This window comes from Tenrec ecaudatus, chromosome 6 (genome assembly GCF_050624435.1).
Source record: "Tenrec ecaudatus isolate mTenEca1 chromosome 6, mTenEca1.hap1, whole genome shotgun sequence".
Classification (NCBI taxonomy): Eukaryota; Metazoa; Chordata; class Mammalia; order Afrosoricida; family Tenrecidae; genus Tenrec; species Tenrec ecaudatus.
In genome coordinates, this window is record NC_134535.1 from 103,374,074 (window position 1) to 103,435,021 (window position 60,948).

Sequence of the window (60,948 nt, forward strand, 5' to 3'; positions counted from 1 at the left end):
CGCGTAGCAGCGGCCCTCCAGCCGGATCTGCACCATCTCCTCGGCCGACATGGCTGGAGGGCCCGCGGCCGGCGGGCTGCCCGCCAGGTCGGCCGCTCTCCCCGCCCCCACGCGCGGGCCGGTGCCAGGTCGGGCCCGGGGCGGGGGGAGGGGGACACGGTGCCCAGTGCCCGGGCTCTGGAGCTCGCCCAGCCCCGCGGGGTCGCTGCCGAGCCTCCCCCGGGGCAGCCCCGCCGCCTGGCCCGCCCCCGCGGCCACTCTCCGGAAGCGACGCCGCCCGGCCGCGCTCGCGCTCCCAGGGCCCGGCGTCGGGAGGCGGCGGCTCCGGGCCCGGCGGGTACCCCACCCCCAGCCTGCTCCCACGTCGCCCTGCTCACTTCCGCCAGCAGGACCCCCGCAGGCCGCTGCCCCTCGGGCTGGAGCCCGCTTGGGGACCGAGGTGCTGCCGCGCGGGCGGCTGGAACCTGGAGGGTGTGCGTCCCCGAGCCTTGCTGCGCACTGGCCCTGTCGCCTGCCAGCGTCTGCCGTGATGCTCGTGGGTGGCAAAGGAGGGAAGTCAGTCCAATTCCCCCCCCTCCCTACACACACACACACACACACACACACACACACACACACACAGCTTTACGGAGTGGGGAGGAAGGATGGGCATCTGGGGACTAAGGGGTCACAGACATAGTTAAAGGTCTTCCATGTCGCCCCGTCTGGCATCATGCCCCAGAGGACAGGAGACATAATAGGCCCTCCCTAGGCATGTCAGTGGTACCAGGGGCCGATACTTGGGTACCATCATCTAGAAGACCACTGCAGGCCGCAGTTCACGGGGTCTACGGGGCACTGGAGGAACAAAGTTGGAGAGCAGAACTTGTCTTTGCAGCTGGGCCCAGTGATCTTCCTGTTAGGAAGGAGGGCTGGGGAGAGGCAATGGAGGCGGAGGAGACTGAAGTACCATTTGACTTTTCTTCTCCTGAATCATAGTTAATTTTCTAACACATATTGCTAACAGCCCTTGCTTCCCCCGTGCCCCCATTCGTTGGGCAAGCCATGAAGGAATGTTATCTCTGGGTATTAGGCCAGTCCATTTTTGCTGATACTTGCCTTTGGAGGTAACACCAATCATCTCTTAATACCAGCCATCTCCCCCTGGCCCCAACGTGTGAGTCCTACTTACAGAGAGGCTGCTCTTTGCCCATCTTCTCTTTGAACCAATAAAAAGGTCATGCCATTTAATAGACGGCATCCTTATGTTGCTCGTGAGATAGAATCCCCGAAAGGGAGAGGGGCAGGAAGGAAAAATATTGTTACTTTTGAGGAGAAGAAGGAGGAGGTGGGTGTTCACTCTTAACAAGAACCAAGATTTGAGAACCAACTGTAATAGTTACCAATGTGAAAGAAAAATGTTGATTCAAAAAATTAATACCAAGCTTCGGCTTTCTTCTTGAACAACAAGCTGTTCAATAATATCTTCCCAACCCATGTCCCTACTACAGACAGAAGAGAACCCCAGTAATGCAAATTAACATCCGCTGTTAGACACAGGAAAGGTTCTTTTGCACCACTTTCTCTTTTATACCCTGCTCCCCTTAATTTTTATTTTTGATGACACTGTTTTTGATAGACATATTGTCACGTATTATTTTCTTCTAGAACACCATGGGTAAGGAACGGAAAAGACGGGAAATTCTGTATATGCTAGCCTACATAAGAACAATCAAGGAAACAAAGAGGTGTCTGTGACGTGCATCATTCTGTTTTCTTCCTTAGATTCTTTTGAAAACGCTCAGCCGTTCACCTTGTTTCACCTGCCCTCTCAATCATTACTGATAAACCGCTATTCTTCCACCTTTTTCTCACACGCTTGTTCTCAATGAGGCTGCAATCAGATTCAGGTATTAAGAGTGTACGTAACCATGCAAGTAGCACTTTGTAAAAGTGAAGGACCAAGTGCAGTTAAGCAGTAGACTGGAGACTTTGCCTGGGAGGCTTCCCCTTACCCGTTTACCCCTGCTATATCTAAGAGAACTGGGTTTATTTGTGCCTCAATCCGTGACACAGAGTCTTAGTCTCTACGAAGAATCTTTCACCAATGGATGTTTTTTATTTCCCAACTGTCATAGATATGCCCCAGACTGGTATTTTCTTGTCTTTAAAAAACAACCACATATCCCTCACGCTCATTTAAAATAAAACAAAAGATCTAAGAGTGATCTACATTACCAAGGCAATTCAACCACAGTAGTACCATTGGGGATGATCATATTGCACAAGGAAATTTGGGGGTTTATCTGATTATACTGAACACTGATTTTGTTTAAATTTAGCACTTTATTGGGAGGTCTTACAGATATCATAACAGTCCATAGTTCAATCACATCAAGCAGTTTTGTACAATTGCTAACACAATCAGTTTCAAAGCATTTCATTCTTCTTGAATTCCTGGATATCAGCTCCCCTTTATCCCCTTCCTACAGCCCCCCCGGAATCCTCCCCCCTCCCCTTATAATTGTTCAGTTTGGATTTTTTTTGCCATATCTTATATCTCCATTCACGTACAATTCTGTTGTTCGATCCCATTGAGTGGGATTATACAGTCATCAACGCTATCTGCTCCACATTCCCCCTTCAACACCCCCCTCTCTTCCCACACTCTCAGGGAACCATTACTGCTGTTACTGTTTCTGAAGGGCTATCCAGGTTGGCTGTCTTGTACGGGATGATACTAAATATACAAATGAACATACGCAAATCTAACATGATTAATGAGGTAAAATTAATAAAAACCATAATAGTAAGGTGAGCACTGATCTTGAAAGCTTTTTAGTCCCTGTCTTGACAATAGCATTAGGATTGGGAACATCTTAAAAGATAGTATCTTAATAATTTCTACACCAAGTTTCTTTTCAGCTAGAAATGTAGTCAAATCAACATAAACTGCTTTACTCTCAAAAGATCTACACTATTATTTCTAGGCTTCATGAAAAGACTGCTAGTATATCATTTTATAGATTTGTTATCAACTATGGAGCTCTGGTGTAGTGGTTAAGCATTGGGCTGTGATCCGTGAGGTAGGCAGTTCAAAACCACCAGCAGCTCTGTGGGAGAAAGACATTGCTTTCCATGCTCATAAAACAGTTACCATCCTGTATACCCTGAGGAGGTGGCTCGGAGTTAGTATTGACTCGATGGCAGTGAGAGTTCATCATCGAATTAAGGAGATTGCTCTGTGCATTGCCACACTCACCCCAAGCACCTGCTGTCTGTTCTACGGTGATCCAATCATGATCAAGCACAGCTGGGCTATTTCTATTAGGATTTCTGGAGCGCATACCTTTGACCCAGCAAGCGGAAGGGGGGAAAAGTACGAGACGTTTATTGCTTTTAATAAAGAAAAATTGGAAAGCAACATAATATATAATAATAGTTACTGACATTTATTGAGTGCTTATTATGTGACAAGTACTATAGTAAATGCTCTCGATGGGCTACAATACTGTTTTTATGCCGTTTACAGCTGAAGAAACAAGTGCGGAGGAAAGTGGGGTGCATGTATCCAATATTAAATACTATACAACTACTACCAATGTTGATGTCGAGCTTTCTGTAGTGACACTGAAAGTGTCTGGCCTAGAATCATAGTGTGATTCCGTTTATGTAAACTTGTGTGTGAATAGTGCTGTCTCATAAACTGTTTACCAAAGTGATGGATGGGATTATATGAACTTGAATATTTTTTGTACTTTTCCATATGGTTTGGCTTTTCTTAAATGCGCTTAACAATTTAAGAAAAGCAAGATTGTATTTAAAAGAAAAGCTAATAACACTTTAATTTCTTAGGCCTCATTCCTAACAACTTGTTGATTGTATCATAATGAAATGAAAATGTTAAATAAATCATAAAATTTGGATAGCTAGAGTAAAACATTGGTGTTTTTCAAATGTCTTGAATTTAGTAAACCTGTGATATGGCTGAAAGGAGCTCTGGTGGCATATGGATTATGCATTGGGCTCCTAACTGCAAGTCCAGCAGTTCAAAACCACCAGCCGCTCCGAGGGAGAAAGATGAGGTTTTCTACTCCCAGAAAGATTTCCGGTCTGGAAACCTATGGAGGCAGTTCTACTTTGTCCTAGCGGGCGGGCATGAGTCAGGAATCAACTCAGTGGTGGTGAAGATGGTATTGCTTCACTACCCTTTAAAAGTTTTTCATCCCTACACAAGAAACTTCCCCAAAGCTTCCTGTCTGATTTTTAATAAGCAAAACTGAAATATTTTGCTTTCATTAAAGCATATAAGCCAGAAAAACAAACTCACTGCCATCGAACTGATGGCCCATCATATGTTTCAGAAGACTTAAAGCCTGTCGGGCAATTTGCATGAGTTGAAAGTAGTACAAGGTCTTTTGTGGCTCCTTTAACTGAAGATGAGCATCCTCATGCAGGCCAAACGCCCCTTTAGTTCAGTCATCCCCACCAGTGTTCCTCCAATATCTTAAGAAATCAACCTAAGGCCCGTCTGAAAATAAGAACCCGGGTTCCCACGCCAATGCTTGTAGGAACAAGCGCGTATGAAAGAAGAGTGGAACACTGCTCATTGCCAAGAGTTACGTGCAATATTTAAAACCTCTCCTCAGGAACACCTTACTGGGCATAACACGGTGCCCGAATCGCAGCGATGGACTGGACCTGGATATCGGATAAGGAGTTCACAATGGCTGCACAGCAACTCGTGGCTATGAGTTCTAGTTGCTTCTGCTCTCTGCAGTGTCAGTTCACAAGGACAAGTTTGGCATCTAGATATTTCCGTGGCACTTTTTAATTTAATCAAAACTTAGTATCTCAGACGATTCTGGATTCCCCTCTACCCCTGCAGCTAGATTCATCTGTTCCTTTTCAAAGTATTTAGAAGTTACCCATTTTTCAGATTCAACCCTTAAGAAGTTGGATTTATAGATGTTATTTATAAAATTACAACGTTCTTTTAAAAGTCAGAAGCATGGCTTTAGACTGGAATTTCTATTCTTTAAAACGAAACATTGATCTCCAGGGGAATGTAACAAAAGGGTTAAACAGCTGTGGAATGTTCCATTAGGCTTGCAGGGAACTTGAGAACTTCAAAGAAGTATAATTTCCACAGAGGAACTACATTTCATGTGAGCTAAGACTTAGAGGTTACAAGGTAAGAAAGTAGACTTTCTGGTTTCAACCCCCAGGGCATTTCCAAACAGGAATAGCTGTGGAATCCCACTGAAAAACGAGGAACTTTCTGTTACTCAACTGTCTATTGCTGTGCCCTTAGAACACTTCCCTTCCCTTTTCCCTCACAACAGGTGGAATAGCATGTTTGCAGGTAAGCGCTTAAAACTTGGTTTCTGTAGGAAATTCATTGGAATAAAATGCTTACCCTTTTTGCTGTCATGTATGTGGCTTATGCAAGGTTAAGAGTTAATCGATGATAAATTTTGCTCAGCAAAGAGTGAAATGTTTTGCTTTCAACGTTAGTATTTTAAAGATGTTCCTCTTTAAATCATGTTTTGAGTACTCAGAAGACAGTTTATAGACTACGTATCATTAGGAAACAGGTGAGGAGGTGAAAATCCAAAGAATGGTAGCAGCAACTACATGTTTGTGTCAAGGCAGAGAATGTGTCACCGTGTGCAACAGTGTGAAAGGAGTAATGGGCCACAGGTGGGAAATGCTACTTCTTAAGAAAGGGGGGTGGGTGGGGTGGAGTCGTAAAGTAGTCTATGTTAAAAACTTATTCCTAATTTCAGGTAAAAAAATTAAAGCAAAAGCCACAGTTTTATGCTTTGAATTAATTTGGACATGATGAGACATGGAATCTACAACCTGAACACACAAAAAGAGGCCATTTTCACCACCTCTAATGTTTGTTCAAAAGTTTTGCCTGATAATTGTGGTTATTTTATTAATATTTAGACATTTTAAATCATGTCACCATTTTCCTAATGCACCATTTTTAGCAAATCGTCCTGCTTCAAAGATAGCATTTCTTTATACTGTCCTTCAGAAAGACATGTCCTTTTGAAGGTGTGAATATGAGTACCGCCATACTAGATGGCCTCCGCTTTGACCTTGTTCAAACTTTTCCCTGTGGGTGGCACTTTTTCCTCTTGGCTGAACGGTATCTTCCTTTGCGGGGCTGCATTCCATCTGTGCTCCTGGCAGCTCCTACTGGCGGAATTGTCCGCTAAGAAGACAGCTTGTGCTGGCCTTTGGAAACCATACCTGGCCCAAAGAAGGAACTAGGCTGCAGAGTCAGTGTTTTTACCATCACCGCAAAGTTACGGTTTAAATCTTATTTCATTTTGTCACCTACTTTCAAGTTTGCTTAGCAGAAACAAAATGTAAAACGTTTAACCTACAAACTTGGTTTTCTATTGAACCTGAATACTTTAACTTAGATCCAAATGGTGTGGGGGGAGGGGGGAGGGGAATAGACAAAGAGAGATGACTGAGAAATGATCTGCAGCCACAAGCTCTGTAAAACCCGCAGAGGTGTCTTCACAGAGCGCTGCTCTGTCTCAGCTGAAATAGATCTGCCTCTTATCTGATGCTCCCGTGACTGTTTGCCTCAGAAAGGATCTTGACTAGGATTTCCTTTTGTCTTTATATTTACTTAGTGAAAGGAATCTGTGACAAGTCACCTTCGCACAAAGAAGGAGAGCAGAGGGAAGAATTGCCTTTTCCAGAGGCTTTGGAACAAAGTGTTAAAGTGACCTGGAACGTGTCCACCAAAGACGCTAGACAGCCAAAAGTTCACCTGAGGTTTATTTGGGAAGAAAAGGAGAAAAACCAATATGCAATCTCAGAGCGGCCTCATTTTTCTAGAACGTGGCCCTCCAGAAGAGTCCCAAGGAAGCTCTCTCTTAACAAAAGCTCCAACATCCCCGAGACTGTCCTAGACCCTGCTGGTCAATCCAGCTGCTTCTGTCTGGAAATCAGGCTTACTGCTGACTCTTCCTACCAGGGAAATGCATGCGTCCGTGGTGACTGCAGATGTGTTACTGCTGCTGACTATGGGGTGGACATCAGACTCTCTCTGCTCACCCACAGTTTTTTACAGAGACTGTTGGATCCGTCGCTTCCCAGGTCTTCTGGTTGACCTCGAGGAGTCCCAGAACCTGGGAGCGCAGTTCTTGAAGTATTACACTGAGAGCACGGGCCAGAAGTGCAGTAGAAGCTGCTGTCTTCGGAAAGATGGTAAGTACGTGCACTGATTTTGCCGGAGCAGAAATTAGAGAGATGGCCAAGAACGGAAGCCCAAGAGCCCTAAAGGGAGAGCCTGTGAATCACTGTAAAGACCTAGAGAAAGTGCTCTGGGATTAGGTATATGTGTATTTGTGTGTGTGTGTGTGTGTGTGTGTGTGCGTGTGTGTTGGGCGGGGGGGGCACAGAGTACATACATGGAAAGAGAGACACACCAACTCGGTTATACTGACTGTTTTGTAGTTGGGACCAGTTCCCATTGACAAATTTAGTAGTGACCCCCAGAATGTTCTGACACCTGCCACAGAGTAACAGACAATCTCGTTTCTTCACCAAAACGCTATACCCTCTCTAATGAACTAAGTGATTTGAAAGTCTCCAGATATATCCATTTCAGGATATATCCTGGAATATCCAGGACTCCATTTCAGGAATTCCCACTTCAAAGTATCTTTGGGTGATCTTGGTATGCTATCAGGTGTTTGAAATGTATTTGCTTGGGTTGATTAAATGTGAGAAGTATTAGGCAGAAATTAGAGTGTGATTTATATGCTTTGAAAGAAGTGAAAAGATCTGTCTCCTGCAATATCCAAGTGGAGCTCTGTCTGAGCCCACGTGGAATCAAGGCCTGCCGTGAGGAAAGCATTTCTGTGTCGTCAAATGTCAGGTTCCAATTGTCTGAAGCCTTCTCACTTGTTTTACAGTTATTCCAAGTTTTTGTTAGTCACTTGGAAATAACAGAGGAGCACAGAACTTTGGTTCTCTTGGATGTTCCATATTGTCTTCCCATGGCTGGACACATCTTTAATAGTTAACAGTGCCTTATATCCAATTTTGCACACATGATTTCTGGGATACCAATCAAAATGACTTTCCGAGTCTAAACCAACTCTCGGGAGCCCACATTTCAAGATGTTGTCATAGGCTAACCCCTCTAAAGTTAATCAGAAATGGAAGAGACAGTTCATCAAGGGGCACCCCTTTGAAGAGGTAGACAATATAAATCTTCACCTTCCAGAAGTTTTTCATCCCCCTAAAGTTCCCCCAGTGCAGTGGACGGGAACGTGCAGGGAGTGGGTAAGGAGTAATATCTTTGCAACATTTTCTGTGGCATGAATTGACCGGGCTTTGCACCCTAGGGAAGTCGAGGCTCCTGGGATTCTGGAGATACTATAAGTACCTAGGATAATCCCATGCATTGAAAGACTCACATTGCCTTCTTCCTGAAGAAAGGGCAGGAAGGCATAACCCAGTTTTTAGTCGGAAATGGAAACTTCAAATGGCCATAACCCTGTAGTAGCGACACTGCTCAGAGCTGGGACTCAGAAATGGACACAGGTATGAAAAAACATGTCTTTAAACATTATTCCTTAGAAAGCCAAACAAAGTTCCCTATTAATCGCCCTCTGGTGATCTATTTGTCATCTCTGTGTATTAGTAAGCAATGGCTAGGTGCTCGGTGGCTACCTGAAAGGCCAACCATTGGAACTCCTTAGTCACTGGGGAGACAAAAAGACGTGGCACTCTGTTCTCGCTAATCCCACTGAGGTGCCCTCCGGTCATTTCGACTCACTGAGACCCCACTGTACCAGCATGGAGTGCAGAGCCCATGCCTGCGCCATCCTCGCAGTCTTTGCTGTGTGTGAACCCACTGTCACAGCCCCTGGAGGCCACCCCCTGGGGGCCTTCCTCTTTCTCTCTGCCCCTTCTAAGTTACCAAGCAGGATGCATCTGAAGTATCGTGTGCAGGTCGAGAATACTGATGACAGGTAGTCCCTGGGTTACAAACGAGACCTACTCCTAGTTGTGTCTTTAGGTCAGAACAGGTGGCACACAGTTCTTATTTAGCCTTTTATAGCAAACATCTTTCTGGTAGTCTGCTTTACTCGTTTTATTAGGGGCTCATACAACTCTTTTATCACCATACATACATTAATTGTGTAAAGCACATTTGTACATTCATTGCCCTCATCATTCTCAAACTATTTGCTCTCCACTTAAGCCCTTGGCATCAGCTCCTCAACCCCCCACCCCCTGCTCCTTCTTCCCTCATGAACCCTTGATAATTTATAAATTGTTATTTGGTCATATCTTGCCCTGTCCGACGTCTCCCTTCAACCACTTTTCTGTTGTCTGTCCCCCAGGGAGGAGGACACATGTAGATTCTTGTAATCGGTTCCCCCTTTCTAACCCACCCTCCCTCTACGTGTAGCTTTCAATATGGATTAGAATTCATTAAAAGAAAACAAAAAATGTTCACAACTGGACCAATAGGTAACATTATGATCAATGGAGGAAAAAAATGAACTTGCCAAGATTTGTATCTTGCTTAGATCCTCAACATTTGTGGAAGCAGCAGCCAAGAAATCAAATGACACATTGCATTAGGTAAATCTACTGCACAAGACAATTTGAGTGTTGAAAAGCAAGGATGTTACTTTGAGGACTTAGGTATGCCTGACTCAAGCCATGGTATTTTCAATTGGCTCATATGCATGTGAAAGCTGGATGTTGAATAAGGAAGACTGAAGAAGAATCGATGGATTTGAATTATGTTGCCGGCAACGAATACTGAAAATTCCATGGACTCCCAGAAAAACAAACAAATTTGTCTTGGAATAAGGATGATCAGAATGCTCCTTAAACTTAAGGATATTGAGATTTGGTCGCACATACTTTGAACATGTTATCAGGAAAGCCCAGTCCTCCTGATCCTGCACAGTAAACTAGAGAGGTAGTGAAAAGGGGGGAGACCCTGGACAAAATGGATTGACACAGTGGCTATGAAAATGGGCTCACAGGTAACAATTGTGAGGATGGTGCAGGACTGGGTTTTGTTTCATTCTATTGTACAGAGAGGGTGGCTATTGGTTGAAACAAAAGTTCTCCATAAGTCAGAGGAAAGAAGAATCTGTCTGGAGAAGTGCAGCCACGATGCTCCTTAGAAGTGTAGAGGGAGATTTCATCTCAAGTACTTTGGCTGTGTTATCCAGAGGAGCCAGTCCCTGGAGGACATCCTGATGTACTGATACAGCCGAAGGGGCACTCTACCCTGCCCTTTATGGGTCTCTGTGTGCTAGCACTGCCTTGAAGGCAGTGGAAGTGGAGCCCCAGCGGGTGACTGATAATGTTCTCATAAGGTGGCAGTGGCGTCTCTAAGGTGAATCAGAGACATACATCACCATAGATTAGCGGTTCTCAACCTGTGGGTCGTGACCCTCGGGGTGTCAAATGACCCTTTCACAGGGGTAATCTAAGGCCATCGGAAAGCACATATTTCCGATGGTCTTAGGGATAGACACTGCTCCTCTATTCGTCTCCAGGCGGGTCCATCCATATGCAGATAGGCCCACACATCTGAGTGAAGACTGTTACCCATGCTACACCATGCTTTCAACAATATTTCATTTATTTGTAATTAGAAATAAATATTTCACAATATATTACATATTGTTTTGTGATTAATCACTATGCTTTAATGATGTTCAATTTGTAACAGTGAAAATACATCCTGCATATCATATATTTACATTATGATTCATAACAGTAGCAAAATTACAGTTATGAAGCAGCAACAAAAATACTTTTTTTTCAGAGTGAGTAAGAGAGGGAGTGAGTGAGTGAGAGTGAGTGAGTGAGAATGAGTGAGAGAAAGTGAGCGAGAGTGAGAGTGAGGGAGTGAGTGAGTGAGAGTGAGTCAGTGAGTGAGAGAGTGAGAGTGAGTCAGTGAGTGAGAGACTGAGTGAGTGTGACAGAGTGAGTGAGGAAGAGAGTGAGAGAGTGAGAGTGAGTGAGAATGAGTGAGAGAAAGTGAGCGAGAGTGAGAGTGAGTGAGGGAGTGAGTGAGAGTGAGGGAGTCGCAACAAAAATACTTTTATGGTTGGGGTGACCACAACATGAGGAACTGTATTAAAGGGTCACAGCATTAGGAAGGTTGAGGACCACAGCCATAGATGCATGAATGGATTTGGGGCTTGCACTTAATTCTAGCCCCAGTCTAAGAACAATTAGTTGTTCTTATGACAAGGCCCTGATTGATAGTTGACTTCACAAAGAGATCACTGAAAATAGGGATGCTGTAGCAAAGTGTGGTGAAGACATCAGATGGCACATGGCTATCAGAAAAATAGAGCTTCCGGGTTCCTAAAGACTTGTTTTCAAACATGCAGCGGCTTTAGTGAGGTGACAAGTTCACATGAAGCAGCATGCCAGCCAGTGTGAACTAAGGATTGTAAATAAGATCATCCGAATCTTAAAGAGGGAATGGAATCAGGGCTTAAATTGTAAACACCTGGTTTTCAGAATGTATGGATGACAACAGAAGCCCAAAATTCTTGTTCAGGGTCCATGCATGTATTTAGCCTTATGTGAACCCCCTCGGACCACAGTTGAGGATGTGAAGAGCCCAGTTATCAGACTGGGAGCACTGTAAAGTTGATGATGGCAGAGGGGGTTCACTCAAAATGCAATATCTGATCATGTGATCTCCCTTTGACCCTTTTAAAAGCTGTTTCCATTTGAAGAACGTGAAGGGGAAATACACATGGATGAAGCCCCTGGTGAACCTCTGCTGACCATGGACCAGGGATGCGAACAGCTTTGCTAACATGCAGAGTGCATTAGAGAGCTGATTGTTGCAGATGCAGTTAGGTTACCATTTAGCACCCTGTTATTTGATCTTCCTTATGATCCATTTAAATTTATTCTAGTTTTTAATATTTTCTGCTTTCTTTTGATTTTGATTTCTATCTGTCTTTCTTCGATATTTTTATTAGATTTTGTTTGTTTGTTTAATGTTTTTCCGTCTATGAAATCTTGAATAGGTAAATCTACAGTGACAGTAACTGGATTAATGGTTCCTTGGGGGTATGGCAGAGGAGGTTAGGGAGAAAAAGGGGCACTAATAATGATGAGTATGAAACTTTTTAAATTATAAAATTGATTATGTTAATGATTGCATAATCCTCTTGATATGATTGGCTTACTGAGTTGTAAAATATGTGAATTATACGCCAATAAAATTGTTGAAAAACAAGTTTAGTGAAGTCCGTGAGTATAAATTAATGGTGGTAAAATAATCTGAGTAGAAAGAGCTGTTGACCGAAAGTAAAGAATGAAACTGATGTCACTGAACTGTGTGTAGAGATTATTGAATGGGTGTATCTTTTGCACTGCATATTTTTACCAAAAGTAGACATTAAACAACAACAACAGTGCTCCAGCCTAGGAAATCCTGTCTCATAGGGTCGTTAGGAGCTGGAATGGTCTTGATGGCACATGACAATGCAGTGTAAGATGCTTGTTTAATTCTTCCTACTTTGAGAAAAACAAAAAGTGCAGAAACATTGGGTGTCCCCAACGTACCAGTAGAGATGAAACTGCCCACAGGTAACTGGACACAGAGCAGCACAGGCCCTGCCAACAGCAATTCCATGCAGCTTGAATGCTGCTCTGAGGCTTGGCAACTATATGCTGTGTCTCTCTAATCTTATGTTATTAGAGAAATGGATACCTTGTGTTGTGGCCAATAGGTATTTCACATCACATGGTCCCTACTGCACTGCAGTGGGAGGAGCCTATGCGGCGTGTCTGGAGATAAACGGCTTTACATGCAACAAAATCGACAGGCTTTTTCCGAAATAACACACTATGTTTTTGGAACAAGTTTGCATAAAAAGGGAAGGTCTAAGCAAATGGTCTTATCCTCCTCCAGAAGTCCCATGCTAACGTCCTGGTCTCTCCCCCCTTGCTCTTCCCATGAACCACATTAGGCATTCCTTTAGACATGTTTTGCTACCCGAGGCCAGTGCACACAGCATTCAGGGTCAAGGGTAAGGTTCCCATGGCCTGCTACCTTTCCACCATGTGGGTCTCACCCAGGCATGCAGCTCTTGCTGTTTGCCCTTCCTGTGATTCCCGTGTTCTCTTGCAGCATTTGCCCCTTTATTTCCCTATGTTTTTTCTGATGACTCATAGCACCCTGGCCTTCCGAGAAGGTCCTGTGCTAAGAAACCTGATTTCAAAATCACCAGAGATTCTTGTAGCAAATTAATTTTCACTAACAAATGACTGGGATTGGAAAATAATGCTTCCAGCTAATCCCAGGAAATATGAACTATATAAAAGATTACCAGAGAAACTTCTGTAGGTATTTTACAGATTTACCTAAGCACGGTTTCAATAACAGTTGTTAATGTTCTGTAAACTCCCTGAACATAATCCCGTAAGATACCCAAGGAAGCCAGTGTTGGTGAGAGCAATATCATTACTCAGAACTCCCATGGAAGCCCAGACCCTCTTGACAAACCTATCCTTTATCTGCTTCCCTTGCAGTTTCCTGTAACCTGGCTGTCTTCTACCACGATCCCATTCATGACAACGTCAACTGCCTTCATGTTCACTGCCCTACCCTAGAGAGCTGCGTATTACAGCCTGGGACCAGTGCCATCTTGTACAACATAACAGAAGGTAACAACTTCCGAGCCGTGTCAGCAACACTACTGTAGCGGCACGCAGCCTGCCGGCTGACTGGCGGTGGGCATAGGTGAAAGGCACCAACTTCAAATAGCTTATGGGAAAATTGGGATCGAAAGATAATAAGATTTTCTCATGAACTTTGTGAAGCCTACTCACATGAATTACTGTTTCCACTGAGCTCAGTCTATGAAGGATTTGGCATCTGGGACAGAAAAGTAGGAAGAAATGCCCGTTAGTTTGGTGTGTTCAACCATGAAGAGCAGACTATTCTACTATTCCATGTGACGATAAGCCAGAGCCATTGAAAAAGAGCTGGACCATTATATCCCAGTTATGCTCAGTGCCCTCCGCAAGAGCCCCGGTCGGCATCTCTGCTGCAGTGGTTGGTGGTGCTATGAGGAGATGAAGAAAATGCTCAGCGGCAGTTTTGCAGACCAAGAACTTGACATACAAGGACTGGAGGGCTGCTGAGGGGCTTTCTTTTGAAGACAAAGCAGCTGAAGTAACGTCATAGGCCTTTAAAGCTTGGATCATGATTGTGGACACAGTTCCACCTCTCCAGCCCCATGTTGTTTGGTTTTATGAAACGTGATACACGGTGCTTCAGGTGGGTAGCATACCCAAGGTTCTTACCTCAGACTGACTGGTGTTGTGATGGACAGAGCATATTCTCCTGGATTTCTTTCTTTTCTTTTTTTTCTGAAACAGGACGTGCCCTACCAAGTTAAGATAAAGTCGAGAACCGGCCATAGTTCAGCCTCTCAGAAGTAGGCAATGATAAAACAAAACAAAACCCTCTTGCCTCTAGGTTGATTCCAACTCTTGACAAACTCATGAAAAAGAATTGCATGGGTCTCTTTGAAAAATTGTGTTTTACGTGAAAATGTACACAGCAAATTAGGTTCCTATCAGGACATTTTTACACAAATTGTCCCATGACATTGACTACACTTTTCCCATTTCAGCATGCTCCAGAGGGCTTCTTGGCTGGAAGAGACCACCATACCTTTTTCCAACAGTGGTGTTGGGTGGGTTTCAACTGCTAGCCTTTAAGATAATAGATGAGCACCACCTGTGTCGAGATGAAACAGCAAGTTAGCCAGCATGGACGCCAGCAACGATAGCGCTGAAATGAACTTAGTTTGGTGTCTCGCAGCGGCAAAGCTCAAGACTGCTCCAAACTGTGCTTTAAAGGCCCTCTTGGAGATAAACCAGCAATAACAACAAACGAAAGACGAAAATGATGGGCGGGGCGGGGGAAAACAGGGAGCTAATGACAATGGGCATAAGAAAGAAGAAAATGTTCTGAAATGGATTGTGTGGGGAAGACGGCACAACTCTTTTTAATACGCTTGTACTATTGAAGAGTATGATGTGCGAGTGATAGGTCAATAAAACTGTTCAAAACAAACTCATGATACTTTATTTCTTTTGCAGGTATCGATCCGGATTTGCTGGTCTTTGAACAATCACCTTCCAATTATCTAAACACTCGTTCGTCTAATAGGTGGGCCAGGCTAAGGATTCAAAACACCATGAGCTTAGATCAAGAACACACCACAATGGTAAACCCAGTCTCCCCCACCACACATCAAGATTTGGCTGTCAACACAAACAGGACCAGTTATTCCAAGGCGGTAACCACAAATTCCTGGGCAAGATTCATTTCCATGAATGGCTCCTTTACTGCAAAGGTACATATGGTGTCACCACATTCTGATTTCATCAACAAGCCAGATAACAAGACCCTTTCTCCGTTCTTTGTGCCCCTAGAAACAAAACTTTCTCAGATGCCTATTCCATCCCGACTCAATCGTAGCAAACAGTTTCTGAACAAAACCAAGGGCTACAGCAGCAGAAACCATACATCTGAGACCGAAAACAAGACACCCGGTGTGGCTTATGCCACTTCAAAGCCGTGGCTGGTTCCGGTGGCACTCTGTATCTCTGTCCTCTTGCTTTGCTGTTGCATAGTAACCTTGGTATCTGGGTGCTGTCGGAAGCAGCAGGGTCAGTATAAGCCGGGACGGAGAAAGTCAGGACCTGGGGATATTAAAAACGCAACACTCTGAAGGAGTACGCTTAAGAGTACAAGTTGAGGAGAGGTCGCCCATTTTTTAGAGTATTATTTTTAGTTTTCTGTTAGATAAAGGCAGTTTGATTTTTAAACTAATGTTATAGGATCAGTTTCTGACTCCTTTCTAGAAATTAGTGCTTAATCAACCTAAATGCCTTTTGAGTTAATCCCATTCCTGGCGTGCCAGCACTCCAAATGCTGACCTGTTGTTATTCAGCCTCCCAGGAGAGCTAGTACGAGGTGCTTTACCTACATGAACTCATTGAATTTCTGCAAGTCTGAGTTAGGCACACTATTATGAACAATTATTGTATTACGTTTTTAATTATAAAGATGAAGAAACTGAGACAAAGACGTCAAGCATCTTGTCTAAAATCTATAGTCAGTCAGTAGTGGAATCTGGACTTACATCCAGGCTGGCTCAAAAACCCAGACTTGAAACCACTGCTTATACTGAAAACCTGCTTTTCCAATAAGCATGAAGAGAAGATGAAGAGAGGGCAATACTTTAGCATAATTAGATTTGTTTCCCCATCAAGCTCAACCTACTGTCATGTTTTAAAGAAGCTTTTTAGTTGTTAAAGCAAAAAAGAAATATTATCGAATACTGTCACTGACAACTACCTTCAATGTTTTATCTAGTTTTCTATGTTCAAATAACCAATCCTTCTTACCTCTAATCCATCAACATCATTTTCTAGAGCTGAGCTGCATGGCAGTAATTGTAGTGAGCTCTTGGAGCTTTCTGTTGAATAAAGTTGGAAAGTTTTCATTTCTATTCCTCAAACGTGTCCATCATTTCCCCACAAATACATACTGCTGTGTGCCCTCAAATCAGTTCTGTGTGGTGGCCCTGTAGGACAGGGTAAAACTGCACCCACGGGTTGCCCAGGTCTCAGCTATCCAACATGACAGGAGACTTCCCCAGATTCTCAAATGTCAGAAACAAACTCATTTAGAATTATCTTAAATCTGAGACCCTTAAACTCTTCCTTCCCCCTCTAAATATTTTACTACTTTTTTCCTTTTAATCCAGGACCAAAAGATTTTTTGTGTTTACACTGTACTAGTGGTATAGCTGTTACAAGTTGGGCTAGTAGCCACAAGGTCAGCACTTCGAAACCATTAGTGGCTCCAGGAGGAAAAGATGAGGCTTTCTACACGTGTAAAGAACTGTCTCAGTAACCCCCAGGGTCAGTTCTACCCTGTCCTACAGGGTCACTGAGTCAGCATGGACTCGGCGGCAGTTGGTTTGAATTGGCCTTACTGAAGAAAAAAATTCTAATTAATTTGACTTCTTTCCCAGTATGTTATAGGGTATTAAAAACAAACAAATAAACAAACATCCCAACTTTCTATTTAGAGAGGGTATCAATCATCAAATTATCCGAAAGTTTCCTTTAAATAAATAAATCAGGATGCAGCCTTCAAAAACTATTGGTACTTTCTTTTAAAAACATACTTTTTTTTAATTGTTAAATAACTGTTTTACTGGTGTGTGGGGGTTTTCCGGGAAAACCAGAAAACCTGCTAGACAAATTCTAAAAGAGCTGTAACATATAAACATATATTCTTTAAAGAGTGTCTAGCGTTTGTTGAAATGTCACCCAACCAACTCGGGGTGCTACAAAAGCTTTTCTTCTTTGGAGTTGCTTTGTTTGCTCATTTCCTAAGAGTTGTTAAGCTTTCATCGAAAAGGTCATAGTGTGAGAAGGCAAATTTGCTTTGTAAGGAAACAAGCTCCTATCCCCTTCTCATCCTCAGCCTGTACGTTTTTAACCACCAGTCCAGGGCACATACAAGGGCGGCTAGAAAATATGTTCTTCCTAGAAGTCAAAGGCACCCAAGGACGTCTAAATAACATTTTAATTAAGGAACAGCAATCTCATGCCCAGTGGGTCAAGGTTAAGGGTGTGTTCTGTGGCACACAGCGCTATACTTTTACAGCGATAGAGTTCGGGCCCACAGTCAATGAGCACCATTATGGAGTTTATTGCGGATATCAATAGCTACGATTCAGGTGGAAATACTCACGATAGCATCCGGGATGCTAATAAATGCCCAAAGGACATGTCACTCACTCCACTGTAAGCCTCAACCCCAAAGCTGAACTCAGCTCCAACTCCATGGCTCACCAAACCTAGCTCCTTGAATTATGAGGGGGGAACCCCAACAAACTGGAGCAAAGCTCTGCTGAGCCATTTTCATAGCACACAGAGATGCTAGGCGTGCATTCGAAACTCACTCTGAGTGAGTGCACCTGTGCCTCACCTGGGAAGTTTGTCTCTGGCCACAGTGAACTTCTGTTGTAAAAGCAGTTTCGCTCGGCTGCCTTTTTGTGATGACCGATTTAAGAGACGAGTGTGCGGCTGTGAAATTTCCTTTCCTGCTCAGGCAAAATGCTGCAAAACCTGCATTGATGTTAACGCAGCTCGTAAGGCAGGGCTATGGAAAAAGCAAGTGTGTGAGTAGTTTTCTCATTTCAAAAGGGGTGAGCAGTCAATTGATGACAAACCTCTTTCTGGACGTCAGTGAACTTCCTGAACAGACAAAAATGTCGACATAATTGTGCACTTGAGCTTGAAGACTGACGAGGGACCATTGAAGAAATGGGGAAATTATTTGGACTACCTTGGAGCTCAGTTCTGCGATTTGAATGGGAGATTTGTGAATGAGAAGGCTCGCTGGGAAATTTGTGCCTCTTGTTCTGACTGACCGGGAAAAGCGCGTCTAGTGGAAGCATGCTGTGCTTTGAAAGAACAGCTCCGAAGCCACCCAGATTTTTCCCCAAGGTCACTACTGGTGAGGAGACACGTGCTATTCTTATGATACTGAAACCAAACATCAATCAAGCCAGTGGGACGCCATCATCACCTCACCCAAAAAGCTCATCCAGTGAAAGAAGATGATGCTCACTTGTTTTGACGTGAGGAGGAGAGTGCATTTGGACTTCGTTCCACCAGGTCAGACTGTTAATCAAGCTTTCTATTTAGAGGTTCTGAAAATATTACGTAACAGTGTGTGACCAGAAAAAGAGGCCTGATTTGTGGCAGACAGGGAACTGGTTTGCCAAGTGAGCTAGATTTTGGCAAAAAAGAGCATGCCTCTCTTGCCCCATGCACCTGATTTCACACTGTGCAACTTCTTTTATTTCCATGAATGCAGAGAAACATGAAAGGATAGCGATTTGAGGATGTAGAAGAGGGGAAAAAAAGGGAGGTGCTGTCAGCCATCCAAACAGATGTTTGAAGAATGTTTCCAAGAATGGAATTGTAGATTTGACGAATATACTAAGTGTAATGGAGAGTATTTTGAAGGTGATAAGGTTGTTTTGTAAAATAAAAATTAAATAGGTTTGAAAAAAAAATCCCTTTTGAAGGGGATATCCCTCGTTAAGTAGCCAGAAGCACCCCACTCCTGTAAACCTCAACCTATCGGCACTCAGCTTCACCTCCGTGGTCAGAACGCCCAGCTCTCACATGAAACGCCCAGTGAGACTCATTTACTATGCCTTCCCAGCCATGTGATATAATTACTATGTGATATAATTCTGGACTGTATACTCCTGTGCCTGTAGTCCTGCTTTGGAGGACATGCGCTATTACACCAACAGACAGGATTAGGGCAGGATCAAAACCTGAGCTTATTAGAGGCGCCCTGGTAGCACGGTGGCTACGAGCGGGGCTCCTAGCTGTAAGGGCAGCAGTTTTGTTGGGGGCTGGGGCGTCCATTATGCATGCCCAGAAGTCCCAGCTACCCGCAAGGAGCAGTGCGCTGCACAAGCTCAGAGGTTCAGGCTTGCGGCCAGGGCAGGGACACCTGGGTGGACGCTGCACCTGGATTGGCCCACCTAAACCAAGTAAATTCAATTCAGCCAATGGGGTTGACCAGGGTAGCGCCTCCCCATGGAGTAATTGAGAAAGGCAGGAGCTCAGAGCCGACCATGTGACTTTCGGAAGAGCTTCCAGGCAGGCTGCACGGGTGAGGGGCCCTGCGGGTGCCTGTGTAAGCCTGACACGTCTTCTAACTCATAAAACTCACCGGGATCACAAACCCGGCTTCGGTGTGAATTCTTTCTTGTGCGGAGCCAAGGACGGAGGTGTACCTCTCCCCTGAGAGATCTGAAAGTTTGAAACCACCAGCTGCTCCTTGGGAGAAAACTCCCATAAAGCTAGTCTCACTGAGTTGGAATCGAATCGATGCTCGATGGTAGGGGTTTAAGTTTTTGTAGAGGGGGTGAACTACCCCTCACCCTTTGTTTCCTTGGGGCATCGTTACGAGTTTGTTAGTAGAGTGGGACTTACCACACCATCCTTCCGTTCCTAGAGGGTACGGTCAGCTAAGAGACAAGCCACACCGCCATCCAAGCCGTTCCAGTGTATAAGAGCCAGGTGAGACTTGAAAAGTCACTTGGAAGAGCATGTCCAAGATCTCTGTGGGAAGTGCACCAGACTGACATGGAGATTCAGAGGAGCTGCACTTGGATTGCCAGATACTTTCCCCTTATCTGGCCCGACTATGGAACTGTGGGGCAGAGAAAAGGGGCACTGGCTCCCTGGCAAAGGAGACAACATCCTTCATCCTTGACCCTCTTTTGACTCCAACCACAGCTCTCAATTCCGGTGCTGCATCATAATTTATTAGAATGGCCACATGGAACCAGGGATGATATGATTAAGAGGGGTTACTAGGGGGAGTAATAGGCTACCACAAGTCAGGATCAACAAAGAGTAAAGATAGTCATTGGTTTCCACCAGCAGCCAAGTCTCTCAGCTACATGGACCTTTCCATTTCAGACAGAGATCTTGGACACTCTCCACCTGAACGGAATTGGGTTTTTTTAATCTACTCTGCTTTTCACTTGCTAATTCTTCTCACTTGTTATTCCTGCCCATGGACTCCAGCCTCGCCCCATTCTCCCTTTGCTGTCCCCAGCGCCATACTGGCGTACTTTAGAACCCACAGACCCTTGGCCCAACTAACACCAAACCAGAACTTCATTTTATATCAACCTTTCAGGCAACCGTTTTGAAACTTCATTAGGTTTTCATGTAGGTTCTCTAATTCTGTTAGGCAAATAACAAACTTTCCATAATTAAATAGAAAAGCTCAACTAGCAGAAAATGTGAATGGAATGCTGCTCATCTATTTACTTCCCAACACCACCTAAATTCAAGATTCTTCTACCTCAGCTCTGTTCAGGATGGCGTCAACAGGGGCACGAGGCTAACCTCTCCTGCCACCATGTGGAATGCTAGGGCTTGGGGGCAAAGACCCAGACAAGAGGATGCGAAAAAGAGTCTAGTCAGCAGAAAGTGGGATGGAAAGTACCTATTGCTGCCCAGCAGGGGCGCCCAGAACAAGGGGCGGAGACAGCAGGGTGGAGAAAGTGGAGAGAGCCCATAACTGCAGGGCTCTGGGTCTAGTTTCTACACAGGATTATTCAAAGTAACTAATTAGTGCTAATTTCTAATTAAGTAAGGAGTACAGCAGGTAACAAAACAACAATTATACATACATTAAGTAAAACACTTTGAACCACAAGAAATCAGACCTGATTAGTCTAACTGCCTGACGGTATAAATCAGGACATCTCTGAATAGCCATTGCTATTGCACACCTTATTACGAAAAAGTTAACTTTGATGTTAAAGCTTTTTAAAACATTTTTATTTTATATCAAATGAGTTACTGATATACAAATAATACTAATAAACCACGCTTTTTTTTTTAAACTTCAGGCCAAATTCAATAGTCTCTTCACGGATTCCTTGTACTGAGAAATGGCATTTTCAGTTTCCCCCTCATTCTTGAGACTGACAACAGCCTTTTTGTAGTCTTCAACTTCTTTACTCTCAAGGAGTTCTTCTTTGTTCACCTCCGTGTTCTCGGCAGCTTTAATTTGGAGAAGCGTTTCCAGGACATTTCTTTCCGAGCGGCTGTTTTCCCATATATACTCCTCCATATCTGCTTCCGTCTTATTTTTCTCCCACTCTTCAGTTTTCTGAAAGAAAAACAAATCCTGGATTATGAAAAACAGTATATAAAAACCCAAAGGTTTTTCTGGTTTTGTTTCTTCAAATTATTTTGGTAGTGAGGGCAGTCAGGAGTGTACAAAACTGATGAGCCCTGGCAAACGACTTGAATGTGCGCTTCCTTTGCCTGTTCAGCACTGGTGTCCCCCGGGCCGCCGCCGCAGGGCTGCACCCGCTCTGCTGCAGGGCTGCACCCGCTCTGCTGCAGGGCTGCACCCGCTCTGCTGTGCGCACTGGGCGTCAAGGTCCACCACACAGTTTGCACTCGCCCTGGAGAATGAGAAAGTCCATGCTTACAGCTATCGAGTCCCCACTCTCAAACATTCTGAGTTCTTGAGACTAAAAATAATGAGAGTTGAGGGGTAACTGCATATGTGTTATGTGTCTGTGGAGATGTCAGAGACTACTGTAATAAAATCACAGTATTATATAATGCATGTATAGTAAGTTATTTTTAGCTATGACATCAGATTTTTGGAAATTTTGTTGTAATCTTTAATAATAATTTTCTACTTGCTACTACTTGTGTTTTGTTACACAATATAATCATCATGCTGTTCTAAAGAACACTATTTTTCAATTAATGTAATTCAGATTTATGATATAAATGATTATTTAACAGTCTTTGAAAAGTGAAGCAACACAGCTCATAAGTAATTTGCTCTGGTTCACAGAAGCGTGGAATACCAACCATATTACTTCCAAACTAACACATACCAAGGTTGTGAGCTACAGGCCCAGAATAGTCGTCCTCCATTCTGAGTAACAACTTGTACAGTGGTAGATGCCTAAGCTGTAACGGAGAAGTATTAGAAGAGTGGTAGGTTTGTGAAGCCATCAGAAAGAATACTCTTCCTCAGGGGAGTCCACTGGAAGGAGAGTTCAAAGTGCGCACCCAGGAGGCAGACAGCAGACACTGCCTCCATCACACCGCCCCGCAGGCCACTGGAAGAGCCCAAGAAAACCAACACAACTTCAGGCCACACACTGACACTTGTCTGCCAAGGACAAAGAGCCCCCATTCCCACCCTCCCTGGCCACTGGGATTCCATCGAGTCAGCAAGCCCCTCATCAGACTCCTGAGACCCAAAGGAAGAGACCCTCCAGCCCAGAGAAACCCCTAAGAAACTCCAAGTACCTAAAATGGAGTCTGCTTTCCTGCAGAAGAGAGCCATAGGAGAAACTGGGAAAATTCAGAGAAAGGAACAAATACCAGTCTCTGAAAAAACAAAACAAAAACCCCCCACAAATAAATATATCACAGGTTCTAGCTCCTCTTGGAAATATTTAAAGTGTTTCAATTATGACAATAGTCCTAATTCTAGCTTTCAAGTGAAAGCTACTTAATGTACAAGACCTACAAAATATAAAGCAGTAGAATATAGAAGAAGACAAGTGATTAAGTAGATGCTTCATAGCTTGAAGACAAGTAATTAAGAGACTTATCTGTTTTTGAAATACTACATTTTCCACAGATTTATGCAGATTTTCTTAACTGAAGTAAATGCCTGACTATCGAAAGATAAAATTTAGTTTCAGTTAAGTTGTCCCCGCCCCAGACTCAACTTTGCTGGTGGCTGTTCTCATCAGTTCTAAGCCTGTCAAGGTGTCACACTGTCTGCCCCAAAGAGGAAGCAGCTGGCTAACAGAGCCCAGAGACTAGCAAGGGGCCTAACAATGTCCTACTTCCTGCTCGGCCTATTCCAGGGAGCCAGCAACCCCTGCCCTTCTATCTTCTCTGCTTAAGCTATGTTGATGCTCTAACGGGCTCAATTATTAGAGGATGCGCAGGAAACAGGTGGGGAGATAGGCCAACTTTAGCATTGTTAGCATACACACGATAACTTACATCCCCAGGAAGAATGAAGGAAAAAGAAAGGATGAAATTTGTGAAACAAATTTATTCTATGTGGATTAAAACAGATTTTTTTTAGAACTATGACAAATTCTAATTAGACATTTTACACTCAAAAAGGTTTAGTCGTGTTTGTAAATGAGTGTCTTTTCAGGATGCTATATTCGAAGTTAAAAAAATTTAAATATCGATGCTATTTTAAATGGCCATTTTTTGGTTTACTTTTTAAACATAAAGATGTTTAAGCAGAAAGTTTCATTGTTATTTAAAGGCCTCAAGCAACAGGTCGTTCTGTGACTGTTACCCAAAGGTAAAGGGAAGCACACTGGAACAGGCAAGCATCCCGTGTGAAGGTGGCGGCCACCGCAGTGAGCACAGGGAGGAAGGGGCGCTGCTGCATGAGGGAGGGGACTGCCGCAAATGTGCACCCCACCCCCACGAGGCCAACATAAAAATTCATCAGAAAAAGTGCATGAACTCTTGAATGAAAAATCAATGTGCTACATACATTTTCACCGAAATCACACAAAAAACTGAGAGACAGATTAATACTCAAGCGCTGATAATGCAGAACAGAGTTCTAGGATGGTACCAGTAGGCTGCAGTTCTATCTACATCTTCACAGTAAAGGTGGAAATTACCTACAAGTAGAAAGGTGAAGAACCATCTATTTACCTGTCTGCCACTGAAGGGCAGCCGATCCATACTGGTGACATTCATGCTTCCCAAGTCCATTGCTAAGACACTGCTGTAATTAAATTTATCTACCATCTTGAATCCAGGCTAACCCAGTGTTGAAGCAGTCAGTTAAGAGTTTCTGTTTCTTAAAGGTGTGGTCAGATTACACTAAATTAAAAAAAAATTTTAATCTATTTTTTGTTTTGCATTCTGATTTTTTTGGGGGGAGGGATGGGTTCACATTTCAGACTGCATGCAACCACTCACTCCTCAGCCATGCCCACTCCTGCATCCTACCCCCCACCCTCTCTTCTCCCTCACTGACCTCGCCCTCATTGCCACCCCAGTCACAGGTCAGCCTCAAGTCCACTCTTTCCTCCTCACCCCTGACACCTTCCCTAATGGGAAGGCATCCATTTTAAAGCACAAATACCTAAACACTCAAATCACTGGTGGCAAAAGAACACCAGTAAACTCAAACCATCATTTAGGCAGTGTTCAGTTATTTGTAGACTATTTTAATATTTCAACCATTAAATATGAACTTTTTTTACAATTTAATTCATATATCTCTCTCTGTATGAGAGGGCTTCAAAAAGTTGTGGAAAACTGCCTTTTCTTCTTTGCCTGTAATGGGAGAATCTGCCCTGAGGCTTAATTACAGCTGCTTCAATTATTCGCTCGCTCGCTCACTCACTCACTCACTCACTCACTCACTCACTCACTCACTCGTTCATTCCCTAACTACTGAGTGCACAACTACTACTGTGCCAGGAGGGTGTTCTCCTGGAACTTCCAACCTAGTGAGAGACCTGCCTTTGATTAGGTGCAGATAGTCTGTGCCCAGGAAAGGACTCAGCATCCATAAAGCCTTGAGGCAGGAAAAGCCTGGTGTATTTAAGAGACTGAAAAAAGACCACCGTGAGAGACACGCATGTGATGGGGCTGAGCAGTTCTTAGATGGCTTACTACGAGCCAGGCACTCTTCTGAGAACATGATGCTCAGGAATTTACTGAACTCCAACAACTCAATGAGGCAGAGGGCCTGGCCTATTCCCAGATGAAGACAGTGAAACCCAGAGCAATCAAATAACTTGTCCCAAACCAAACTGCCTGCTAGTGGTAGAGCATGTTCTAAGGACATGGTAAAAGAGCATCAAAAGAGAAAAAGACTAACCTCAATGGAACCTTTTCCCTCTTGTAAGCATCAATCAGCACACAGGAAACCATATGAACAGCCAATTAATGCAGTGGCCAAAGTGTTCTGATGTAAAAGAAGGGGTAAAAAAATCTCCTCCGAACACACAACCTGGTTACCTCTTACCACTTTACTTACAACGCCCTTTGCCTAGAATGTGAATCATGGTAATATTCCACTTCTCATGATTACAAGGAAGCCATTGTGCTATCTGAGGAAAAAACAGTTTACCTATTAAAAAAAATCTGATGGTAATTTGAAAATCATAAAAAAATTGAAAATCCATGATGAAAAAAATTGGTAATTCTGTCAGTTACCAAAGCTGGAACCTAAAATTCAATTCAGATAAGTTTAAAAATGTTTACTGAATGTTAATACAAGTAGCCCCCAACTTATGACTTATTCAAGTTATAATGAACAGCAACTACGTATGACTGCCCGTTTTAAATTTTTGTTAATAAATCTTATTGTAAGCAATGTGTTATTACACATTATACCTGTAAGTTTACATGTTTTCAACCCCCAAGGACAAATAAGCATCAGATTTATAGATAATACTAATAAAAGACAATAATAATGGAAACAGAGAGAAATGAAGTATGTACTGTATTACAGAAATGGCTAACAATCAAATTGTTAGAATGTAACTACAAACTGAAGGCGACATGCATACCAGACCCAGCACTCCTTGCGTACCACACAGCACTAGGCGAGAGACATTTAAAGATGAGTGAAGCAGACAGTCCTTACTCGTCAGTAATCTCTTAGTCCAGTGAGATACACAAAAAAGGTAAAACATGAGATAATGGTGGGAGAGGAAAAGGCAACAGGCATAAAACATCTCAGACAGTTTATACTGGAGGGGTCTTAAAGGACTCACATGAATTTGCAAGATGGACTGATTTGAAAGAACATAACAAAGGCAATAGGTGCAAGGCTACGGGACAAACAGCACGTTGATGACAGCTGAGGTGCAGCTTACATAACTCTGCTTTCCTGAGCAACTGCCACCAAGGGAAGCAATTGCTGGGACTGACATGCTGACAGCTTAGCATGTCACTGAAGGGTTGTATGGAGAAATACGACACAACCAGAACTGTTTTGCTGTCATTCTAATAGCAATGAGGAGAAGGTGAGACAGGGCAATCAACTGGCCGGCTCTCGCGTTCCCAGGTGAAAGGGGCCAAGGCCGCAGCAGGGGAGACGAGCAGCAGGAGCCCCTGTAACCTGTACGTAGAGCAACCTGGAAAGAGGACTTGGCAGTTAGCGGGGAGGGGTGCACCCTGGACCTGATCTGATTTCAACATTTTCTGTATTATTGTTTTGTTGTCATTTGCTCATATTAGAGTGTATCTTGGAGGTGTATGGCATTGGAGGTCACTCACATAAAGTTGTGTTATATGTTTTTGCTTTGGTGTATGAAACACAGGATTAATGAACCTATAGGAACACAAGTAGAATAAAGGGTGGGGTGTTACAGTCGTGGGGGGAGGGGTATAAAGGGAAACGACATCAAAGAGTCCAGGTAAAACAAAGAAAGTCTGGAAACTGATTGTGGTAGCAATTGGACATGTCTGCTTGACAAGATTGAACTATGGAATGATAAATGTATTAACTCTCAATTAATAATATATTTTTTTAAGTTACACCTCTTTAGGTCTATGATTTGAGCTACTCAGTGAGGAAGAACATGACCTTTTCTCAAAGGTTTTAGGTACAGGGTCAAGTCTGAGTATCCGTGGCAAAGCAAGGTCTTGCCTGAAGGCAATGAGACCTGAGAAGTACCACCATCCCCAAGAGTCTACGACAGCTGCCGGTCATCTTCAATGTCAAGTCAAACTCTATGCCTAAAGAATAGACAGAACCCTCCATATTGTCACCCCTCTAATTCCCCCCTCAGGCCCTTAGCTTTGGCACTAAACACGTGTACAAAAACTCTCTTAAAAGGTACGTGCGAACCTTACAAACCAATTCCCTTATTAACAACACTTAAACACTGAAGAAATTATTCACAAGCAGGGATTAGCATCAGAACCGCCTATGGGTCGTGTAAACCTCCACAAGCCTGGGCCTCTGGATGCCGGAGATATGATTCAGTCCAGCCTGAACAGCTGTAGGTTTCAATGTGCCACAGGTGAATTTGGTGCAAGTGACCGCCTCCCCTCACTTAAACAGGTTATAGAGGGAGATGCACTTTCAATAAAGGTTAACTTTGAGAAGAAAATAGACTAGCAGCTAAATTACTATGCTTGACTTAATCCCTTTACCTCCGTAATGTCTTACAATGGAAGTCAGAGTTCAACGTGGCACCTTGGGAAGAACATGGATCTTTTGAGTCTGCAGTTAGGGTCTGAATCCTACAAATTAATTTTGTGACTTTGAGCAAATACTGGCCCTCTCCTTTAAGTTCACATTTAAGCTTCCTTTTCAATTTCTAACTGCACCTTTAAAATGAAGAGGTTATAGTAATTATTTTTATTCTGGATCTTCAAATTTTAACTAATTTAAAATGAATGGCCACAATAACTGCCTTTGTTAAAAACAAAACCAAAGCATCATAGTATTTTAAAGCACTTAAAAAAGAAAGCCCCCTCCGTTTCCAGTACTACAGCGTTCTCCTAACGTATTAGCCCCCACCTCCAACAACGCCCTTTCACCTCCAGGCCGTCGGTCAGCCTTGGCCATTTCTAGCAAAAGCATGCTCTCTACGGGTGCATGCCAAGCACATACTGAAATGCTACATAGCTCTATGATCCACACTGCAAATCACCTATGAACATGTGCTTCACAGTCTGGTTCTGGCTGTTTTTTTCAGTCCAATTTCCTCGGTCCAGATACTCCTGCCACACCAAATTTCTGCCTTTTTCCTAGGGAGAGGTGCCGATGATCGGCAAAAATCTTAGTAGCCACTGCAGCCCTGGACTCCTTAGACGCACCACAGCATGGCCTATAAAAAGCCGAGACTTCCTTGCTTCATGCTTACTGCCGGGGCTTCAAAAGCTTGCAAACAGCCCTACAAAGCTGTTCGGTAAGCACTCTGTGTGTGGCAGAGCAGAGGAAACAGGACAGTCAGGAAAAAGAGGAGGATATGCAAAGTGTGGCCACCCGGCTCCTTCTTTGTCACAATACCACATCTAGATGGTGCTCGGCTACCAGTTCACATATTTTGATCAAATATTCCAAAGAATCCTGGTCAAAGGAGAGGAAATGTAGAAAAGAATTTTAAATCCGCATGACCTCCAGACTTCCTGGAGCTGTGCGAGTCGGATAAACCCTGTCAACTATGGCTCTAAGATCCCCTTCAACTGAACATGGAAAGTGGCCCCTTCAGTGCTGAACCGTCTATGTGGCATCAAATTGACAGCGCAGATAGAACCTTAGAGGGTGGTAAGTCTGTGCGAATGCTAGAGGGGCAATTCAGAAAAAGAGGGTGAAGCAGTTACACAACTTGAAGACTGTCATCAGTCACTAAATAGTATGTAGGGAAGCTCTTGGATTGGTGTATTTTGCTGTGCAAATTACACTTTAAAAAAGTAAAATACAGCAATGGGTTAAAAGGGAGGGTCTTTAAATGTCTGATTAAATATCAGGTAGTAACAGAAATTTCAAGTATGAATTCCATGCGGATGAAGGACCAAGCATTTCACTTCAATAAAAATTCTGTTCTAGTAGCTCTGCGAACTTTCACGGCTCATCGCATTCTCCTAACTTCTCCAACTGTATTTGTTTCCACAAAAGGAACAAGAGCCAAGTTTAGTACGGGCATTCTTGAATTGTATCTGCTCAGGACAGGAGATCAAAGGCAGGGCTTGTTGCTAGAATCCAGACTACACGCTGGGTTGGGCTCCACGTCATGGAGCCACAGAATTCAGGAAGTCAACCTACATAGAATTTACGTACTCCTGGTTCGCTTTTATGATTTGGTATTAATCCTTTAAGATGCAGCTATACAGCTGCAGTTTATTTAACATTGCTGGTTCAGAAAGGAACTTAATGGCCCAAAGAAGCCAAAGGGATTTCTAAAGCAAACTGACAGGACAGGAAGCTCAACTGTTATTATGTTGTTGTTCCTGAAGCTGGAAACTAAAATTCCAGGTAAATTATGATAATAAGAAACCTGAAACATTCTAGTTCTTATATGCTTCCTCCCCTCAACTATCATGATCCTAATTCTACCTTGCAAGTCTGGCTAAGCCGGAGGATGTACACTGGTGCAGATAGGAACTGGAAACACAAGGAATCCAGGGTAGATGATCCCTTCAGGACCAGTGGTGAGAGTGGCTATACCGGGAGGTGGTGTAGAAAGGGAGAACCGATTACAAGGATCTATCTACCGATAACCTCCTCCCTGGGGGACGGACAACTGAAAAGAGGATAAAGTGAGATGTCGGACAGTGTAAGACATGACAAAATACTAATTTTTAAATGATCAATGGTTCAAGAGGGAGGGGGGCGAGGATGGAGGGGAAAATGAGGAGCTGATACCAAGGGCTCAAGTAGAAAGCAAATGTTTTGAGAATGATGATGGCAACAAATGTACAAATTTGCTTGACACATTGGATATATGTATGCATTGTGGTCAGAGTTATACAAGCCTCCAATTAAAAAAAAAAAAGAAACCTCTTAAGACAAGCGCTCCCGGCTACCTTTTGTTCTTTGCAAAAAAGTTTTATTTTCCTCACTTTCCTCTCATGCACTTGTAATATTATTAATGTCAATGAAATACTGAGTTGTCTATATGTATTCATAAAATTGGAACAGCTCAGGGATGGAATGAGGTTCCAGAAACCAACTATGTATTCCTGTTATTTTCCTATCAAAGTAGCCCACTTCTATCTTTGGTTATATCCCAAACAGTTATTATTATTTTTAAAAACTCTAATTCCTCTCCCACATGAGATGCTTTGAATATCTAAAGAACAATGCCGAGTCCTCTAGAAAGCTACTTCCATCGTCTAGTAGCGAGCTACTGTGAAATGTTATTTAGCCCTCTGTATATGAAGCACAGACTAGCCCCCAAAGCAATAAACTTTAAAAAGTAATTTTAAAAATATTCTTGTCTGTCTAAATAAGACAGGCTGGATGAACTATCTGGAGGAAAAACAACGGGACCGACAGTTCCGGGGGGACTTGGGATAGGGGGAAGTGGGGGCGTAAGGAAGTGGTGTTAACCAACACAGGGACAAGGGAACAACATGGGATCCAAAATGGTAGTGAGGGGAAGAGTGGCAGGCCTGGTAGGGAATGATCAAGGGTAAGGTTGCATAGAGAAGAGGTATAGCTGTAGCCCAGATGGGGACAGAGCATGGTAGTAGGGCAGGAGGAAAGTCAAGGGAGATGGAGGAAAGAGCTAGGAGTCAAAGGGCATTTATAGAGGTCTAGACAAAGACATATACATGCAAATATGAGGATGGGGAAATAGATCTATGTGTCTATATTTATAGGTTAAGTATTAAGGTGGCGGAAGGACCTTGGGCCTCTACTCAAGCACTCCCTCAATGCATGAATACTTTCGTTTATTAAATTGGCACTCTATGATGCTCACCCTCCCAACACAACTGCTGAAGCCAAAGCGGGTGAACAAGTAAATGTGGTGAAGAAAGCTGATGGTGCCCGGCTATCAAAAGAGAAGTGTCTGGGGTCTTAAAGGTTTGAAGATAAACAAGCGGCCATCTAGCTCAGAAGCAACAAAGCCCACATGGAAGACCACACCAGCCTGTGTGATCACGTGGTCCCGAAGGGATCAGTTACCAGGCATCAAAGAAAAATCCTATCATTGGCTGCACACCTCCATGATACGATCGCCGAAGACAAACGGGTGCATAAGTAAATGTGGCAAAGAAAGCTGATGGTGCCCCGCTATCAAAAGAGATAGTGTCTGGGGTCTTAAAGGCTTGAAGGTGAACAAGTGGCCATCTAGCTCAGAAGCAATAAAGCCCACAAGGAAGAAGCACACCAGCCTGTGCGATCACGAGGTGCCAAAGGGACCAGGTATAAGACATCATGCAAAAAAAAAAGTGTGTGTGTGTGTGTGTGTGTGTGTATATATATATATATATATATATATATCTCATAGTGAATGAAGGGGGAAGTGCAGAGTAGAGACCCAAAGCCCATTTGTCAGCCACTGGAGATCCCCTCACACAAGGGTTTAGGAGAGGAGATGGGTCAGTCAGGGTGCGATGTAGTACCGATGAAGAGCACAGCTTTCCCCCAGATCCTGGATGCTTCCTCCCCCCAACTACCATGATCTGAATTCTACCTTGCAGGACTGGATAGAGCAGAGGTTGCACACTTGTGCATATGGGAGCTGGAGGCACAGGGAATCCAGGGTGGATGATACCTTCAGGACCAGGGGTGTGAGGGGCGATACTGGGAGAGTGGAGGGTGAGTGGGTTGGAAAGGGGGAACTGATTACAAGGATCCACATGTGACCTCCTCCCTGGGAGACGGACGGCAGAGAAGGAGGGAAGGGAGACTCTAGATAGGGCAAGATATGACAAAATAACAATCTATAAATTATCAAGGGCTCCTGAGGGAGGGGAGAGCGGGGAGGGAGGGGGAAAAAAAGAGGACCTGATGCAAAGGGCTTAAGTGGAGAGCAAATGCTTTGAAAATGATTAGGGCCAAGAATGTACGGATATGCTTTATATACAGTTGATGTTTGTATATGTATGGATTGTGATAAGAGTTGTATGAGCCCCTAATAAAAATGTAATAAATAAATGAGTAAATAATTCTTAAAATGGGGTTATTTTGGGGCTTCTTACCACAATAAGGTCGGCAGTTCAAATCTACCAGGCACTCCTTGAGAGAAAGATATGGCTGCCTGTTCCCAAAGACAATCAGAATCTCAGAAACCCCACACAGAGTTGCTATGAATCAGGACAAACTTGATGGCGGTGGCTCTGGTTTTGGTAAGCATATTAGCTACCAGCTTTAAATAAGGCGACTTGATGCTCAAGCATAGCTAAAGCACTTATAACTACTCTTTGAAAATATAAACGCATCAGACATATGAAATTGTAACACTATTGAAACCAGGGGTGGGGAATGCCTGGCCTGCGGGCCGTAGACAAGCAGTTCCAGCCATCACATTATGGAAGTATTAATTAAATGTTTGACTAGTGTGGAGGGTGAATCATATTATACTCAAAAGGCCCTTGACAGTAAAAAGGTTCCCTACCCCTGATTTAAACAATTGCTTGTCCCTAGTAAGTAAAAAATACCAAAGGCTAAAAAACAACCAAGTTCCCTGCCACAGAGTGTATTCTGACTCAGAGTGACCTTGTAGAACAGGGCAGAATTGTCTCTGTGGGTTCCGAGACAGTCAGTCTTTAAAAGAGCAGAAAACCTTGTCTTTCTCCCACAGAGCAGCTAGTGGTTTCAAACTGCTGACCTTGTAATTTACAGCCCAACCAATAATCTACTAAGCTACCAGGGCTCCTGGTCACCAAGGTTTAAAATACTTTTGTACCTGGGGGAGGGAGGAAAAAATCAAGAGGTGACACCAAGGGCTGAAGTAGAAAAAAAAAATGTGCTCGACACAATAGATATAAGAAATGTTAACAGCCCTATAAAATGATTTGTTAAAATTTTTTTTAAGTAAATTATCTTTGTACCAAGTTTCTTGAGTTTGTTCTGTAGTTTATTTAGGTAACAAGGTAAATTTTAAATTCTCAAGTTATCTAGAGATGATTACTCTTCCATAACATTGACAACTTCCCAGCCAAACAAAAGACTAAATAGCAAAGTTCAAAACAGAATTATGCACTTCAAATCCCAAGCTCTGAATTTTATTTGTCATTTGATGTTTGTAAAGCCCTCTATCTCAAGATCAATATCAGCAAAAAGAAGGAACGTTCGTGTTATCAGATATGCTTAGTTTATATGTGGTAGCTCATAAAACACTCAACTTGCCACTCACATACAATAACTTACCCAAGATTCATGGTATAAAACCGTTAGCAGGTACATTGCATAATCATAATTCTGCCGCTTTAAAGGGCACCTTAAAGAGAGAAAGAGAGTGAGTCAAAATTAAATAGATAGTTATTTGCAAAATATCCAGTATACTTAATATAGAAGGTAACTTATTATCAAACATTCCTGTTTGCTTGAACAAGACTAAACCCTTGGAAGAGTATGCACCACACACTGAGGATACTTAAAGTGGCATTATTTTCATGCACAGTGGCACTATAGGATGCTGTACTGTTGGTAAAACAGATGCTCTCCTATTCAGTAGAGCTTCTACAGAAATAAGCTTAATAAATAGCATATTTTAACAAGCTAATATAGAAAAGTAAACAATTATTTTAAATTTCTTCAAATTTAGAAATCAATCATGATGTGACAAATGGCGCTAACAGTACTTCTGGGACTATGTTAAAGTTTCTGTTTATTCTACAGTCATTTACTATAAGGCGCATTACCATACAGTATTTGTTCACTTTTATACTTGCATATACTAACATTATGATACTAGCAGAATTTGAAACAAGAATTTGAAGTTATTTTTTTAAGTTCAACATTATCTTATGTTTTCTAAAGACAGTAAATGAAAATATAACTAATAAAATTAAAATCTTTTCCCCCCATAAGGTAATAATCTAAAACCATAGTTTCCAACATTTTTGTTTCTATGCTTTTGTTTCCTGTGGACATATATGCATGTGTCCTGCTACATTTTGCTACCTCTAAAAATCATGATTTAAAATCTGGTGTTGACAATGCCAATGCTCTGAAACCGAGAGGAGCAAAGGGAAAGAGGAGACAATGTTATCTTGCTCTAATTGGACACTCCCTTAGAAAAGGCTCATGGGGAGGAGATGAACCAGTCAGGTGCAGTGTAGCAACGATGAAACACACAACTTTCCTCTAGTTCCTAAATGCTCCCCCCCCACCCAACTATCATGATCTCAATTCTACCTTACAAATCCAGCTAGACCAGAGCATGTACACTGGTACAGATAGGAACTGGAAACACAGGGAATCCAGGACAGATGATCCCTTCAGGATCAGTGGTGAGAGTGGCGATACAGGGAGGGTGGAGGGAAGGTGGGGTAGAAAGGGGGAACCTATTACAAGGATCTACATATGACCTCCTCCCGGGGATTGGACAACAGAAAAGTGGGTGAAGGGAGACATCGGACAGTGTAAGACATGACAAAATAATAATTTATAAATTATCAAGGATTCATGAGGGAGCAGGGAGTGGGGAGAGAGGTGAAAAAATGAGGAGCTGATACCAAGGGCTCAAGTAGAAAGCAAATGTGTTGAGGATGATGAGGGCAACAAATGTACAAAAGTATTTGACACAATGGATGGATGTATGGATTGTGATAAGAGTTATACGAGCTCCAAATAAAATGATTTAAAAAACAATAGCTTGCTCTTTCTCTAAAGCAGCAGTTTTCAACCTGTGGGTTGCGACCCCTATGGAACATTTAGATATTATGGCATGCATAAAACAGAAACAAGATCTGATTCTACAAAGAAAATAATCACTGATTAAAAACATACCACAACCCGTTTTTGTCCCAAATGCAAATGACCTAATTTATTGTATCTATAAGACAAACTTAATGTTACTTTTAAGAACTCCTACCTGGTTCGGAAATTCTGCTTATTTGTAAAGATGCTTTGATAAATTAATTTCTACATAATATTTAATAATTTCAATTCTGAAAAATAAATTCTCCACAAATGAAGGAACTTCAAAAAGCACATGAAAAATCCTGTCACCTCAAAATTTCACTTTTCCATGCCCTTTTTAAAACAAATCCCCCTAGAGTTTGCCTTTTAAAAAAGCGTTTAAGCATGACTCATTACCAAATTGACCTTTTGTCTTCTCCTACTACCTTCCCTAACAATAGCTTACCCAGGCAAGCCTCTTCACACTCAGACAGCACACCAGCAGCCAACAAGCTCAGGACAGTACGAAAACATGAGTCACACAACTGCTCTCATCTGCCAAGTAGACTACATCTTCCACGCACTATCTTTTAAAAGGACTGATTACCACAGACGGAAGAACAAAACCACACATGCAGCCAATCTGCGGCGCCTTCTTTACCGATCTGTCTTGATGGTGAGCACATCTGTGGCCTTGCAGTATCGCTCTCCGACAAGCTTAATAAGTTTCTTCTTTGCATGATCATCTAAATTGAGACTGGAAAGTTTAACCTGGAAAATTAAAGAGCAAAATATCTGAGGAAAAACACCTTTATATACTTTATTTAAAAGGCAGTAGCAATATTATTTATATTAACACTGTATCCACTAAAAGAGTAACTTTTGACAATGAAATTTTAAAATACATTAAAAATATACCATTTTGGGGGAAAAAAGTACCATTTTGAAGAGTTAGGTTTTTTATTTAACAAATGGATTACAAAAAAGGAAATGACAAAGCTAATTCTTAGTACCAAAACTGCTTTAAAATTGACTTTCACAGAACATTTTTTTCCGTTTGGTTTTCTTTTTAAAAAAATCATTTTATTAGGGGCTCATACAACTCTTATCACAATCCATACATACATCAATTGTGTAAAGCACATCTGTACATTCATTGCCCTCATCATTCTCAAAACATTTGCTCTGCACTTAAGCCCCTGGCATCAGGTCCTCATTTTTACCCCTCCCTCTGCAATCCCCTCTCCCTCATGAACGCTTGATAATTTATATCATCCGCCCTGGATCCCCTGTGCTTTCAATTTCCATTTGTATCAGTGTCCATCCTCTGGTCTAGTCAGACTTGCAAGGTAGAATTGGGATCATGATAGTGGGGGGAGAGAAGGAAGCATTTCGGAACTAGAGGAAAGTTGTATTTTTCATCATTGCTACATTGCACCTTGACTGGCTTGTCTCCTCCCCTAGGCCCCTCTGCAAGGGGATCTCCAGTGGCCGATAAATGGGCTTTGGGTCTCCACTCTGCATCCCCCCACAATTTTGTTCTGATAATACTTTATACCTGATCCCTTCTATACCTCGTGATCTCACAGGCTGGTGTGCTTCTTCCATGTGGGCTTTGTTGCTTCTGAGCTAGATGGCCACTTGTTTACCTTCAAGCCTTTAAGACCCCAGATTCTATACCTTTTGATAGCCGGGCACCCTCAGCTTTCTTCTCCACATTTGCTAATGAACCCATTTGTCTTCAGCGATCGTATCATGGAAGTGTATACCTAATGATATGATTTTTTGTTCTTTGATGCCTGATAACTGATCCCTTCAGCACCTCGTGATCACACAGGCTAGTATGTTCTTCCATGTGGGCTTTGTTGCTTCTGAGCTAGATGGCCGCTTATTTAACCTCAAGCTTTTAAGACCCCAGAGGCTATATCTTTTGATAGCCAGGCACCACCAGCTTTCTTCACCACATTTGCTAATGCACCGGCTTTTGTCTTCAGTGGTTGTGTTGAGAAGATGAGCATCATAGAATGCCAATTCAATAGAAGAAAGTATTCTTATATTGAGGGAGTCCTTGAGCGGAAGCCCAATATCCTTCTGCTACAATACTAAACATATAAATATAGGCACATACATCTATTTCCCCATCCTCATAAATATATTTGCATATATACATGTCTTTACCTATATAAATGCCCTTTGCCTCCCAGCTTTTTCCTCTATTTCCTTTTAATTTCCTCTTGTCCCACTATCACGTTCAGTCCCCACCTGGGTTTCAGCAACTCCTCTTGGTTACATTACCCTTGATCATGTCCTACCAGGTCTCCCACACCCACCTCACCACCAATTTGGATCACTTGTTGTTCCCTTGTCACTGGGTTTGTTAACACCACTTCCTTTCCCCATACCTCCCACTATCCCATGTCTCCCCGGAACTGTCAGTCTCCTTGTTTTCTCCTCCAGATTGTTTATCCAGTCTATCTTAGTTAGACAGACCTGCTGCGATAATAACATGCACAAAAACAAGAAGACAGAGCAAAACCAAGCAACAGTATACAACAAAGCAAACCACTGACAAAGAACCAAACAAAATACAAGAAAGAAAAGCTTGTAGTTAGTTTAAGGATCGTTTGTTGGCCTTTAAGAGTGTTTTCCAGTCCAGTCTGTTGGGGCACCACACCCTGGCCCAAAGTCCACCTTCAGCATTCCCTGGGGACCTTGACTCTCCATTCCCTTGCTGTCCTGCTGCACTTCCCAGTGCTTTGCCTTGGTGTGGCGGGATCAGATCGGGCGCAATTCCCACACTGTGTCTCCGGTGAGGTCCCCTGCAGGGCCATGGGTCAGTGAGGGGCATCATGTCTCATAGTGGGGCTGGCCATGTGGTCCTCTCTGTGGACTGGCTGCTCTAATTGGAGTCATCGTCCTCAAGGCCTGGTGAGCCAGGATGTGCTCCACTCTCTCCTACTCCCCCTTCATCTACTCCCGTGTGCTCCGATCAGATATGGATCTCTCCCTCTCCCGGAGCTGCAGATTCAATGTAGTCCTTTGAAATAAATTCTTCTGGGGGGAGGGACAGGCATACAATTAGTATTTGGTACTGGGGCCAGCCCCCCAGACCGCTCTGGTTCCCTACTCCACGGCAGAATGTTACGTTCACACCTTGGACACTGGGTTGAAGTCTGGTCCCTCTTTCCCTTCCACAGAACATTTTAATGTTCATAAATATTTTGGAAACAGCCATATGGTGCACTCAGGCCATCTGCTAGCACTCCATGGCCCAGCAAAATTCACGTCTTCAACCCGAAGAATCTGACCCTCAAGTGCAAGCCACTGTCATTCCCTTTCCAAAATTCAAAATACCTAACCTTCTTTTCAGGCTGCTATGTATCACAGACTCAATATTGTACAAGAGAAATCATAGGAGGTCATGGTTGTACATGTGTGTGTTTTCAAATGTACAATTATGAAGTATATAATGTGCCAAATGGTGGCAGGGCATTTCATTCAGAATTGGGTTTACTTCTAGATAGGTCAGAAGTCAACTATGTGACCTTACATAAATCATATGACCTCCCAAGACGCCATTTCCTCATTTAAATGGAAAGGATCACTTGGCTCACAGGATTTTGTCATAAATAAACAAAACTTATAAGAAGGCACCTTTAAAATCCTAAACAAATATAAGTTATTTTAAATCCTTGATATGCTTTTGAGTATCAAGAAAACCATGGTAAGTCAAAGGATAAGAACCATATAATCATCTCTAATGAAGTAGTAATGTAGAATTTGTTGAATGGGAACAGAATTTGCTTTGTAAGCTTCTGCTGAAAACAGTAAAATAGTATTTTTTTTAAAAAAGGGAATTTTAAAAAAAGGAAATTTTAATTCACCTTTTCTGAATTAAGTACATTGACTATTTCTAAATAATTTTTAACAATACTTGATTGCTGCAACAATATTATTTCGATTAAAGAGAAAAATATTTGAGAAAAAAGGTAGTAGCAATATTATTTATACTAATACTGTACCCGCTAAAAGGGCACCTTTTGACAATGAAATACTAGAAAAGAGAAATTCAAGCAGACATTTGTTCACCACTGTTCATTATAGCATTTACAATAAACAAAAGGTGAAGATAAACCAAGTGTCCATGAACAAGTAAACCAATAAATAAAATATAACACATATACACACCCCATTTGTCTGTTAGTCTGTCGTATTATGCTGATTTGTGTTTTGGTGTGGAAGCCATGTCACTGGTATTTGAAATGTCATCAGGGACACCCAAAGTAAACAGGTTTCAGTGGAGCTTCCAGACTAAGAACAGACAATGAAGAAGGACTTGGGTCCCCACTTTGGAGTAAACAGCCACTGAAAACCTTACACAAGGCTTTAAAACATTGTCAGATACCGAAGGCCTCAGAAATGGAAGCAGAACTTTGTCAGAGATGGTGCCACAAAGGGGAGATGATTTCTCTCTGAGTAGTCAGCAATGGTGATGTGAACTTCTGTATACACTCGTGTATAAGTCAAGTTTTTCAGCACATTTTTAATGCAGTTTGTGGTAAAATTAGGTGCCCTGGCTGATTTTCCACTCGGCTTATACTCCAGTATTTATGGTAGGTGAAGCCTTGGGAGTTAAGCCTTTGGGATCTTCATTTGCTCATGGGGCATGACTCAAGGTCAGGAGAAACAGCTGCAAAAATCTAATGATGGGAATTTGGCATGTGTGAAGTAGGGGAAAATGGGAAGTGGACAACAATGATATGGAGTGGATAGATATCGATATCCTTGGTAATAGTGAGTTAAAATGGATTGGTGTTGGCCATTTTAAATCAGAAAATCACATGCTTTATCATGTTGTGAATATCACAAGAGGAATGGCATTGCATTTATTGTCCAAAACCACACTGCAAAATCAATCAAGTACATTGCTGCCTATAAGATTATATCTAAACATCTTCAAGGAAATCCAATCAATACAACTGTTATTCATATTTATGCACCAACTATTAAAGTTAGGGATAAAGAAATTGATGAATTCTATCAACGTTTTCAGTCATGTAACCAAGATGCATTGATAAGTTATTGGCTATTGGAATGTGAAAGTTGGAAACTGAGGAACAGTAGTTGGAAAATGTAGACTTGGTGATAGAAACAAAGCTGGAGATTGCATGATACAATTTTGCAAAACCAACAACTCGTACATAAACTGTGGATCACCTTGAGAAGAATGGGAATTCCAGAACACTCCACTGTGCTCATACAGAACTTGTGCAGGGATCACGGGGCAGTTTTTGAACAGAACAAGGTTCTGGTTTCGAATCAGGAAATATGTGTCAGGGTGTATCTTCCCACCATGTTTATTCATTCTATATACTGAGAAAATCATCAGTGAAGCTGGAGTATATAAAGAAAAATGTGGCATCAGGATTGGAGGAAGGCTTATTAGTACCCTGAGATATGCAGATGACACACCTTGCTTGCTCAAAGTGAAGAGAATTTGAGGATTTTGACCCCATGTCAAGACCAAAATGCTCACAACTGGACCAATAGGTAACATAAATGGGGAAAATAAAGTTACCAAGGATTTTGTCCTAGTTGGATCCACAATCGATGCCCATGGAAGCAGCAGTCAAGAGCTCACAAGGTGTGTTGTATTAGGTAAATCTGCTGCACAAAACCTCTTAAGGGTATTGGAAAGGAAAGATGTTACTTGAGGACTTAGGAGTGCCTGACCCAAGCCATGGTGTTTTCCATGGTCTCATATGCATAAGGAAGTTGGACACTGATTAAGGATGATCGAAGAATCGATAACATTTGCATTGTGGTGCTGGAGAATAGAGACAGTCGCATGGACTGCAACAAGGACAAACACATCTGTCTGGGAAGATTTACAGCCAGAGTGCTCCTGAGAAGCAAGAATGGCCAGTCTTCATCTTACATACTTTGGACACATTGTCAGGAGAACCTAGTTCCTGGAGGCGGGCACAGGGATGATTGTGAGAATAGTGCAGGACCATGCAGCGCTTCATTCTGTTGTCGCAGAGTCGCTATGGGTCAGAACTGACAAGATGGAACTTAACAACAATCACACACAATGGACTACTCTTTAGCTGTTAAACAAAGAAAGTTTTGATACATATAACAACAAGGATACACTTTGAAATATTTTGTTGAGTGAAATAAGTCAGATACAGAAAGATAAAATTACATGATCCTACTTAATAGAGGCAATACATGCAGAATGGGCAAAGGCACAGCGATGTGAGTTTACTAAGGCTTCTCAGCACGGGGGAGGTGGGAAGGGGGTCTCTGCCAAAGCGGAACTGAGTTCCTGGTCAGGGTGGTGACACACTTGGAAATGGATAGTGGTGACGATCACACATCACGGGGAGCGCTATGAATTCCAGTTAGTCGTCCATGTCAAAATGATTGCGATGGCAAATGCTACCTTATAGAAAGTCCACCACAATAAAAAGGAAAAGTCGGGATCCATTCAATTACAGGGGGTCGAGTAGGGTGTTTTAGTCAGGGATCTTTGAAGAAATGGCTGGGGCAGAATGCATGCATGATGAGCCTGGAGGACCAGAAAGGAGGGGGCTCAAACCTCCAGTCTAACTGACGGGAGGTAAGGGGTCCCTGAGGGCATGGGAAGTGAGAAGGGGGCGGGGAGGAAGGGGGGAAAGGAGAGTTGATAGAGCTGAGGATTGCATAGCCCCACCCAATGGGATAGAACAACAGAACTACACTGGAATGAGTAAGATGTCAATAAAAATATTGCTAAAAAACCCCAAACAAGCCTAAAGTCTAGGTTTATGTCAAAAGGACAGGGAAGCCAAAAAGCTCCCACAAGCCAAAGCGGAATAATTTGAACAAAAAACATAACTAGTGTAGTATTGAATTATTACTTAAAGTTCATAATGACATAAACCAGTATATGAATCAACTTTTTGAATGGGGGAGAACAGACTAATCTACCATTCAAAAGAATTCCAAATGATCTATGTCGCTACCTCACCCTCATGCAGGTGGACTGAAACCCCTTCCTGCTTTCAGGATGGGCTATGGAGTGGCTTTCTGTAAAAAGGAAGGCTGAAACACAACTGAGGGGCCCCGGAAGACAAGCCTGGCAACCTGTTTCTAAAGAGACACGGGCTTGGAAACGCTACCGAACAGGTTCTACTCTGCATTCCTGGTGTTGTAAACTAGTATGTGAACTATGTTTCATTAAAACTGTTACTTCAAAGGCAAAAACAGAATCACACAAATAATTAGCACACCATCAAAAAGGTCAAATGATAAAAACAAGCATTTTGAAAAGGAAGAAATACTCAATCTTGCTTGCATTCAAAGGCATGCAGAGTATAAATATGAATCTCTTAGTCTAACAATTTGGTAGGTAATAATTATCTAGGGTTAGTGAGGGTAGAGAAAAACTGTAGTTTTCATTCTGTTGGTGGTTTATTTTCCATATTTCCGGCAGAAAACTTATAATATCATAAAAAAAAACTTTGAGAAGACCTTCACCCCTTTGATACAACAGTCATCCATTTAGGAAAGCTGTCTTAGAAACATAATTGTTATGTATATACACAAATAGTAACCTCTAAGGAAACATTCTTTAGTAAAGTAGATGATTTAAAAAAATAATGTCCCATAATACGCATTATGTTACAGTTTTGGTATGGAATTATTTGAATCCTCTACTACAACCTCAATGCAAGGACTCTATTTACACTGATCAACATTACAATCACAGGGTCCCTGGTGGAATAGTGGTTACACATTGGGCTGCTAATAGGAAGGTCAACAGTTCAAAGTGAACAGCTGCTCTGAGGAGAAAGAGGGATTTCTACTCCAGTAAAGAGTGAGTCTCGGAAACCCACAGGGGCAGTTCTACCCTGCCCTACAGGGTCACTAAGAGTGGGCAATGCCTCAATGGCAGTGGGTTTTTTGTTTTTTTTGGGGAAGATACTCTATTATGAATTAAACTGTGTACCTCCAAAATATGTGCTGGAATTCTAACCCCTATTAATATAATTCCATTTGGGAATAGTTTTGTTATGTTAACAAGGTCTTGTCCATGGAGGGTGTGTCTTAAAAAGTCTGGATTAGGCACAGCAGTTAAGCAAGCAGAGATCAGAGAAGACTGATCCCATGGAGCATGAAGAGTGCTAAGGAGCTGAGGAACATAAGCTGAAGAGATAAGAGCCTTCCCCTAGAGTTAGTACCCCGAATTCAGACTTCCAGTCTCATAAAACTATGAGGAAATATGAGGGGTACCCCCCAAACCAGAATGACGCTGGGTGTGGAGGAGCTTTTGTAGTATGCACTTGAGCATCCAGCAACTAATTCTCAGTTAGTGCACCCAGTGGCGTCGCCTAGGAAGGTTGCCTGGACACAGTGAATTTTTTCATGAAAGCAGTTTTGCTCGAACCTTGTTGTCTTGTGATGGCAGACTTAAGAAAACAGTGTGTAGCTGTGAAATTTTGTTTCCTGGTTGGGAAAAATGCCACAGACACTGTTGGGATGTTGAACACAGCTTACGAGGACAGCACTAATTATACAAGTGACTTTCTCATTTCAAAAGAGGTGAAATGTCAACTAATGACAAACCACATTCTGACGTCCATCGACTTCCTCAAAGTTGGACAAAAATATCAACTCGTAGTGCATTTAGAGTTTATTCCACCAGGTGAGACTATTAATCAAATTTTCTGTTTAGAAGTTTTGAAAAGATAACATAACAGTGTGTACCCAAAAAAGGCCTGATTTGTGGCAGAGGTGGGAATAGTTCTCCCACCACAATGCACCTGCTCATGCAGCCATCTCAGTGTGCCAGTTTTTGGCAACAACAAAAAATACCCAGCATGCCTCTCTTGCCCCACACGCCTTATTCACCTGACCTCGCTCTGTGAGACTTCCACGAATGAAGAGGGACATGAAAGGACAGCAATTTGACTATGTAAAAGAGGTAAAGAAAAAAAAACAAACGAGGGAGGTGCTGTCAGCCTCCCAAATGAGTTTGAAAATGTTTCCAAGAATGGAATCACAGACTTAACAAATGTATTAAGTGTAATGGAGAGTACTTTGAAGGTGATAAGGTTATTTAGTTAAAAAAAATTTTTTTTAAATACATAGCTTTGAAAAAAAAAATCCAGGTTTTTTTGGGTGCCTGCCCCTCCAAAAGTCTGTTATTAAAGCTAGCCACTGGTGGTATTTCTGTTACAGCAGGTCTAAGAAACTAAGACATAACCCCAGGATCAAGCCTTGCTGCTGCATACAACACATCCTCATTTATGTTACTCTGTGTAGCCAGTAAAAAGAATATTCACATTTTGGAAAATAAGGGGGAGGGAAAGCAGATGACCAAACAAAAACAGTCTCATTCCCTTAATAACTACAAAGACTGGCTGTAAAAATACTATGACAAGCTCCTGTAGTCAATAAGGGTTATTTGTGAGTGGTAAAATAGTAGGCAGTTCTATTGTAGGTTTTAAAATAGTTTTTATTCTCTGATTTGTCTACACCAGATATACCTTAGTCATAATTAAACAAAAATGCAATCATGAGATATGAATTATGATGATCCATCTATTTTTTAATCCCTCTTACCCGTAAGGTCACTACTCGTGCTTTTGGGTTTCGAATTGACGGTCCTGATGAGACGTAGTCAGCGGTGTCAATTTCGATTGGGAAATGCTTCTCACACTTCTCATCACTGTCTAGTGCCGCTGGCCACTCGGTACAGAAATCTGACAGGTTAAACAAGGGATCGCAATTACAGCTGAGCAAGTAAATTCTCATTGTGATGTATGCTCTCGGACAAAACCAAAGTATAGAGAGAGATTACTGTCAGGTTACATGACATCAAAGGACAGCTCCTCCTCATCATTTAACATACACATCACCAGCCCTCATCTATCTTCTTCAGCAGATTCCCACGAGGTCTTTATCAAGGGATACTGGGGACATTTCAAATTTGATGGGGAAGGGAAATTGAATTCAAAAGGAATTGTGGTTTCCCAGGATCTTTTACAACTCTGTATATATCTATAAGGGTATAAGTGAATTCATGTTCCCCAACATAAAGTAGAGAGTGAATAGTGCCTAGTGTTTCTGACACAAGAGAAACTATTAATTCATTTGTAAATGAAGTTTACTATAGACAATGGAAAGGAACTGAAAGGAACTTTGAAAGAGCTCACAGAGGGGACCAAGGTGTGATCAATAATCCTCCAGAAGTGAAGCTGAATAAAACCCCAACTGAAGTAGGCTACCAAGCGGAGGAGTTCTTACAGTAACTTATGCTTCTGTAACTTCTGTGTCAATGGGATTACACAGCAACAGTAGGTGAGAGAATTAACTGAGGGAGGAGGCGGGGCTGAGTCTGTTTAGCACTACTGGGGGAGTACAATTTCAAGAACAAAAGGTATCAAGTATCAGTAGGTTGCAAGTATCAGTAGGTTGGTACCATCTTGCAGTATTCTTAGCAAGTTAGGTGGTAGAGAATCCTCAGGATGGGGAGAAAATTCTTTATACTATCAATTTCCCTTCAGTAGATATCTCACTTCTTAAGTAGTCTCACTCCAAAACCAGCTAAAAGTAACTGACCAAACAATACTTAGGCCAAACACATCAGCCCTCATGGACTCGAACTTCCTCCACGAAAGCCTGGATGCAGGCAAGGGTGATGTGGGAGCCCTTCTAGGTGGAGATCTAAGTGACGGTGAACAACTGCACTGCCAACCATCTTTCCCGGAGCTACCCATTTTCCTACAGTAGGTATTATACTTAGCTTTTAAAAACAGTCAGCAAAATGTCATTTTGAGTTAGAGACTCTGCGGCTGGGATCAAACACATGTTATCAAATTAAGTATCACTAACACCATTCCCTAAACATCCTGCTTAAGAGATCAATATGCAGTCACTTTGCGGGGAAAGACGTATCTTTTCAATTAAGAGCATTCTGACATTTAAAATGGGCAGAGCAAGATTCCTGGGGTTGAGTTTCATTCTCACTCTGGGCTAATTCCTGCATCTTGCACTATAAGCTGCACCACAGCCAAAAGAGAAACTGGTTGGAAAGTTTTCTAAACTTTTGGGTTTACAATGAATTCCCCCCACCCACTCCAGTTTTGGGTTGTCACTTCAATCACCAAAGGATAATTATAGTTTTCTCATTAAATTATCTAATTATATATCTAGAGAGTACATTAATAGACCACTACTAGCCTTTACTCCTCTGATAGGTAGTCACAGACTAGACTCTGGAAGACCTCAGTTTTTATTAACTTCTGCCAGTGATTATTAAAGTTTTGGTAAATTACTTAACTTTCCTGAGCTTCAAATTTTCCATCTGTAAGTCAGATATAAAATTTGAACTGACCTACTTTGAAAAGAAAATTGAGGACAAGTATGTGAAAAGTCTTTGAGTTATTTAAAAGATATTTAAATCCTAAGGCTGACAGAAGTATAAAGGCAAAATAAATGTTTAAAATACACCCTTAAATACTGTAAAATACAATGCTATTCTTTTGGGTATCTTGCCCCAAAGCCTTTCAAATGAAAAAACTACAGAGTATTTTAGAATATTTCAAAAAGAAAACCCAACCAGTTTCTAGTCAGTGTTAGTTTAATTCTAGGCACAATCAGTTTGATTTATATCTGGTTGGAAATAATTCTGCAAATATTTTCTTCTGTCTTTTTAATGTATGTGGTTCTTACAGCTCATCAGTAAGATCTTAAAATATCGCTGAGCATGGATTATAATGTGGTTCTATTTGTTGTAGCACCTTGTAGTGTGATCTACAAAGATGTCATTCTGAAGGTGCATTTGACTCACGCAATGTATTTTACAATTTCTCACTTATGCAAAATAAGTGAGATGCATTTGAATTATTATGTTGGCAGAGAAGACTGAATATATCATGAACTATTATAATAAACAAGTCTGTCCAGGAAGAGGTAAATCGGAAAGCCTCTTAGAAGCAAGGATGCTGACACTCAGTTTCACATACTTTGGATACTTTATCAGGAGGGGCCAGTCACTGGAGAAGGACATCCTGCCTGGTAAAGGGGAAGGTGAGTGAAAATGAGTTAGACTCTCAGGGAGATGGGCTGATACAATGGCGGCAAAGATGGACTCAGGCTTAGCCAGATGGTGAGGATGGCACCAGACCAGGCAGGCTTCGCCTTGATGTACATGGAATCTCGGTGAGTCGGAACCACTCAACAGCACCTAACAAGGGAGGTCTGCAAACAATGTGCAGGCTCGACATCTAACAATTTACTGAAGAAAGATGTACATTCTTCTTAAAAGAAACAAATGAAAAAGACAATGACTCACTCAGAATAGAAAGCTGTGATCCCTTTACAAGTATATCAGAACTGCGAGTCTTCATTTTATGCTCAAAGTCAATGTTAAGTTTATAGAAGAAAACAATTACTTACCTTTAAGAGCTTCACAGTGCTTTTTGATTGCTACAGGTGTCAAATGCAGAAAGTTGGGGATCTGAAACAGAGAAATTTAAATGGTAAATCTACCTAGTACCTTAAAAACACAACAAATATTATTTTCTTATAAAGGCCCATCAAAGGTCCACCAAACATTGTTACACACATCTGATTGTCTTTTACAGTATCAATTATATATGCAATGGAAGTATGCATTAAAGAAATAAACTCCTTGAGACAGAAATGATGCGATCTGTGACTTACGAAGGAGCCCTGGTGGTGCAGTGGTCAAGCACTGGGCCACTTAATGAAAGGCGAGCAGTCTGAATCCAGTAGCCACTCAATGGGAGAAAGAGGTGGCAGTGGCTTCCGTAGAATGACAGCCTGTGAAATCTTATAGGGCTTTTCTACCCTGGCCCATGTGCTTCCTATGGGCCAGAATCAACTTGATGGCAATGGATCTTCTATAAACTTAACACTGACTTTGAACATAAAACCATACCATGAAGATGAGGCTTCCTACTCTCACAACGAGTTAGTCTCAGAAACCCCACAGTGGCAGTTCTACTCTGCCCTATGAGGTTGCTATAAGTAAGAAATGGCAGAGAGGTTTGTTTTAGTTTGACACCCTGGAATATTTAACAAGGTTGTACATTTCCACTTTGTACTTAATAATTATTTTATAATTTTAATGAATGAATAAAGTTAAGTTGGGAATATCATTATGATATATTAAGAGGCTACTTAATCATATAAAGGGTGAATGAGAAAGGTCTGAGATTTGATTCTTTTAAATTAATAATTAGCATGCACTTAAGATATTCTTAAGCATTTGAGGTAGTTTATTGTGCCAACCTGGTCAATAAACACATGTGGGGTTAATTGAAGGGCAGAGGGATATATGGCTCAATAAGCCTTGCCTTTCTAGTTCCTGGGTCATCTTGCTTTGTGATGGTCAGACCAGGGTGCAGCTGCCTTAACCAGTTCCCTGCTTCAGCTGGCAAGGTTCACTTCCTGGAAGACATTCCTGAGGAGAAGCCACATGCACCTACCCCAATGCAGCCCTGGGTGCTGGAGCAGCCATGTGGAGACCCCTGCCAGTGCTGAGATGCTTATACACTCACTGACTCGGCTTTCCTCCTGCAGTCGGCATCATTGCGTCTGTTTTTTGAGATGGAGGAGGACTTTGTGGATTGGTGTTGGAGGACTTTGTGGATTGGTGTTGGTCATATGGGTTAATGTTGGATTTGTGGGCTTGGGCAGCAGAGGGTTGGGATGTTTCCTTGATGTGCACTTAACCTTTATATAAAACTCTCTCTTATATACATGAGTTTCTGTGGATTTGTTTCTCTAAAGTACCCAGACTAACACAGCATTTAATGATAAGATTTAACTAGAAGAGACATTTGGATAAAAAATTCTCCTTGACAAAATTAATAAATTAAAAAATCTGATAGACTGTAGCAGTAGTACTAAATGAGATTAGACAATTCTACAACGTTTAAAAACCCCTCTTTTAAAAGTGGATTTATCAACTTTTTAAAAAGCAACCAAACCAGTTGATTACATTCTGGAACGCCTAGGATTCTAGTCCCCTTCATTACTCGGGGGAGAGAGCGATTAAGTCAGAACAAGATAACCTAGAGCAGACAACGTACAATGAGGGACAGGGGCCAACCGTTATTTAAATAGGTTACTAAAGTCTCAGCCGACAAGCTGACAACGTATCTTACCTTTAAAAGCTCTAGATTTCCTTCCTTGGCCATGGGCACGCCACCTTTCACTGGATAACCCATCCGAAGAGGCAGAGGCACAGCAGAGGGTTTAAATGGCGCTGCAACAGGGTAAACACTAGGCCAGTCTTGGTCAACAGCCATTTTCTCTGTCCGAGGAGGCAGTACCTAGGGAACATGAAATAGCTTAACATTTTAAATATGAGCACGTTCTTTAAAATTTTTTTAATGCTGAAAATAAGAGAAATATAAATGAGAGATGCAGGCTACATAGAAACATTTTTACACTTTATGAAGGAGAGAGGTACCAATTTTTTGAAATTATTTTTAAAACTTGTCTGATCAAAAGCAATATATGTGCCATTGAGAACTTTGAATAAGGAATAGTGAAAATAAAGGGTAAGAATTTGGAAGGGCCAAACTAATGAATACATACATAACAAATAATATGCTAAAACCAGAGACTCGCTACTCGAAGCATAATCTCATGAATATATTTTAAAAGGAAAAACTGGAAAACTAATCCGCTCTGTAAACTTTCATTCAAATCACAATGAAAAGTCAAAACAAACAAAGAAAACCTACGACCCTGGGGAGGGCGAGGGAAGAAATCATCCTTGTATTAACCACGCTACCTCACAAGTTTGGTGCGATTTAACTCCAAACCAGGACGCATGCTCCGGCTCCATGTTCACCCAGGAACCTTGCAATTTAGATTCCTAATTAGAGATGCCTTCAGGTGACCCTTACATGGTGAGAAGTGTCTTTAAAAAGAATTCTACATTCGTGTTTACTGATCTGTTTCTGGGGAGCTGGCAGCAATCACTCAGACTAGACAAGGCTGGAGCTGCTGACCTCACAAGTTCAACATCACCCTATGACCTTCCCTGGCAGGCCCTGCTTACGTCTTACATCAGACTCAGAAACCATTAAGACAACACGTAGTAGAATAAATTAATTATTTACCTTTCTTCTCATCAGCCTTTCATTTCTGGAAGTTTTAATGCCTTCTGATGTACCTACAAGTCAAAACAATATTTACAGAAAATTTTATAATGGAGCATTATGCAACTTCAATCATGACCCCATCATTCCAAAACAAATTAAGGTATTCCACAACATAAAAATGAAACACAACCCATTTTTTGTAAGTTTATAAACTAAAATCATCTTAATAGAACAAAAGGTCAGAAACCATTTAGAAAAACCCCAGAGTGATTTGAATATAAAGTTTATTGCAATTGCTGATACAGGGACCTCATTACTGAAACAAATATTTGCTCACAGTAAAATAAACTCTCTAAAGTAGCAAAATCAAATTAGAAATTCAGATAGGTATTTTGAATTGTAAAGATAATAGTTTGAAAATGTTCCCATTATGAATGTATATTTGCTCATATTTAGATTTTCTATTCTATGTAACCAAAGGACAACACGTCAGTTTTTCTTGTGGGTTACAAACTTGGGTCGCTAATTTAAAGGCCTTTAGTCTAAAGCTGATTAAACATGTAATCAAGAAGCACTGATAATTACTGGCTATTAGAATACAAAAGTTGTAAACATAGGAAAGAACAATAGTTGGAAAATACAGAAAACAAATCTCGAGATTTCATGATAGATTTTGGCAAAAACAACAACTTTTCATTGCAAATGCTTTTCAACTAGATAAATGGCTGTCCAACAACTGTGCCCAAGGACCACACCAGATGTAATGCACAGAAACCAAACGGATTACATCTGTGGGAAGAGATGGCGAGAAGTTCCCTTTCATCAACATCCGTACACACAACGAGAGATCATCAAGCGCTCACAGGCAAGTGGGTTAAGGATCAAGGAGAAGAAAGCTATTCTTTTGGCAGTCCATGGTCCTTTCAGGATTCCTCGCCAGCACCAGCATCCACATGCATCGATTCTTCTTCAGTCTTCCTTATTCAATGACCACTTTCACATGCACAGGAGGTCATTGAAAACACCATGACTTGGGTCAGGCCCACTTTCCTCTTCAAAGCAACATCCCTGCTTTACAAAACCTTAGAGGTCTTGAGCAACAACAGATTTACCCAATGCAATGTGCCTTGATTCCTGCTTCACGAGCACTGATTGTGGATCCAAGCAAGACAAAATCCTTGACAACTTCATCCATTTCTCCGTGTATTATGATGTTACCTATAGGTCCAGTTGTGAGGATTTTGGTTTCCTTTACACTGAGTTGTAATCGATACTGAAGGCTGCGATCTTTGATCTTCAGCAGCAGCTCTTGGTTGAGAGTAGCTAAAGTGACAGAGAAATGTTGAAGTAAAAGATGAACAGGAAATTTCAAAGGGTAGCTCAAGATGTCAAAGTATTACAACAAACTGTGCAAAGACCTAGAGTTAGAAAGCCAAAAGGAAGCACACAGCAAATCTCAAGTTGAAAAAACTGAAGAAAAACTCAAACCATGAGTTGCGATATTGAAGAATTCTATGAGCAAACTATAGAGCGATTCAGAATGCATCAGAAGTAACTGGATGGACTACACACAGCATACCAAAAAGAAGTAGTCGACATGCATCTATTTCAAGAGGTAGCATGTGATCAAGAAGGGAAAAAGTCCAACGTGCACTGAAGGCATTAGACAAAAACAAGGTCCCTAGAACTGACAGAGTATCACATGAACTATTTCAGCAAGGCCATGCAGGACTGTCTATGCTTAGAAGTCTGAAAGACAGATAGTTGGCCAAGTAACTGGAAAAGGTCCCTATATGTGCCCATTTCATAAAAGGTGACAACATATATGGAAATTATACAAGAATATCATTAATATTACCTGCAAGTAAAATCTTACTGAAAATAATTCAAAACTGATTGTAGCCACACATTGACAGAGAGCTGCCAAAAATTCAAACCAGATTCACAAGAGGATGTAGCATGAGAGATATCATTACTGATATCAAATGGACCTTGGCTGAAAGAAGAGAATACCAAAAAGATGTTTACCTGTGCCTTATTGACTATGTAAATGTATTTGACAACATAGATCATACCAACTATGCATAACCTTGAGAAGAATGGGAATTTCAGAACAATTTACTTGAACTCATGCAGAATCTGCATGTGGACGGAGAGGCAATTGTTCAACCAGAACCGGGAAGTAGTGCATGGTTTAAAATGAGGAAAGATGTGTGTCAAGGTTATATCCTTTCATCATATTTATTCAATCTGTGTTTTTAGGAACTAGTCAGAGAAGTTGAACTATATGAATAAGAATGAGGTTTCAAAAACATACGAGGCTTATTAACAACCTGAGATATGCAGATGCCACAACCTTGCCTGCTGAAAGGATAACTGGAAGCATTTGCCGATGAAGACCAAAGATAGTGTGGATTGCAGTTCACATATTAAAGAGCAAACCTTCTGCACCAGACCTCTATGAAGTATTGAGGAGCAAGACGTCACTTTGAAAACAAAGGTGCGCCTGACCCAGCGCAGCTGCTTGGCCAAGCCGCTATGGTTTTTCAACCACCTCATGTGTAAGTGCAAGGTGGACAATGAATAAGGAAGCCCTCAGACGTGAGTATTTGAATTATGACAGTGATAAAGAATACTCAAAGTATTATGGACTGCCAGAGAACAAACAAATCTGTCATGAAAGAAGTACAGCCAAATTAAGGATAGCAAGACTGTGTCTTACATACTTTGGACATGTGATCATGAGAAGAGACCAGCTCCTGGGCACGGTCACCACACGTAGGAGACTGAAAGGGCTGTGAAAACGAGGAAGACCCCACTGAGATGGACTGGCACAGAGGCCGCAACAATGGGCTCCAACATCAGCAATTGTGAGGATGGTGCAGGACCAGGCGGCGTTTTGTTCTGTTGCACACAGGGTTGCTCTGAGTCACAACTGACTTGAAGGCACAGGATAGCTAACAATTCTGTCTATTACAACGACCAGTGCACAATATCACTAATAACAAAAGCCAAAGCCATTCCTACTAAATCACATGGCTGATAGTAAAAAGAAGGCACATTACATACATATACACATGTTAAAACATTACTTTATGCTTCTCTAAGTAAATGTTTTGCTATACTAAAATATACTGACTAGAACGAGGAACAAGGGATATCCCTGCTGGATCTTGGCTGGAAGCACAGAATACCAGAAAGATGCATTGTGTTAGTCTGGGTAGACTAGAGAGACAAATCCATGGACACACATATGTGTGTAAGAAAGAGATTTATATACAAAAGCAACGGAACGTTGAGAAAACCCCCCAGTCCAGTCCAGATCAAGTCCATAAGTCCGATATTAGCCCATACTTCCGATATCAATCTATGAAGTCCTCTTCAGACTCACGAAACACATGCAATGACGCTAAATGTAGAAGATCACAGGCCAGTGGGTAGAAAGTTTTTGGATCCAGTGTCATTGGAAACATCTCAGTGCTGGCAGGGGTCTCTCTGTGGCTTCTCTGGCTTCCGAGGTCTGGTTGCGTCCATGTGGCCTGTCTTCTGCAATATCTCCCAGGGAGTAGCAGAGAGAAGTGTCTTCCGCCTCCAAGAAGGAAGTACCAGATTTCCAGGATTTCTCAGGAGAAGGCCATGCCCACAGAAGTCTCATTGGCTATCTCCAGATTGACAGTCTAGGCTCCACCCCTATGCTCTTAATCCTCAAATTGACACCAGATGAGGTGACTACCGCATGCATACTTGTGTGTTACTGCCTATAACCAAGGCACTCGACTGTGTGGGTCATAGCAAACTATGTATAACCTTGAGAAGAATGGGGAGTCCAGAACAATGCCTCATGCTCATGCAGAACCTGCACGTGGACCAAGGGAATACCGCATGGTTTAAAATCAGGAAAGATGTGTGTCAGGGTTGTATCTTCTCACCATATTTAGTCAACCTGTAAACTGCGCAAATCATCAAAGAAGGGGACTTATATGAAGAAGAATGACATCAGGATTGGAGGAAAGCTTATTAACAACCTGTGATAATGCGGGTAACACAGTCTTGCTGCTGAAGGCTTGAAGCACTGCTGATGAAGATCAGAATTGTGGCCTTCAGTGTGGTTTTCAATTCATTGTAAAGACCAACATCCTCACAACTAGGCCAATAGGTGACATCATGATAAATGGAAAAAAGGTCAAAGTTGTCAAGGATTTTTTTAGTTGGATCCATAATCAATGCTCATGGAAGCAGCAGTCAAGAGAACAAAGGACACAATGCACTGGGTAAATCTCCTGCACAAGACCTCCATAGAGGATTGAAAAGCAAGGATGGTACTTTGAGGACTAAGGTGTGCCTGACCCAAGCCAGGGTACTCTCCACTGACTCATATGCATGTGAGAGCTGGACACTGAATAAGGGAGACCAAAGAAGCATCGGTGCATGTGAACTGTAGTCCTGGACATGAATAATCAAAGTACCAAAGACTGCTGGAAGGACAAACCAATCTGTCCTGGAAAAGTAAAGCCAGAGTAAGTACTCCTTAGAGCAGTGTTCTCAACCTTCCTAACACTGCAACCCTTTAATACAGCTCCTCATGCTGTGGTGACCCCCCAACCAAGGGAAACGATGTGTTGTCCAATGGTCTTAGGTGACCCCTTTGAAAGGGTTGTTCAACCCCAAAGGGGTTGAGACCCACAGGTTGAGAACCACTACCTTTGCGGCAAGGATGGCTAGATACTTTAGATATGTTGTCAGGAGAGACCGATCCTTGGAGGATAGCACACTTGATAAAGTAGAGGGCAGTAAAAGAGGAAAGCCCTCAATGAGAAGGACTGACACAGTCACTGCACCCGCAGCTCATAGGAACAACTGTGAGGCTGGCCCAGGGATCGGCAGTGTTCCCTTCTGCTGTGCATAAGGTAGCTGTGGGTTGGAACTGACTCGATGGTACCTAACAACAACAAACTGAAATAAGCACAACTCTGTTTATGGATCACTTACATGTCCACACACTGTGCTAAAATGCTACCCATTATGTCATTTAAGCTCATTCATATATATTAGAGGTCAATAAAAATAAAGCTCAAAAGGTTATACAATGCATCCAAAGACAAATGCTAGTATGCAGGTAAACTAACAGAACCCAAGGCTGGTTAATTCTAGAAATTGTGCTCTTCAAAGGAAAAGCATTATTCTAATGGCAGGGTTAGTGCAAAAATATCAGTACAGGGGGTTTGCTTGCTGCTATTATTCCTGTGACAGGAATCAGATTTAGCCTCCAACCTGAAATACCTGAAAAACTGGGAAAACATAACAAAATAATGGTTTTCAGACTGGACACAGGTGGTACAGGAGACTGTTCCCTGAGAGAAGAGAAAGGAGCAAGACGGGTCCAATATCCACGTGACACAGCTTACTTCCTGGAGTGAAGTTCCTAACGCAGCTCACTCACACAGAGCCCAGCAACCTCCGTCAGCTAAGAAAGTGGTGATGAGGATCTGTACGGGCCAGGCCAGTGCAGCTGAAATGCAGGGTGAGCTACAGTAGAGCGCTCACAGGGAGTGAGCTCCATAAACTTCCTGCCCTTGGGTCATCAGCTGAACCACGATCAAGCTGTGTGTATCAAGACACTACCTAAATCAGGATAGCCTCCTGAAAGGAATATGTGGAACACCATCAATGCTCCTGAATACACACACAACTATTTCTGAGTCAATTCTAACTCACAGTGAACCCCATGGACAATGGAACCAAAAGTTTCCCAGTCCTGTGTCAGCTTCGTGATTAGTGACACATTAGATCCCACCATGGTAGTTACACTGCCAATCCACCATGCTGACTGACTTTCCTCCATTAGGACTGGGAGGAAACAAACAACGGAAAAACCATCAGAAATCGCACAGACAATAGAATGAATGGACAAGGATAGTAGTTACTCATAATTAAAATCTAAATGTTCAAACAGGCATTGGAAAGCAAGAGCACAGTAAGATGTGCTAAGGAGAGGAATGGGAGAGATAAAAACGACCCCGTAAATTTAAAAGACCATTTGAACTGACATTACAAAGTTTGAAAATGAAAAATATGCTACATGTCACTTATGAGGGGTTAAAAATAAAAAGTGAACTTGAAAATGTGTAATAGCAACTACTGAAATAAAACACATACATAACATCAAAACAAAAGGACAGTTGTGGAATAACCAGACGCAGGCAGCCTAATGAGATTTTCAATTAGAGGAACTGAAGAGAAAGAACAAAACCCACCACCATCAAATAATTTCTGATTCCTATCCAACCAGCCCCCTGCCCAGCACCTGTCGGGCTGCCTATAGGCAGTTCCAATCACCGACGTGGCCATGACAGTCTGACACGTACCCCACCCACAGCACGACCAAGGAAAGGCGCAGAAAACAAAATATCCAGGGAAATAATAGCTGAAATTTCCCTAAGTTCGAGAACCCCAAACCCCACACATCTAAAGGTTCCCCAAGTACATGGAAGCCAAAAAGAATCACACCAAGGCACAGGATATAAACGCCCCAAAACAGTAGTAGAGACCATCTCAGCCGCAGTCAGAGAAAGCAAATACATCATGTTACCCAGCAAAGCAAACACACTGCCATACTGTTGATTCAGGCTCTGAATATCCTGTCAGACGGAGTGGAACTGCCCCCAAGTGCTTCAGAGGGCAAACTCTTCATGGAAGAAGATGGCCACAACGTTCTCCCGCAGCAAATCCAGTGGGTTCAAACCAGTGACCCTCTGGTTAGCAGCAAGCATGGGGTCTTTGTATTAGAGGAACAAAAATAAGGATGACGAGTTCATAGTTTTAAAAAAAGAAAGTGACAAGAAACCGCAATTTAAAAATACGAATAAACAAATAACAAGAACCATGCCAGTCTAAGATTCTAAATCCAGTAAAACGATTGACCTTCATTCAACAACAGATGCCCTTGGTGCCATGATGAATGGCAAGGTTGGTAGTTTGAACAGCCACCCCCTGAGGAAATGATGTGGCAGTTCTACACTGGCCCTGTCTTACAAGGTCACTCATTAAGAGTTGGAATCAACCTAATGGCAATGCGTTTGGCTATTTTGTTTGTTTTCACTCAATAATATTTTAAGGATGACTCAAAGAGTCAGTGAGAATGGCAGATTTTTAAGTAAAGAAATGCTGTGCAGAGCAAGAGGTGTTGCAGATGTTTTACCTGATTGTTTTTTCAGATAACTAAAGCTGAAAGAAATTCATCTCCAGCAGACAGACCCTCTAAGACAGGAACTGATAGCAGTTAAAAAATATGGTTCCAAACAAAAAGAGGCTTCTGTTTTCATAGCAGAAACAGATTTCAAAGCAAAAGCTATTACTGGGGACAGAGGAAAGCCCTATCCTAATGATACAGGCTTCCGTCCCTCAAGGGGCTGTAACTATCATAAATACTTACGCACCTAGCAACAGCTTCAATATATAGAAAGCAAAAACCGAGCTCCAAAGAAACATCAATAGAATTACAACTGCATATTTAGGAGCCCCGGTGGTAGTGGTTCCACACTGGATTCCCATCCACAAGGTTGGTAGTTTGAAAGCACCAGGCTACTCGGCAAGACAAAAATGAAGCTTTGTACTTCTGTACAGAGTTAGTTTCAACAACAGAAAAGGGGGTGGAGGGAGACGTTGGACAGGGAAAGATATGACAAAATAATAATTTACAAATTATCAAGGGCTCATGAGGGAGGGGAAAGCGGGGAAGGAGGGGGGAAATGAGGAGCTGATGCCAGGGGCTTAAGTAGAGAGCAAATGTTTTGAGAATGATGAGGGCAATGAATGCTCAAATGTGCTTCACACAAGTGATATACGTATGGATTGTGATAAGAGTTTGTATGAGCCCCTAATAAAATGATTTTTTTTAAAAGTTAGTCTCAGGAAGTCACAGGTGCAATGCTACCACATCCTATAGGGTTCGTCATGAGTCAGAATCAACTTGATGGCAGTGAATTTTGAGTTTACTGAGGCACTTACAATTAAAGCACATTTCCTGTTCAAAAATCTTCCCATGCGATCCCAAATTTATAATGAAAATAAGAATCCAATGCCTGTAAGTCACCACTGTTCTCTCTGAAGTCTTGTCCTACCACTCTCCCTTTTGCTCGCTTAGCTCAGCTCAGTTGGGCCATCTTTCTGTTCTTTGGTCTACTCCTGAACTGGTTCCATTCCTGGGCCTTGCCAGTCCCTATTCCCTACGCATCAATGCTCTTTTACTACATATCTGCAGGGTACTGGGTCTGCTCAAATGCTTCCTCCTGAGAGAGGCCTTTCCAAATGACCCTACAGCCACTATCTCAATACTTGGCATTTTATTCATAGCACTAATAACTACTTGACATTTTACTTCAATCATTATTCTTATTTATAATGACTTCCCCCAAGGAGCATAAACTCCATGAAGGACCTTACTGTATCCCCAGTGTCTAAAACACTGCCCAGCACACAGGAAGTCAACAAACAATGGTAGAATGAATGAACACTGGAAAACGTAAATATGTTCAGAAGCAATAGGATAAGATCTGCTTTTCAATACCTTTGCTCTGTTGGTTGTGAGAATCCATGTAGGGATCAAGAGGAAATAGGACTCTTAAGGACACTACTGGGCAAGCAAGAGCAGGTGGCTGCCAATCTAAGAACAATTCGTTCTTATGACCTGTCCCTGCTCAATACCTACCCCCATGAAGCGATCACTGACGAGATGGACATTGCAGTAAAGGGTGGCAAAAAGAGCAGGTAATGCCCAACTATCAGAAAGAATAGCATCTGGGGGTCTTAAAGGATGTCTTAAAACAAGTAGCCATCTAAATAGGGCGTCAAAAATGGGGCGTCAGCTAGGTCCATGCAGAAAACACACACAGGATGTGTGACCCAAGAATTGCGGAGAATGCATTCAAACCAAACCATGGTATCAGGGCCTAACACTTGGTTTGCAGAAGGCTGCAGATGACAGTGAAAGCCCCAAGCCCACTTGCCGGGTCCCCCATTCGGATTAAGCCTTATCCCCTCTAACTATGGACCAGAGACTAGACCAGCGGTCCTCAACCTGTGGGTCGTGACCCCTTTGGGGGTCAAATGACCCTTTCACAGGGGTCGCTTAAGACCATCAGAAAACATAAATATTCCACAATATAAGTTCATATTGTTTTGTGATTAATCGCTATGCTTTGTTTAATTATGTTCAATTAGTAACAATGAAAATACATCCTGCAATCAGACATTTAAATTATGATTCATAACAGTAGCAAAATTACAGCTATGAAGTAGCAACAAAAAGGATTTTATTAAAGAAAAACAAGAAAATACTTTTATGGGTGGGGTCAGCACATGAGGAACTGCATTACAGGGTCGCGGCATGAGGAAGGTGGAGAACCACTGGACAGGACAGAGGGCACTGCAGGTGGATGGTCACCATGTGAAACCTTGTCACTGATCTCCCGAGACGCCAAGTATAATTTTTTAATATTTTTTGCTCTGTTATCAGTTGAGGTTTTTCTGTTTCATTGTCATTATTGGTGGACTATTTGCTTACATTGTCTTGATTTTGTATTCGTTTCTGTATATGACACTCGGATTGAGTAAGCAGAGAGAGACAACGGGATCAATAGATTCAAAGGGACACGGCAGAGGAGGCTGGCAGGAAGCGGGGAGCAGACTACGAGGAGCGTACAGGAATTAACAACGTCCTGAAACTGCTTGTAAGGACGGTGACACACCTCTTACGAATGTGATTAAACTACGGAAACCTACCATGCGATCTGTCTGTGAAGTGATTAAAAAATCTAAACACCCAACTAGTAACATTTAAAGAGATGGTGGCTGTTAGTGTGAGGAGGGTAGATTGCCGGTAATACGAACAGTCGCACAGGTAGGAAGGACTTGGCGAACCCCGGGACGGAGCCTTTCTCCACCGAACCTTTCTTGAATCCCAGGACCGTTCTTGGATCTCTCCATGCGCCTATCCATTGAGTTAACACCAGCCACACCAGACCTTCCTTCCCCTTTGCCAAAATATTGTAAAAAGGCATTTCCCCTGGACCCCTCCCCGGACCCCGGCGATCCTTTGAATCAAGGTCAATCTGGCCGGCTGGGTGAAGGTCACCCGTTTGGGGGGCGTCAGTAGGCCCGCAACTGAGCGCTCCTGCCCGTTCTTTTTCTTAACGAGGGGGGACCATCAGGGGTTCCACGCGGCCCCCGAACCTGACCTCGCGCCACCAGGAACTAGAAAGAGACGCGGAGCGCGTGGCGACAGGAGGGGAGTTAGCTCGCGGCGACAGCGCAGGCCGCGGGCAGAAACGGCGCGCGCGGCGGGCAAGGCCGGCCCCCCGGGCAGCGGGCGCGCGGGCAGCGGGCGCGCGGGCCTCTCCCCCGGCGGCGGCCGGGCCTCGAACGCGGTGCGCACAGACTCACGCGGCACGGCCTCGCGCTGGCTCGCTCTCGGCAGGCGAGAGGCCGGGGCCGCCGCGGCAGAGAAGGCACGCAGCGCCCCGGGCCCCAGCTGCAGGGACGCGCACGACAGGAGCCCGGCGGCCGCCATGCCCGCGAAGACGGCAAGCCGGAAGGCGCAGCGCGGTCGGCGTCAGGGTCAGGGGTCAGGGGTCAGGGGGCGGGCCCAGGCCGCCTCTGCGCATGCTCGCCGGAAGCGCCCGGCCCCCAGGCATGCGCGCACCGCCGTAGCGTGTGTCCGCAGCAGCAGGTTCCAGGAGGGAGGGGAAAGCGGGAAATAGAGGTAGAGCGATCTAAAGAAAACAGAAAGACCGAAGAAAAAGATCGAAGCAATGAAATCAAAGATCACTTCAGATACGGAGCCCCAAAAGGACGAGG

At 42.5% G+C, this 60,948-nt stretch overlaps 3 protein-coding genes and 1 non-coding gene across 5 annotated transcripts in view; 1 reads left to right on the plus strand and 3 right to left on the minus strand.

Annotated features, from left to right (window-relative positions):
- KLHL42 (kelch like family member 42) overlaps positions 1 to 324 on the minus strand; it is a 30,867-nt gene extending 30,543 nt beyond the window's left edge. Inside the window, exon 1 of the mRNA XM_075551928.1 lies at positions 1 to 324. This exon is cut by the window's left edge and continues 824 nt beyond it. Coding sequence (XP_075408043.1) covers positions 1 to 51 — 51 coding nt within the window. The 5' untranslated portion in view covers positions 52 to 324.
- A 6,322-nt stretch (positions 325 to 6,646) lies between these two features.
- Positions 6,647 to 16,304, plus strand: MANSC4 (MANSC domain containing 4). The gene is made up of 3 exons (XM_075553044.1): positions 6,647 to 7,218; positions 13,558 to 13,692; positions 15,139 to 16,304. Exons 1-3 carry the CDS (start codon positions 6,990 to 6,992, stop codon positions 15,771 to 15,773), a joined length of 999 nt encoding a protein of 332 aa, XP_075409159.1. The 5' UTR covers positions 6,647 to 6,989; the 3' UTR covers positions 15,774 to 16,304.
- Positions 16,305 to 17,278: 974 nt separating this feature from the next.
- LOC142452101 (U7 small nuclear RNA) lies at positions 17,279 to 17,339 on the minus strand. Its single transcript, XR_012785157.1, has one exon. It is a non-coding gene; the product is annotated as a U7 small nuclear RNA (small nuclear RNA).
- Positions 17,340 to 21,444: 4,105 nt separating this feature from the next.
- MRPS35 (mitochondrial ribosomal protein S35) lies at positions 21,445 to 60,699 on the minus strand. Of its 2 annotated transcripts, none has more exons than XM_075551929.1 (8): positions 60,535 to 60,699; positions 50,113 to 50,165; positions 49,147 to 49,314; positions 47,411 to 47,471; positions 44,573 to 44,712; positions 35,622 to 35,731; positions 33,485 to 33,554; positions 21,445 to 21,781 (listed from the first exon to the last, which is right to left on the minus strand). In XM_075551929.1, exons 1-8 carry the CDS (start codon positions 60,659 to 60,661, stop codon positions 21,515 to 21,517), a joined length of 996 nt encoding a protein of 331 aa, XP_075408044.1. In that variant the 5' UTR covers positions 60,662 to 60,699; the 3' UTR covers positions 21,445 to 21,514. The 2 variants fall into 2 exon arrangements, with proteins under 2 accessions (XP_075408044.1, XP_075408045.1); XM_075551930.1 differs by lacking the exon at positions 60,535 to 60,699 and adding an exon at positions 60,330 to 60,404 and having other exon boundaries at positions 21,447 to 21,781.
- Between the last annotated feature and the right edge of the window lie 249 nt (positions 60,700 to 60,948).

Bases quoted from the DNA above. Each gene is read 5' to 3' on its own strand.
- MANSC4 (XM_075553044.1), top strand. From the start codon at position 6,990: ATGCATGCGTCCGTGGTGACTGCAGATGTGTTACTGCTGCTGACTATG. The intron at 7,219-13,557 runs GTAAGTACGTGC...CTTCCCTTGCAG, and splicing joins CTGCTGTCTTCGGAAAGATG to TTTCCTGTAACCTGGCTGTC. The intron at 13,693-15,138 runs GTAACAACTTCC...TTTCTTTTGCAG, and splicing joins CTTGTACAACATAACAGAAG to GTATCGATCCGGATTTGCTG.
- MRPS35 (XM_075551929.1), bottom strand. From the start codon at position 60,661: ATGGCGGCCGCCGGGCTCCTGTCGTGCGCGTCCCTGCAGCTGGGGCCC. The intron at 49,315-50,112 runs GTAAATAATTAA...CATGTTCCCTAG, and splicing joins AAAGGCTGATGAGAAGAAAG to GTACTGCCTCCTCGGACAGA. The intron at 47,472-49,146 runs GTAAGATACGTT...TCTCTGTTTCAG, and splicing joins GAAATCTAGAGCTTTTAAAG to ATCCCCAACTTTCTGCATTT.